The 72089-nt window shown below is 46.9% G+C and overlaps 1 protein-coding gene across 1 annotated transcript; it reads right to left on the bottom strand.

The window, feature by feature from the left end:
- Nucleotides 1-13156: 13156 nt before the first annotated feature.
- LOC119381618 (POU domain, class 4, transcription factor 3-like) lies at nt 13157-61536 on the bottom strand. The gene is made up of 5 exons (XM_049412387.1): nt 60487-61536; nt 19850-19930; nt 18623-18748; nt 15842-16076; nt 13157-14802 (listed from the first exon to the last, which is right to left on the bottom strand). The coding sequence occupies exons 1-5, from the start codon at nt 60664-60666 to the stop codon at nt 14153-14155; spliced, it is 1272 nt and encodes a 423-aa protein (XP_049268344.1). The 5' UTR covers nt 60667-61536; the 3' UTR covers nt 13157-14152.
- Between the last annotated feature and the right edge of the window lie 10553 nt (nt 61537-72089).

Below are 72089 nucleotides of genomic sequence, written 5' to 3'. Positions count from 1 at the left end.
TAAGAGACGGTTAGAGTATTGGTGGCAGAAAAGTAGAGATAAAGAACAAAAATAAATAATGGGGGAAAAATAAGGTCATTCTGCCTTAAGAGGCAGAGAGAAGGACCGTGAATTTATATTTTTTGGTATAATAACATAGATTTAATCAATGTAGATAAGGTATTAGGCCAACATGAAACAAGGAAGCTTTTTTTTTTTTTTTTTTTTTTTTTCTTCGAGCCTGGTGGCAGACATGTCACCGCCCCGTTTTAAAGGGGACGCTCATAGCATCCATCCATCCATCCATGGCTTTCGTACGCTCCGTAACACGAGCGCGGACATCACGGTGAAAGCGTGAAAAATCCCTCTTCCCCTCAGCACAAGAAAACCGCGCGAGCAGACAGCGGAAGGGCAAGGTTCTACCTGCGCAAGTAAGAAGGAGCGAGCGAGCTCGCCGACGACTTTTAAATGCGCCTGTCGCGCTCCTAACGCCATCTCGCTACTAATGAAGAAACGCTTATAAGCGCAGCCGTCTCTGAGTCCGTCCAGCGGTAAAGGGTGTGTATATAACGCTCGCCGTTACCTACGTGGAGGGTCTGCGTTTCGTGGCGTAGTGGCTAGCGCCACTCGCTGCGGAGGAAGAGGTCCCTGGTTCGATTCCGCGCTTCGGAAGCATTTTTCTGAGTTATTTTTCTTTGGGGCTTTTATATATATATACATACTTATACATATACAGTGCATGACGGCGGCGACGGCAAAATCCAGCCGAGACTGTCCATATAATTGCTATCGCAATAATAATAGGGCGTTAACACAATGTCACTCGCTCGTTGAAGAAAGAAAGAATACAAGAAAGACAAAGAATTCAAGCAGCACTTCATCATTATCAATTACCAATTAACTATAAACTATACTCCCTGAGGTAACAGAGGTGACTCCGGCTGTTGACAGAATGGTCATACGAACAAGAGCGGAAACACTCACGTAGATGTCACCGAGACAGAGAGATGGAGAAACGAAGAGGGAGCTTATAGCGAAGGAGGCATTGGTGATAATACCAACGTTGGTAGCAGGGATTGAAGGTTATCAGCAATTCGTGGAACCTTATTAGCCCAATCGACACGCTTCTCCTCAGCAGTGATATAAGGGCATGGGGAGAGGATGCGAGGAGAATGGGAAAGAGGCACGCCTTATTTACGCGGGGCTAATTGTTTCTCTTTTTCGACCTTTGTTCCTGGCAGGCGGATGACCCATTAAGAAGATCCCGTTCGCCCCCCATATAAAGGTCTCACTATGCGCCGCCTTTCGGCACCATCTGCCCCTCTTCGATGCGCCGGGCACTTTTTACTCACAGCCGATCGCTATCTCGGACGGAGAGCAGGAAAGCCCGATGAACCCAGCGTAGCTTTCCAGCGTGCCTCGCTGCAGACTATCTCGTTTGACGCGGCCATTACGTAACGTAGAGGGGGTTGTATTGAGGCACGCGATCGTCACGTGCACGATAGCATCTAAGTCAGGGTCGACGTGAAACGCGATACAGTATGATATGAAATCCATAGTTTATTCTTGTGTTTTTTTATATTTAGGATAGAAGGCGCCTGGCTGAACCCCTGGTTGTGCGGTCGCCAGAGGATACAGCATCGCTGCTGTTAATATAAGTCACTTTATTAGTTCGTTCTTTTTTTTCAGCCTGCGGAAGGTTGATTGATAATAGCCCATGTGATGTGTTCTTCGATATTATTCCCTAGAAAAAAAAAAGGCGTTCCAGTAAGATGACAAAAAACGTAGAGAGAGAAAGAGGACAAAAAAAAACAACACCAGCATCATGATAGGGGGAAAAAAAACTGACTAATAACTCGAAAGAAAAACAAGCGTGTACTGAACGGTGCTGATCTAAGGAGAGAGCCTATAACATCGAATGCGAGCTAGCGGTGATCATCCGCCGGACATGGAGCAGCGAGCCGACGGCAAAGCGAGAGCTTAGTGGAGTTGCACGCACGGAGTGCGCCCGAGGTTAGATGGGGTCCGGTCGGGGCGGGCGGCAGCGGTGTTTGCTGCCCGCCAGCGAGGATTAGGGCCCCGCCAGCGCATCCTTCTCCAATCTGAGCGCGAGTGGCGTTGCCGGTGGAGGCGAGGACACACAACTCTGATGCTTTGTGCGTGCGTCGCTCGCAACAAGCCCGAGGGCGTGCCTGCCACCAAGTGCGACGTCTGCTTCGCGACGTTGCCTTCGGAGCGAGTGGAGGGGAAAAACATGTCTGGAATTACGGGATTAACTGTAATCCTGCGCCGAGGTTAAGCCGGATTGCGTCTGTACACCCTGCTTTGCGCGCTCTCGACCGCTCAGCGCCGTGATACGTGTTTGTGCGTTCGATAAGCACGTGTTCGGTGGCCAGAAGGCTCGTTTTCAGATTAAAAGAGTTGTTTGTCGAGCGGTTTAGTCGAACGACAACGGGGCCGGTGGGCAACAGATTCGCTCGGATGCCCCGCTGTATGGATCGCGCGAAGTGTACGGGGCGGGATGCTGGCTTTAGTTTGAAGAGAGGAACGGCGGACGCGCGCGATGCCGTAGGTTCATTAATGGGCTTTGGAGTGCATTGACATGAGTGCACGCGAGTTGAAATTGAGCCATCGTTTAATCATTCGTTTCGTTGTGAAACTTCGGCGCCTCGCTGTGAACGCACGCGGTGCTGCTTTACGAGCGGTATTATCAGATTTAATGCAACGATTGTTTGCCTATAGCATGCGACATATTTGGCACACGCATTTTGTGTACTGCAAACAAAAATTACCTGTACTCGGTATGGGGTCAACATCATTGCCTATGGATGATAGATAGTATACTAACTCAAGGCAAGACACGTAGGACAGCACGGGTGTTATATATTTGCTTTTAGTTAGCGCTAATATCCGTGCACTAGACCATGACCAACACGTCACTTTACTGGATTAATTATATCGTACGACTCTTGCCATCATTCACCTTATGTAATGGCGCTGTTTCCGTGCACCATTTTCTTCGTTAAGAGTAAAAATGACGCGTCTTCGAAACATCGAGCATGATGGCGCCATCAAGTCACCGACAATGAGTTCAAGGTAGAGCTTGGAACCAGACAAATATCCAATGAACTGTTAAAATATATTGGTTCCTTCTCTCTCTCTTTCTTTTTAGGTTGCCGCACTGTGCGGTAGCTGGGATTGCGCTTTTGATTAGCTTTCAAACAAGCAAGTTATAGGAATAAATTGTATTTGACGTTCAGCACAATAGTACTGCGTGTTTGTTTCCCCGTATCCGTCATTCACGGTACGCACTGCAATAAATATGTAATCAATATTACAAATAAATGAAGGCAGCACTCTCTGCTCAAGAGGAGAGTATATAGGCTTCGGAACTGAATGAGGTCATTCAAGGAGCGTATGCTTCGTTCTAATTCTTTTAATATTTCCAGATCACAGTTAATCCCATCGGTTAGTCGATTTTTGTGCGCTGTAATGACTGCCTGCTGATAGAATCATTAAAATAATGGCTTAACGGCTTCCAGTTAGCAGGTGCTCGAAGCAACTGACAGACGCTTGGACTTGTCTGCTGCCACATTGAAGAATCGGCAGTAAAATTGTTTCGCCGCCATCGTTTCTCAATCGCCTTCGCTTTGTGACACCACCATGAACGTGCTGCTACTTGTGTAGTAGCAAAATTTTCACGTTAGTCGTCACTTGATCTCAATGTTGGCTCTGTTATTGAGCTTCTGTGAAAGTTTAGAGTGGTCCACACGACGAAAGGAAAATGTCTTTCTCCTGAATGTCTTTCCTTAAATTTATCGACATGTTCATATACTGACTTTCGTTTTGGAACAGCAGCATGTAACGCATACCGCACGTCAAGAGCATAGTACACATACATTGTTTGAAGCATAATAAATGTTATGTTCATATGTGATTTCTCTTACTTCCATATTATATCTTGTATTTTTGTTTTCTTTAAAGTGTAATCGATGCTTTGCTTTGGAAACAAATATTGAAGCTTGTTCTCATTCGTGAGGCTTAAACGTGATTTTCTTTCTCTCTTGACGACCTCGGAAAACTGGCGCCTCTGTAGCGTACTGCTGCCTATCACACGGCTGTGGATTCGATAGCAGAGCACAGGGCACCATTTTGCAACATGCTGTCGCACCATTATCACGAAATTAACTACGTAGCCTGTGAATTAATCAGACTTTTCGATCGTGAGTCACGGAAAACGTATCAAATCATTGGGCTTCAAGGGCCCCTAAACCACCCAGAGGTCAAAATTTAGTTGTGGCGTCGCAGTTGCGCACGAGACTACAGCGAACGCTGGCGGAGTTGCACGCGCTTTCTCCCTTCGCTCTTTCCTTCGCTAGGCTTCGTTCGTCGGCTCGTCTATCCACCTCTCCGAGTGCCCTTCCTCGGCGTCCGAGATGAAAACGCAAGAAGCGCGCGCATCTGCTAGCAGAAAACAGGCTCTTGTTTGCCCACTGACAGCGTCTCTTGCTCGCGACGTCACCTAATCATACAGGTGACACCACGGCGGCTGTTGTCGACAGAGCAAATGCACGAAGAGGAGCAGGCGAGCGTCTGTTGGTGGCCCTTTCATGCAGGACCGTTTCACCGAGGTCGGCGTCTGGGCAGAGGGCTGAGTAGCTGATTCATGCCACAGAAAGAAAGTTTGGTAAGAACGACGGGAGAAACAAGAGCGAGACGTCGCTGCTCGTACTCGGGTGCTATGCAGGATGGCCCGAGCTTCTCGTGAACACGAGTTTGCTCCGAGCTCGCACTACGGCGGTCATGACGGACGATAGTGCGGGGCGCGCGAAAGCAGCGTTGAGAAAAACGGCTACAAAAACGCGCATGTCGTCACAAAGGTATGTACGAAGTTTGCGGCGGTTTTAAAAGGAACAGCGCGTGTGAACGCGTCAGCACCGCCACTCGGCCAACATTTCAACAATGCAGTAACACCAGCTTGATTGCCGCGCTCTCTCCGGCCAACTGAGCATCGCGCCTCCCACAGGTGTGCTCGTGGGCGGTAGAGTGTACTAGAATTTCTAGTACACTCTATGGGCGGTTATCCTCTTTCGGGCAAGTTCTTTCGTTCCACCTGGAACATGGAAATTTCCACTCTCGAAAGCAACAAGGATGCACACGCCGCACTCTCGTGCACCTTGTTTCGCTTCAATCGAATGTTACGTCGATTATTATGTTAAGTCGAATATTATGGAGTTACGTCGCAGCTCATAGCTCAATCGTGCCGCTCGCTGGCGTTGCGGCAAGAGGAAACGCAGTGGGCGTGCCCGAGCCTCGCCGTGGACGCCTGTCAATCAAACTACTTTTACACGCGAGCTCGGCTTCACACTCGTTGATTCTGAGAAGGCCCCAGTTCAACTCGTGACTGTCGTAGTGCCGGTGTGACTGTCAAGCGTTTCATGCGGTGGACGCTAAGCAGCAGCTTCTTTGCGCATAAAAAATTGTCGGTGCGTTGGCAGTGCGGCGACATAGCCCACAGAAGACGCCTGGTGCGTCTCAGACGCTAGAAACGATGTCCGACTTGGCCTTATGTAACAAGGTTTTAATTAGCGATGCCTTAATTAGCATGAAAATAGCAAGTTATTGGTTAGCATGGTCTTAATTAGGACGTTCTTAATTAGAATACGTTAATTAAAGTTAACCGTACCTAACCTTAATTAACAAGGTTTAAGAAGACAAAGAAGAGGATGAAGAGGGCGTGCGCCGGCCGAGCAACGCGCTAAAAGGTAGATACATATTTTTTTCTTTCTCTATGGTAGAGATCGATCATGATGATTGTACTTTTCGTTCGCCCTGCACTGCCTAACGTCGCGCTTGACCAGCTACACTCTTAAAACACCGCCACGTTGTCTAGCTGGCTGACTGCAAAACCGTAGCGTTCCATCTGACTACTTGTGGCCTCGCCGATTAGCACCGGGCGTGCGCTGTTCAAAGGCGCTCGGCCCGAACTAATCTCGGAGGCCCCGGTACCAATTATTCTAAGGAATATTTAGTGCAGGCATTTAACTCTTGCTAACGAATTTACGCAGCCCGTACCTCTAAAAAATATGATTAGTAAAAGTTTCTGACACTTTCCTTGCATGGGTGCATTTCTGCACTCAGAGGCACGACGAACAAATGAAAGAAGATGCCGCTGGTTTGATCAAGCTACCCCAACATTGTCGACCGCCCTTCACGCGATGCCGCGTTCCATCGTAATCAATGGAACGTGGCGCGCCCCGAGGGCCGGATTTGACTTTTAAAGACGATAGTCTTTCTTGGGGAACTTAAACGCCTAAATTTTGGTCTGTCTTTCTGTCTTTCTGTTTGTCGGCACGTCCCTCGATTCAGCCACCCGGCCAAAGTTGAACCACTTGCCCAAGGGCCAGCCACCTTGAACGAATGACTAGGTTCATACTTGTGTACATTGTTGATCAAAAAGCAAACATTACGCATATCTGAGGCGCAACATCACTAGGTAAGTATTAGGTGCTGTGTTCCTTTAATAGAAAATACATAGATACGTAATTCTAGAGACTCTAGTTTCTTAAGCTGCGCTGAAAATGCGACTGTGCTGAAACTTGTCTTCCTCCGTGCCCTCTGCACGAGCTCATTGTTGTGTTTCGGTTTCGGTTCTGTATTGCACCGTACGAATGCCATGGCCTGCCGCTCTGGCATTCCTGATTTACTCAGGCGACGTGTAAATAAAAGAGTGTGTGGAGAGTACTCGTTGAGTGCGGACGTTTCTTCTGCTTCGGCGCTTCGCGCCAAACCGCGTTTTCGGGCTGGCTGGCGTCCCCGCCGGTCGTCGCCTGCTGCTGCGCCGGGACTACCAGCCCGCAACACAGCACACATGTTTCCCGACGTATTGCCAGATGGCGTCCATATCTCACGCAGCGCCTCTTCTATCGTCTTTAGACGACATTTGCAGCGAAGCACGCAGATACGCGGCCAATTTTTTTTATCAGTTTGTTCAAAAGGGAGTGTTGCCAGAGCTCGCAGAGATTCCGAGTTTCACCGAACTCAGGCCATCCTGCATAGCACCCCTGATGTGGAGTTCAATTGTTCTTTCAACATTTCGATGTGAAGACTACACAATAAACGGAGAAACAAATAAGGGACGAGGAGAGATCGTACTGGCTGGATTCTAAGCGAACGACGTGAAGGTAAGACTCATCCACTTCAAGGCCATCGCACTGGCAGTGCTGGTCGAGTCCGGGCACTCTTTCGCCGAATGAAGTGTCGCCCGCCACGACCTATTCACAATTTCATTCTTATTGTACGCGAAGAAACGCTGGCTACGGGCGTATGTGTCTCAACTACTACAATAAAGCCTCGTCGAAGGTTTTCGCAAGTGCAGTCAGCAGCTCGACTACTGTGTAACTTAAGACGCGGTGCTTAGAGCCACGTACTTTTCAACCATCGCGATTGTAAGAAACGGTGCTTCAGCCTATGAGCAGTGAACCATCGTATGTAAAGTATAGACGATGTACGATGAGAGAAAAAGAGAGAAACAACAGAAAAAGCAGTTACGCAGTAGCACCTGTCACGCTGTGTAACGAGCTCCTAACCCGATGAGTGCGGGAGCCTTCTCACTGGCACGAGACGGCAGCGGCCATATCGTCGATTGTTTGGCTTTGTTTAGGCAAACGTCGGCGGTCCCGATCACCGACGAGGGAAGCCCCGAGCGGTGGTAGGCAGTTAGACGGGCCGGGTGCAGGGCTGGAGTGGGCGGGTCGTGCCTAGACTACGGTTCCGAATGAGCGTGTATAGCGGAAGAGGGAGTGGATGCATCCCGCACATGGCACGTGGCTACGAGATGGATGGCGGTGGCACGCGGCCGCCTTATGCACGCACGAGAATCTCGCACATACGCCGCCAACCTCGCCAATCTCGACCACCCTCACCGTCGCTCGCGGTGATCGCCACATGGGGGAAATCGCTGGGCTGCCATTACGGCCCCATTACATTTGCTGCGCCCCCCCCCCTCCTTCCCCTTGTACGTCCCGCGGCCCTTCATGCTAGCGCCACGCGGCCCATCAAAGGAACGCGCGCCGCACCGTGTCGAGAAAGAAAGAAACAAGAAAAGGAAAATATAACTGCGCAGGAAACATCGCGGAGCGGCTTTTTTACTTTCTCGACGTAGTCACCTGTCTCGTATACCATCTCTCTCTCTCTCGAGTACCGGCATTTCCTTTTTTTATTTCTCTATCCCCTTCTCGTTTCACCTCTCTATCTTGCGTTCTTTCTCTCGTTTGTTTGCCCCCTCAGCCAAGCTATCGCTTCCCCTGTCGGTTTTTGCGCGACGGTTTAATCTATTTGCGAAGCCGCCGGCGAACTTTGTGTATACACACGCACACACGTGGGGGGATGGGCCGGGACTCGGCAGCCGCTCACCCTCACTGCCCCGTCAGAGTAAAGAAGCTTTTTGATCTTCTTCCCTCGTTTCCAACCGTATTACTATTAGTGGGCATGCTCCGCGGGCCGACTTAAACGAATTACTCTAATCCCTGTGAGCCTTGGCCGCCGATCGCGGGCCGAGCGCCTCGGTGGGGCAGGTCGCAATTTTTGCCTGCATTTCTGCCAGGTTGTTCTTCAGTGTGGCACCGGAGCAGCTACCGCTGCTGCCTAAGTGCACGCAAAGCTGGTGATTATAGGTTATTTTTGTATTTGAACAGAAGCTGTGCGACACCTTGTTCTACCGAGGATGCCTCGCAGACGCTGTCCAGGAGCAGTATTCGTGTGTGATCACTTTCAATAATACTGTTAATACTGTCACTTTCGCGAGATATTGCGTGACTCAGCGATCGTATCTCTGAAAGTAATTGCTCGGGAATATTGTCCCTGTAGAGGACAGACATTTCGCGCATTATGTAACTCAATCGTATTGCCAGTTGTGAATGACTTACCGGACCTTCTGTACGCCCTTTCTGATTGGCTCAGAACGCCGACATGGTGGAACTCGACAACTGGAAAAATTTGGCAAAGTCCAGAGTAGCACTCTAAATGTCTCAAGGCGATTCAGGAGATTTGTTTTGAGTTCAACCAAAGACATCTGAAACCCGACAGTACCAATATAAAATAAAACACAATGGTAGCCAATACTTGTCATCGGTTGGCCAAACGTATGTTCGTGCGTGTGTATGTACGTGTGCGTGTACATATGTACATGTAAAATGTAAAAAATTCAAAGGGGGGGGGGGCGGAGGTTTCCACTCTCATAATCCCCCCCATATAGCTACGCCGATGGTTTTCGGTGCACCTTATAAGAACGTTTTTAGAACGCTGAATGCATAAAATTCAATCATGCGAGCTAATGTGCGGTGACTGTGCGTTCATTTCAAGAAATAAACGAGTAAGAACTTTCATATCAAGTGCGGTGACCAAAACAACTTGAAGTGTTGCTGCCACCCAGCACTGATCCACCTGCCCACCCTTCTTGTACATAGAAATAACCTCTGCACCATTTGGGCTCCAGTTCCGCCCAGAATGTCAGGAACAACTCTGGATGAAGGAACTGACGCATCACAGCATGAACAACACAACGTATTCACAGGTTTCGAAACACATTTAATGAGCTTCACAGTGGTGTTCGCTTCCCCTCCCCGAACTATTTACATACCACCGAAAATGATACAAGCTGGACAACCCATAGCGCAAATAAATTAACAAACAGAACAGTGACACTTTGGAACAGTTCTTGGACGCATCGCCCTCTGGAAAAAGATAAATATGGCTGGCTGTCATCTTTTTTTTTGTATTTGTTTAGGCGCGCCCTTCGCGCTGCTTTGCTTTAAAAACGCGCGCGTGAAACGATGATTTGCTGTTAGACGATCGCAGGGAATGCACTGACTCAACAGCAGACGTACCACACTTCAAGATCAAGAGTCGTGTTCCGTCCATACATTCCAAAGCATGTCCGGACGTTCATTTTCCTCCTGTGGAGTTGTTTTTTAGGCATTATAAACCTTGATCGAAGCAGCGAGGAAACGACAGGTATTTCTCAAGTGGTGAGGAACCTTTACCACGCACCCACGCAGCCGTAAACGAAAAGAATATTGCATGCAGCACATCAGAAACGCCTTCGAAAGAAGCAATTAACGTGAATCACAAGTACATTACCCCCGTTAATCACGCTGCGGTAAAGACACAGCTAGAACGGTCGTGGCGACCAATACAGCCCGTTACAAAGAGCTCTGAATTAGACCAATCGATACCACCGTCGTACGCTGTCGACGAACGCTTTCCGAATAACTCTCTTCGGTCGTTCTGTTTTCGTTTCCCATTATGTCGCTAGTTCGCAAGCCTGCTGTCGTCCGTTAGTTCATCCAATATTTCATCCGAAAAAAAAAAAGCTCTACTCATGAGGTTGTGCCCGTCGCTTATAGACATCTCGTACGCAAGTGTGATTCGTGATTGGACGGTACATTGGTTACTGAATCTTAGGCTATCCCGACTGGCCTGTGTGCACGCGTAGTTTTTGACCGGTGACGAAGTGCTGTCTTATTAAAGTCTAGCGGATCGAAATCAATGAACTCGCAATTCAAGGTGCTTTTGGTGCTTTCAGTGTTGCTAAAGCCTTCGAGAACCACCCACGAAAACTCAGATTATTCTTGCAATAAATTTAATCTCTCTCCCTTTCTCTCTCTCTTAAAGAATGTAGGTTAAGGTTTGACAAGAGAATTGACTAGTGTGTGTCCGTTTATTGCGAATAATAATAATAATAAAAAAGGTAAGTGACAGCCAACCGTAGCCTAATTTTACTGGTGAGAAGCTTTGCGGCCCTGAAGCTGCATTTAGAACGTCTTAATCAATTGCTCCCGGCGTGACCGCAGTACTTGTCCACTGAGCGCGGCGGCTCTTCTGCAGACTTATTCGCCTTCGGAAGGCAATGATAATACTAATAGTTGCTGGGGCTTCACATCCCGAAACCACCATTGATTATGAGAGACGCCGTAGGGAAGGGCTCCGGAAATTTCGACCACCTGGGGTTCTTTAAAGTGCGCCTAAATCTAAGCGCGCGCGGGCCTCTAGCATTTTGCATCCATCGAAATGTGGCCGCCACTGCCGCGGAGTACAGTGATATAGAGAACAATAACCCTAACCTCGTCACACGAGCGATTTCGACGGTTTGTGAAGGTTAGCGATGTTGAGCACGTATACACTCGCTATGTAACGCTCCAAACAGTGACGATTGGAATGCGCTTGTGTTACTTTTCTGCACGAAGGATTCGCTCAGTCACGGTGAATTTTCCTCTCTATCGAATACTGTATACTTGGGAGCTGCGCGAGACACGAGACAGACTGAAAAACGAAAAAAAAAAAAAAACCTGTGCGGGGAATGCGTGTCACATTCTTCGTCGTTGTCTATTTGTTGCTTACATGTGGCCGCAGCATTTTGGCCAGCATTTTACCATTGTCAATTTCGTAAGTCAATTTCAGATGCGCATAATTTACTTGATATTAAACTGCGCGTTCAGCATGGGTAGCCAAATTGTTCTGTTCGCCTTAAAATATTCGTACAGTTTTCTCGCATAAGCTGCGCGTAAGAGCCGCCGCACCGACTAATAATAATTGGGGTTACGCGTGCAGTATTATTAAAACATTCAACACAGACCTGCATAGGAATGCTTCGTGATCGGAAGGAGCTTTAGCCATGTCATCTCATGTTCCACGGTGCGCAAGCTTACGTAGCACGGTCTATAGTTACAGTCACCTGCTTCCAGGTCAAAGTGGTTTTTTCATTCCACCCAGTGTTCTCCATACAAACACGTAGTACGCTCACATCATCTGAAATCCTACACCTACACCGTCGCTGATATGTGTTCTGACATCTCTTGGTTTTATCTGACGACTTCGTACATAAAGCAGCGGTCGTTCACCGCCAAGCAATCTTACACAGCAGTCTCGCTACGCGCGTCACTGACCCTGGTATATTCTGTTCAACTGCAGTACTAACCTCTCGTTGTCGTAAAGCGTGAGAAATCAAATAACAAAAAAATAGCCTACAGTGAACACTTTCCGCGAGAGATATCGGGTGTAAGGAAAGTGTTTAAGATTGAAACGTAAGACTGCACGATTACCCATATCCGGAACATGTTCTGCAGACCACACTTCATAAGTTTCGATCAGAAAGCTTTTGCTTGTGTGTGTCAGCGTTTTTTGACCAGTGGGACCAGCGGGAGTATGATAAACAAACAGGGGCGAAACCGCGGCTTGTTGATGGCAACGTTCGTTTTTTTTTTTTGTTTTTCGCGTACGACTGCAACGCTGTACAGCTCTTAAAACGAAGCGTGTAAACCAATATTGCCCTAAACAACGCATTCTTTTGGCCCAAACGTAGTAAGCAGTGACAATGGACTGGTAATTCGAAAGCATACGCAGATAGCACATCGCTTTATACGCTCAAAAAAGAAAAGAAACATTGTGATGACCACATATGTTGTGTCTAACTTTCGTATTGAACTTTTATTTTTTTCGGACGCGTAGTTTTGCCGATGACCATAACGAACATCCAGGAAATCACTGAAGGCTCCTCCGAAACCCCAGGAACTATGTCAAATGACTACTTCTTAGAGCCTTCGCGTGTTTCGTTAGACAATAAGTCAGTCGTGTTAAGAAAATCAACCCCGTTAAAGGCTACTCAGCACCGCCCGGAAGAGATTGAACGCCTCCTATGCTCTCGAGTTCTTTGCAGAATACAGATCGGTGTAATGACAATCGGGATTTTTCGAAACAGCGTTGGTCGATTCGTTGATAGGTGCGCGTGGCAGTTTACGTGCTTTGCGAAGCCCAATTCCGTATTGGTTGACGTTCCACGCATGACGTCACGTCGACCTAAGGAGGCCTTCGCTCTCTCGTAGACGGTGTCGGTATGTGCTGCATCTTTCTACAAATGTCGCTTTCGTTAACCCCGCGGGCTCCAGAAGGCTGGAAAGAATCACCACTCCCGTTTCAATAAACTAAAGCGTAGCGCGTACAAACACACAGTCGCAACACTGAAATTTCGCGTGGAATGGGACGACATACAGAGAACCAGAGTCGGGCCAGGATGACGTCAGAGGCTGCACGTAAAGGACAGAGTCAGTCGCACAGGACAGCACACTGCCGGCTCTGCAGGAACGACAGCTTGAAAGCTTGCGAAGGCGCTTCTCGTGGAAGAAGCGCTGTGCATTCACGGCTCGGTATACGCTTTGGCCGACAGGATGGGAGAAAGCTCCGAACGCGGCTGGATCGACTAGAAAGTGCGCACGCATTGGCGCCGTATGATCGCTGTTGCACCAGCCTAGAAGTCCCTTTTCACTGTCACGAGCACAAGCTGCAGTCAGTCAGTCACTGAAGTCTCGTAGTGGCCGGCGTTGCGTGTTTTCTTTTTGTTCGGCTGTCGCTCGCCGCGGTACAACTGGAGATGGCTGCCGCAGAACAAAGATTTAGTGTCGTAACCCGTTTGAATTTCACCTGGGATCGAGAGAGCGTTGACACAAAACTGCACGGGGTCTTTTGATGGGGAAAGCTGACTTAATACCGTAATCCACTACGTAATCCACATTTAATACTTCAGATAAACTTTTTTCCCATAACATAGAAAAAAATCTAGATTAACTAATAACAAGACCCATTCGCTTTGTGGTGTTAGAATAATGAGTTCCTCTAAAATTGTAACGATCATTGGTAAATAAACACATTCACTGTCAGAGTATCAGCAAGATGTCTCGGCGCTGCACCATCATATATAAACTTTTGCACGTTCGCGCCAAGACGATGCCCTTTGGGGGTGCGGGATGCATTAAATAAAGGCTGAGTTATTCGCGTTCATCACGAAAATGTTCAACAAGGACCTGAATGAGAGGCAGAAGGTTTGATGAGCATAACAGAAAATAAAGCGGCAAGTCGTGTCACTGACCCAAGAGTTATATTATAGCGTGGCGACATCCCAGCGACTGCTTTTCCGTTTCGTATGCACCGCGTGTTAGAACGAGCTTACAAGTTTCGACTTGGCATTCTGCTGGCAGTTTCCCTGCTGACAAGCTGCTGCCTGTCCACCGTAGCAGGCCATCTCCAGCGCGGGCGCGCAACGCAACGCGGCTGGCGGCGCGGCCGAGTCGTCACACCACTGCACGTCCGTGGAGAGCCGCGCGGCCTCGTACCGGAGCCGCTAGTGCTGCACCGCCGAGTACTTCATCCGCTTCTGCTTCTGGCGCTGGTTGCAGAACCAGACGCGCACCACGTTCTTCTTCAGGTCCAGCTTCTCAGCGATGGCGGCGATCTTCTCTCCCGACGGCCGCGGCTGCACGGCGAAGTAGGCCTCGAGCGAGCGCTTCTCGGGCGCCGCGATCGAGGTGCGCTTGCGCTTCTTTTCGCCCGCCGGCAGCACTCCCGGCAGGTCCGGGTCGGTGCGCTTGTTCTTGGCCTGCGCCTCGGCCGCCTCGAGCCACGCGCCCAGGATGGGCTTGAGCGCCACCATGTTGTTGTGCGACAGCGTGAGGGACTCGAACCGGCAGATGGTGCTCTGAGAGAGCGATCCCACGCCGGGCAGCTTGAGGTTGGCGAGCGCGCGGCCCACGTCGGCCTGCGTGACGCCCAGCTTGATGCGCCGCTGCTTGAAGCGCTCGGCGAACGCCTCCAGCTCGCGCGGGTCCGAGTCGGCGTCGTGCACGGCAGAGCCGGGGAACCCGCCCCCGCCGGCATGCATGCCGTACAGGGGCGGCAGCTGGTGGCCCACGGAGTCCGCGGACGGAGGGCCCTGCATGGCGCCCAGCGGGCCAGGCAGCGACGACGGGCACAGCGGGTCGAGAAGATCCATACCTGCGTGCGATGGAAGTATTGTAAAAACGCAAGAAGACAGACTGATGGGCTAGTTGGTCGTACATAATTCAAGCAGTAGCGCAAAGAATCACATGGACAGCGAAACATCCATAGTGCTCTCTTAGCCATGGTTCCTGTCTCACTCTTTCGCTGTCCATGTGGTTCGTTGCGCTACTGCGTAAATTGTGGAAACTACCCGCGTGCACGTTATACCTTTGGGTCGATGCAAAATGTCTGAGCTCCTATCCATTGTTCTTACACTAGGTTCGTTCGGAAGACAAATGTTCAGCCAGCCATGATACTGGATAGCGAAGGTGGCCGACTGGTTGGAAACAACATTTAAAAGCAAAGCCTTATTGAAATCAGTTCTTGTTATGTCTTGTGAAATGCTGTACTGATTACTAGCAGCTGCATCTGCATTTGCAACTGTAGCTACGAGAAAAATCTGTTGCTTGACTGCGCAAGCCTTGCTGACAATTCAAAGTGCCAAGTCATCAAATCTTAATTGAAGAGTTAACTTGAGTAATTTGTTGCTGCCGTTATCCCCTTTTGTTTGTATTTAATACCACTGCGTAAACATAATTGGAAACAGAGTATTTCATGAGGCGGAGTACGGGACGCGTACATCAAGGATAAAGTATCGAATTACCATTAAGCTTTCTCTAGTCATTAAGCCCTATCCGACTGCTTTCATATGCGGGCATACATTTCAAACCTTTGGAAGGCTTATACTGCATAAAAACACAATGCATCATCAATCAGACAGACAGACAAGGAACTTTATTAAGGTGCGGAGGAGCCAGCGGAGCCCTATAGAGGACCACTGACTAATTGCGTTTTTCTTTCCCTGGGAGTTCAGTTTGCCTTGCATCTTCTCTGCCTTGCTAATCTTTCAAGTATGCTAAGATGAAAGTCGCTTGCGACCTCTTGAAACGACATAACGACGGTCGCACATCTTTCTAGCTTTTCTTTCGAAACACATAGATGCCATAGTGTCAATTGGACGATGACAATGACTAGCGATAGAGATGTCTCTTACCGTCCATTGTGGAAGGGTGGTGTCCCATCTGGTGATGAGGCGGACCCGGTCGCGACGTGGGAGGTGCGCCGGGTGCCCCTGGTCCTCCGGGAGGCCCCATAGCGTGGTACATCATGTCATGCCGGATGGGGAGCCCTGCCGCGGCACCCGTTGGAGGAGAATGCTTGCTGATGTCCACCAACGCCTCTGCGCGGCCCATTAGGCCGGCTTCTTCAAGGCCGGGAAAGAAGTTGCCCTGTCATAGATTTTAGAACTCTCAGGAAGTTTCCCATGGATAGAAAGATAAAGACGACATGCGTGCAAGAGAGGGAGAGAGAAAGAAAAAGCTATTTATTGAAGAACATAGAATTCTGCTGGCGTATATAAAGGCGTGTTACTCTGTATAGGGAAAGGGGACTGAGGACAGCAAGGCCCTAGGAGGAGGAGGGAAGGATATGGTCGTGGCATGTGCAAGTGAGAACGTAATGGTTGGGATGTAAGCCACTTTACAGGTTATCAATTAAGTTAACATACGTGAGGAACATGAACAGAAAATTTAAAATTTGACGTTACTGAGAAGGAGGAGGCATAGGTCCAAGTATTTTCCCGAGATGTAGAGTACTTGGGAAATTGAGCACATTCTAGTTTGGAGACTATTTCTTTCTTCTCTGTATGCCTGGCATAGGTTGCTATGTATTGACTGCATTGCGTGTGTCATTATTCAATGACCCTTTGATATTATGGCGCATATAGAACATGAGCGATGGTGCTGATCGTTTCAACAAAAGATGGTATATTGCCAGGCTAGTGCTCACTGTGGTGGCATATAGCTGCTGAAAACAAGGACGCTGTTTCGATTACAGGCCACCGTGGCCGCATTCCAATGGAGGTGAACTGCAAGACCCGCAGACCTTCGATTTAGGGAACATTGAGAACTCTGAGCTGGGTAAAATGAATCCGAAGTCCACCTTTACGGCGTGCCTGATCAAGATTTTGGTATGCGTAGTCTCTAACTACAGAATTTAGTTTTAATTGCCACGCAAATATACGCGCAATGCTGATATAATTTAATATGTACAAGACACCGACGGCAAAAAGTTGGGGGATCACATGTGATGCTTTATGGCGGAAGGGCCAGTGACGGCCAAGGAGCTCCAGAAACGTCGACGAAACATGCAGCATATCCAACGCAAGGACATTTATTATTGCCTTAGAGGTCGTGATATTGAGTAAATTGGGTTGGGGATGTTGGTAATTCATGTAAATCTTGGTGACTCGTGGTGACGAATTTATAGCACGAGTACAAGTTAAGTTAAGGACACTTAACTAGAACTGGGGCGAGGCGTTTAGCTTCTTCCTAGTGCCTTTAGCTGTAACGTACATGACTGCTGGTGTATCACACACAGGTCACATTCAGTGGTTGCTAAAGCTATAGAGGGAGCTAGAGAAGTCGACGCTATATTTGAATGCACAAATTAATTTAAAATATAGGATAATGTGATATAAGGTACTTTGACGAGAACACAAATCCGTCAGGAATCCGCTTAAGCGGTGGAGTACGCGATGCATGCGCACATATTCACTTCGGACATCTTCACAAGGTATTGTGAGTCCGCGAAAAACATTTAAACTGATATTTAACACCCTGTGTGTTGACAGGATAAGGTCGTGCAAAGTGCAAAAATAAAAGCATTCGCAAGATATATTCGAAGCGTGCGGAAAACGAGATGGGTGCTATGCTTTTTCTATGTGCTTTGACGACGCGAATAACTCATTCTTACCTAATTATGGACAACTTATGTTGCCACTAGAAAAGTGTCCAACTGGACTTTGCAGTAACCTAATTATATATCGTCAAGACCTATGTCTAATTGCTAAGGTTTCACGTGCCAAAATCCCGATATGATTATGAGGATCGCCTTAGTGACTCCGGGTTAATTTAGACCACCTAGGGTTCTTTAGCATACACTTAAATCTAAGCACACGTGCGCGGAAGTGTCGGGGCTAATCTAAAAACAAGGTCTTGTAAACCTATATGTGTGAGCGGCAATCTCTGTAGTGCGTTATTAACCATGATATCAGCCGTAATATGTTAATAAGCAGCATCGCTTGACATTCACTTCGTTCAAGAGATCCAACAGACGAATCCTCGTCTTGTACTTCACCGCGGTACGACACAAACGTGCTCATTGTTCCAACGTTATTAGGGACACTGCACATCGTAGCAGGTGTGGCTCTTTGAGACAGTGTAAACGGTAACATTAAAGACGTCGCGTCCTGGGAGTGCATTGGTTAGTGGTAGTTTATCGGATCCCATGTAAAGACTGTGACAGTGTATATATCGGCGAGACAGGAAATTTTGAACAGCGGATCAAACAGTATGTCAATGACGTCAACAAGAAAAAAGTTTCTTCGAATGCCTTGGCCGAGCACGCTGAAAACTTGAGCCACCACATTGATTTCGATAACGCCACGATCTTGGAAAAGGAGAAGAAACTGTCTGCAAGGCACCATTTAGAATCCATCCTGATTCAAACGACGGATCATACTTTGAACCGAAATGACGGAACGCTCCCTCTTATCTCTTATCTACAACCGCTGCTTACGTCATATTTTAAAGCTTTCATAAGCATCGCTTCACTCGTCGTCGCTTTCATTGTGAACAAGGCTCCTGTCAGGGGAGCCGAAACGTCTTTTTCCGCATTTTATTTCTTGGCCGGTGTCCTGCTTTTATTCTATCATGTTACTTCCCGACCAGACGGGTTTCCGTAAAAGCCTCGACTTCATTGGTTAATTCCTCACCAGATTCTGCATCCGATACCGGTTGTCCGGGTCTTCGGGTCCCGTGGACATATCCGCGTAGTGGAACCGCGGCGCTGCCGCCAAGCAGCGCCACCGTCGATTGTGGGCTTCCGATTCCGGCATGGCCTGCGCAAAAGCAAAATTCTGAAAAGCAACCCCGCAAGCCGCACTTGCTGCACATTTCAATACCAAACGAGAAAGCTGCTGCGGATGATCGCCTATTTGACATCGTACGAATGCTTGCAGAGAGATGAAGTCACTTGAGCGTGAGAAAGAAATTTCTTTCTCCGACCTAGTAACGATTGAAAAAAAACGGTAGTTCATTTGATTCCTATTGCTACCTATGGATCATCCGATCCCAATCCTACTGCTACCTATAATTGGGAACTACTACCTCAGTACATTGTTCACGTCACCTGTGTTTAATTATAATCAAGTTGCTGAGATCAGGTCGAAGCTGGGCTTACACGTTCAGCGATAAGACGTTATTTAGACTTGGTGCCTGCGGCCAGCTTTAGAGGGGACTGCAAAGCGTCAAACATAAATATAAAAAGAAAACTAGTATGTCGGTCGTATTTAAACCACAAATACACACTTAACGTTTTCTAATTCTTAGTAGGCGAGTGTCCTGATAATCAGGTGATTGAGCAGCACAGGAGTGTTTTCCTCCAAGCATAGTTAACGGTAACCAAGTAAAACTACAGCAGCGACTTTTGAAGTGTGCGAGCTGTTTTTGAGCGCGTCTCCTAGGCGCCATTTGCTGCGTTGCGCGCCGTCATGACTCGTCCTTCGTTGTCCCTCGCTGTAACCGTGCGAACGAGCACAGCCAAAGACGCCTCGCGTGCGCGTCCGCCAATCAGAGCTCAGAACGCAGTCACGTGGCAGGGCATTGTGGTTTATTTCGATGTCACCAGATGGCCCTGCCACGTTTCCGTTAAACTTTCCGCAATGCGCTGATGTCTAATACGGACCGCAGCGGTTGTGCGTCACACCCATGGTTCACAAGCGTTTAATTTCGTAAAGATCGAAAACTTGTACGTTCCATTCCGGTGATATGTTTGCGTGCGTGATTCTCTTAAGTCTCTGGGCTACAAAACATCGATATGGAGATTAAAAGGCCAGTTGTTATATCTGCTTCATGTCACAAGAATAGTGTATACTGTTCTTCAGTGGGTGCACCGGCCGAGTAATATACACGCAATAGAAAAGGCAGGGAATGATACTTACATCGTCCATTAGCTGAAGTTTCCTAGAGGTCCATGAGTCTGCTTCGGTTTTAACCATAAACTCGCCATTGGACTTCTGACCCTGTAAGAGTAAGCATACAGGAACAACTATTGCTGCGGCAGTATCGCTTAGTGATTGCGGACCACATAGAAGGTTTTAGGTAGTTGGCGACTAAAGTGTTAACACGTTTAACATTAGTCAAGTCACGCAAAATGAGGAATTGAAAGGCGTATGTACAGTCACAGTATATTACACGGAAGTTTTTCAGAAAGTACGAGCAAGTGCTGTCTTTGTTGCTTGTGGCTATACGTCGCGGCACTTTATCTCGTGAATCATTGCACCACGTGATGTCGGCGCTAGACTATCATTAAGACTACGCTCTGGTACCGGTGTTTGCATGGTTGGTTCTAACGAAATTATTGTGAGACAAATAGATATCTGCCATAAATGACCTGCCCTACGTGACCGCTCCCAGTTTCTGACTGATCGAATTAAGGAGAAGTTTTAATTGATCTATCTATTTCTACAAAACAATCGTAACTCATAGAGGGTTGGATAACTGAGGAAACGCACATTTTGAGTTCGTATGAATGATCATGCACAAAACTGGCCAGATGCCTCTTCAGTATCGGGATTGCAGCGTTTATAGCGGTACGCTCAGCAATCGCAGGTAGTGCCCACTCAAAATCGAGGGAGATAATGCAGAATACAACAGCACAGCTATCTGTATAAATAGCTACGACCTGCAAGTGATTCTGGTTTACCAGGGGCAAGGGGCTTTTTTGTACTGCAAGGGGCTTTTTTGTGCTGTTTATATGTTCTAGCACCAACGCCCGAACCCCCCGTGAAAAAACAGGGCCCGTATTTGCAAATACATCTTACTCTAGGACGTTATAAATTCTAAGTCAATAGTGATGCTGAGATATCATTAATGATGCTGGCTTGCCATTGGCCCTCACGAACAAAAAGCTGTGGGAATTCAGCACCAGGCTTCTTAAAAGAAGCCAGTGGGGTTAATTTGACGTCTCTGAAAGCAACAAGTATGATACGCACTCACACACAGCACATTTGTTTGTAAATCTCCCAATTCATGTAGCACTCTTAGCTATTCTTGATTTAATACTCAGTTATATGACTTTTTCCGCACTTGTCGGTTTAATGCGACTTTTAACAACAGCTCGTTTCGCAGAAATTCCGCCGTCGGTGTCGGCGTCGTTGGTTGTGAGCGAAAAATCAGCGTTGTCCGTGACCAAAAAAATCGAGAAAGATGCAAATCAAGTTAATAATAATAATCTTTGGTTCGAGTGGGAATCTAACCCAGGCCTTCTGCGTGGCAAGGAGGTGTTCTACCAAGCCACGCCATTTTTTTTCTCTTTAATGGTATTTATTACAAATGCGCGTAATTAGCATACATGGCGAACACCTTCGAACTACATGAATGCGCTGTAGTAGCACGCATGTAATATTGCGTGGCAGAAGGGTAGAATTGCGCCAGGCGTCAAAGCATTTGAATTGCGCAATGAGTGGGTGTTTTAAAGGCCAACCAATTACAAAGCGCTCAGACATATTTAATCATCATCACCAGAAAAAGCCGGCAGATCCCACGCATTGTGGGAATCGATGTAATGCGAAGCAGCCAGCAAAGAGCTGCATACATCGTCTTGTATGTCAATGAGGAAAATGCGTGTCATGGTTTTCATGTGAACTCCTATTATTTATGTTCGTCACACAGTAACGTCGCGCAATACCAACTTCGGGGTCGATCAAGCTAGAGAAACGGCCGCCAGCGCACCATGAGCGTGGCACGTAAGTCATGCTGTACATGACATGCGTGTCATGATTCTCATGTTAACTCCTGTTATTTATGTTCGTCACACAGTCACGTTGCAAGATACCAATTTTGGTGTATATAAAGCTAGCGAAACGGCCGCCAGCGCACCATGAGCGTGGCACGTAAATCATGCTGTACATGACATGCGTGTCATGATTTTCATGTTATGACTTGTCATTTATGTTCGTCATACAGTCATGTTACGCCATACCAATTTTGGTGGACATTCGATTAACCAAGCCACTAGGAGAGCACAATGTCGTAGGCGGCTAGATAGATAGATAGATAGATAGATAGATAGATAGATAGATAGATAGATAGATAGATAGATAGATAGATAGATAGATAGATAGATAGATAGATAGATAGATAGATAGATAGATAGATAGATACGCTCAAAGTCGCAGAAGTTCGCTAAGAAATGCTTCGCATTTAAAAGCATCTACAGAGTGAGCAGCTGCGTAGGTTCGCGTGTTGCCTTACGGACGCGTAGTGGGCTTTTTGCTGATTCGCAAAAGGAAGAATAATGGCGTAGTGGGCACTGCGCAACTGCACTGGCAGTAGGCATGATAGAATAGTTTGAAACGGCCAATGTTACGCACATAGAAGTTGGTTTTCTTGCGGCACTGTTGAGGCATACACCGAGAACCGAAGTCAGGCTAGCAATTGAGAAGGCGATGCGCACGGGGCCCGATTAATCTATCGCGTTCTACTCTTGAAGGCGAAGCTCAAGCGTCCTCCAAGTTTTTTTCATTGTTTCAGAGGAAATTTCATTCCCTCTTTTTATTCCTATGTAGATTCTAGGAATAGATGTTTTCTTAAAGCTAAGCTGCCTACTTCTAGCACATTCCTCCCTGGGGAATTAAGGTTCGCGTCCGTATGTACACAAAAAATATGTGTCCCTCGTGGATCCCTCGGTGGCTTAAACTCCTCAGGGCCTTTCAATAAAGTTGCTGACTGACTGACTGACTGACTGACTGACTGACTGACTGACTGACCTGACTGAACTGACTGACTGATGAGGACTGACTGACCTGACTGACTGACTGACTGCGACTGACTGACTGACTGACTGTCGGACTGACTGACTGACTTGGACTGACTGACTGACTGACTGACTGACTGACTGACTGACTGACTGGGACGGACCTGACTGACTGACTGACTGACCTGACTGACTGACTGACTGACTGACTGACGACTGACGTACGTGACCTGACTGACTGACTGACTGACTGACTGACTGAACTGACTGACTGACTGACTGACTGACTGACTGACTGACTGACTGACTGACTGACTGACTGACTGACTGACTGACTGACTGACTGACGACTGACTGACTGACTGACTGACTGACTGACTGACTGCCTGACTGACTGACTTGACCTGACTGACTGACTGACTGACTGACTGACTGACTGACTGACTGACTGACTGACTGACTGACTGACTGACTGACTGACTGACTGACTGACCTGACTGACTGACTGACTGACTGACTGACTGACTGGACTGACGACTGACTGACTGACTGACTGACTGACTGACTGACTGACTGACTGACTGTACTGACTGACATGACTGACTGACTGACTGACTGACTGACTGACTGACTGACTGACTGACTGACTGACTGACTGACTGACTGACTGACGGACTGACTGACTGACTGACTGACTGACTGACTGACTGACTGACTGACTGACTGACTGACTGACTGCTGACTGACTGACTGACTGACTGACTGACTGACTGACTGACTGACTGACTGACTGACTGACTGACTGACTGACGACTGACTGACTGACTGACTGACTGACTGACTGACTGACTGACTGACTGACTGACTGACTGACTGACTGACTGACTGACTGACTGACTGACTGACCTGACTGACTGAGCTGACTGAACGACGGACTGACTGACACTGACTGACTGACGACTGACTGACTGACCTGACTGACTGACTGACTGACGGACTGACTGACTGACTGACTGACTGACGGACTGACTGACGGCTGGAACTGACTGGACCGGACTGAGCTTGTACTGACTATGACTGACTGACGTGACTGACTGACTGACGACTGACTGACTGACTGACTGACTGACTGAACTGACTGACTGACTGACTGACTGACTGACTGACTGACTGACTGACTGACTGACTGACTGACTGACTTGACTGACTGACTGACTGACTGCTGACTGACTGACTGACCTGACTGACTGACTGACTGACTGACTGACTGACTGACTGACTGACTGACTGACTGACTGACTGACTGACTGACTGACTGACTGACTGACTGACTGACTGACTGACTGACTGACTGACTGAGAAAAGAAAAAGAGACGACGCAGATGGCGGAGCGCGCTCACGCGTCGGCGATTGCCTCGGCCTTGTGTGATGACGCTTCTGTAGTGGGACGTAAAGCACTGACAGAAACAGGAGAAGGCGAGAAGCCGAGACGGCGCAGCGCGCTCACGCCCGAAGGATATTTTTTTTTTAAAATCGGAGTGGCAGCAGCCACGCGACTACACACAGCGAAAGCGAGACCGTGCAAAAGCGGAGAATGCATCGAAAGACAGCGAGTCCGTGGAAGAACGTCACCGTCTGCAGTCGCTCACGCCAGAAAAACGAGTGCAGATGCGTCTACTGCAGAACCGCGAATACAGCTTCGCTAGTCATCCGTCCCCATATGAATGTTAGGGTCCCACGAATTTCTCAAAGTTACGTAATCCTCTTACTCTTGCCTGAGCAAAAGTAAGGTAACGAAAACATTACCTTTACCCATGAGCCACATTCAATCTTTCTGCCACCCCTTGCCATCTTTTTCTTTCTTCTTTATTTTTAGTGCAAGATAGCAACTGCCCGCTTATGTTCCAGTCAGCCTGCTTACCATTTGCATCTCATTTGTTTTCGCTTTTTCTTTTTCTAAATATGTTAGCATTGCGCTCTTGCACACTATACTAAACATGTCGGGTTAGTGTTTGAGAACGTATTGTCACGGGGTAGTGACGATGAAGAAGGCGGCAGTGAACTCGTAGAGACGACCCTATTTATTGAGCTCACTTGTGCCCAGAGAATTGAGTAACTCAAAGTACAAGCAAAGCACGCTGCAGTACACTGATAGCCGCGATCACAGTCGTCGGCCGTCGGTAATCTGATTGTCGGCGGAACGCGTCGTTTTTTATGCATTAGTGATCGAACCTTAAAGCGTTATTGCTGGTGCTCGCGTAAGCTCCTGAATAAATTAGACTACTCGCGTCCTGCCTATAATGCTAACAGAACAATCTGAAACAATCGCGAAGCTTCCCAAACATTGCGGCGAGGCTTGTGTGGAGCGGTGCTAACAGTTTTTTGTGGGTGAATGCCGATCACATCAAAATAAAGAAATAAGGGCACATGGGAATATACTCAAGCGGCACGTGCAATACGCAAAGGTGAACGTACACAGTAGGTTTGCGTGCACATTGTTCTTAAAACATGTACCTCTCAGGAAAATAAGCGCAAGCAAATGACGCTCTAATACATGTTGAGGGACATTCGGTTGGCGAATGTGCGGCACAGCAGGCACGTAGGCAAACGGGGGGAACCCCCCCCCCCCCCCCCGGCGAAATTCGTCCAGCCTTCTGTATTGCCGGGCAACTTTTTTTCTTTTTGCCATGGAAAGACTTTCTTTCGAACAATTAAACCTTGCCCACCCCCCCCCCCCTGAAAAAAATCCTGGCTACGTGCCTACAACACAGGGTACATCGACACACACGCATTGACGTGATCACATTACCGATCGACTGGCGCCCGTTGTAGATGTCTCTCCCGTACGAAATTGTTTTGAAACAAATGTTTCGGTTGCAGAGGACAAAATCTTTTTGGCCCTGATATCAGATTTCGGTTCTTTACTTCGCCTGCGGATGCGTAGCATGATGCAGCGGGATAAAAACACAGTGACGTCGGAAGGTGAATGAACGACACGCCCAAAGCTTTCCTTTAAAATTTTTTCAAAGTTGTCTCGCTCATTTGCATAGTCGCGCATTATTTTTTTAATGTAATGAAACTCTTTGTTGACTTCGAGTCCTTCATGTGCCTTCCTCGCACGTCGTTCAGTCCTTGCGCGTCCGTTACTTTCTTGCGCTCCATCTCCATTTTGTCATGATGACCTCCCAGAAATATCATATCGGTACCCTGCTTGTATCAGAATTAGCCTCTTAAAATGAGCTGATCATTTCTTGAAACTTCAAAAGGAGACAGAGAAGGGAGTTATGGATGTCTGAACAAAGGTCCTCGTCTTCACGAGCAGCACGGCAGTGCTGCACATTTTACAGTAATCGGTCACCTTGTATATGAAACGTATCGAGACAAGTACACCATGTTTGTCGAAGAGAAATAAGGAGAGGTTGACCTGGCGAGCATTTATCTAGCCAATTACTCCACACTGAGGTAACGGTAAGTGGGAGAAACAGGAGCAGAAAAATCTAGATGGCAGGTAGCATAGTACAATAAGTTACTGTACACACGTCACGTTTTCCTATGCGCTTATGTGCGCTACGCACTACGAGCAGGAGTCAGCATCGCACATAGTGTAGTCTAAAGACGAGGTCCCGTATTCACAAAACCGTCTTACGCTTGAACTGCTCTTAAGTGAAAATTTCATCCAATCTTGATGCCGGACATTTCATTAGCGAAGCAGACTGGCTAATGTCAAGTAACACTTACGAAATGAAAGCTTTGTGAATTTGGCCCAAGAATTTGAAGTCTTATTGTTTAAGTGAAAATCACACGAATACTCATATGTAAGCGCAATGAAGAAAGAAGCGCTTCGTTTTTCTCTTTTTTCGGAAGTAGTGTCGCCTTTCAGTGGCACGTAGACCGCTTAGAACAACCGTCTCTGGTTCAACTCGTACAGTTGATGTTAGTGCAAGTACAGGCGGAAGGTACGAGGTTAATGAATCTACGTACGCAGCGTACCTAACGAGCGCAGACCCTTCGCAGCGTACCTACGTACGTACGTACGCTGCGAAGGGTCTGCGCTCGTTCGCTGACACTATGACGCAAACTTGGTTGAGTGACCCCAGTGTCTGGAACCGTCGCCTGCATGAACTAGACCCATCGAGGAAGCTCCAAGTTCCATCGCACCTCCCCCGCCGTGATGCAACTTTACTGTGCCGCCTGTGGTTAGGAGTAGCTTTCACGAAGGCGTACTCTTTTCGCATAGGAATGGCAGACACCTCAAAATGTGACTCGTGCAATAGCAACGAAACGATAGAACATCTACTGTGTTTCTGTGGACGTTTTGTGAACGAACGAAACGTCCTGCGCGATGCGCTGAAGAAGTTAGACGACAGACCGTTTTCCGAAGAGAAGATCCTCGGATCGTGGCCCTACGGCATCGCAGGCCAGCAAAGCGACGCGAGCATTACTGCTGTTTTTAAAATCGACCGGCTTAAACGACCGCTTGTAGGCATTCAATGGACAGGTGCATATGTACCCTGACAGTGCCTTCTTCCCTCTTCTTTCTTTCTTTTAATCCCTTCATCCCTTCCCCCCAGTGTAGGGTAGCAAACCGGACGCGCGTCTGGTTAACCTCCCTGCCTTTCCTTCATTTCCTTCCTTTTCCTCCTCCTACGTACGCTCTCGAGAGATGATTTATTGCGATTTCTCGCTGATTACATCCTGTGATAATTGTTATGCGCCACCGTTTCTTGCCTAATACAACACATCCTACGGGAATTTATTGTTGATAAATTATTATGCGCGACCATCCGTCATGCTTTCGGCGAATTGTGCACTTCAGTAGCAATCACGGGATGTGATGACATTTTTGCGTGCACATTTAGGACACCGTAGACTTCCCCGAGCCTTTCTTTTTTTTGCTGCGCTGGCCCTTTAATGAATTCTTATTGGCGGTAATTTGTGTTACTTCAATCCGACATCTTGAACTTCTAAATGTTCTGTTTTGTTTCCCTTGTTTTTATTTACACATTCAGTTTATTATTGACGTTGATTACGAGAGCTGCTCTCTTGCTGGAGTGCTCCTACTTCACCATGGATGTTGTCATCATAGGCCGGCAAGCTCACGCATAAGTCGACTCACTCAGGCTCACTCAGACTCAGGTCAAACCGTGAGTCCGAGTCCATGTGTGTCCGGCTGAGTTATATTTTGATGAGTCTGAGCCTCTTCGCTTCCACCCCTGATCCCAATCTCTTTGGTCTTTTTCAATAAAGTTCCTCGCTCGCTCGCTCTGAGTCCGAGTGAGTCAGGTTGAGGAAATTTTCGTGAGTCCGAGTGAATCCGGTTGAGAAAAATTTTGCTGAGTCGGAGTCCATAGAGCCCTAAGTATTTTAAAAAGATATTTGTTGAGTGAGTCGGAGTAAACATTTTGTCAACCTATGTTTGTTCTCGTACATAACCCTGCAATAACTGAGCAATATGAAGTTCTTGCAAAAGCCGACAGAGTATAGTTATTAAAATAAACCCAATTTTCTTGCTTAAGCTTGTTAAGGAGAATGTAGGGATTATCTGGCCTTCTAGAATACTTGAATGCTGTGCAGTAAACAAGGCGAAAAAAGGAGCACAGAGGCTCCGACGCACAGTTAGGCGAATGCCGTTATACTAGGCGCAAGTAGGCGTATGTTCGTTATCTCATTCTTAATGAAGATACCCCCAGAGGCCTCTACTAATTAGAGACAACTAATTATAGTTGTATTTTATTTTTACACTTCCTTAGATGACTCTTTAAAACTACGCATTTTCTAATTTGACTTCGAGTTGTAGACCGCGTTTTTCATGCTGTCTTGTTGACTACCATTCACAATTTTGATGCGACAAACTGAATACTCGACGTTGTCCAACACCACACCACCGTCGCCCATACTCTGCCATGACAACAGCGGTGAAAGTACAAGCGAAACGAAACTCGAGAATCACGCGTCTTACTTCGATGTTGGGAAATGCACCATCGCCGAAGCTTTCCGGTCCTCCCGATATAAAGGCCAACAAAAAAGACAGAGACAAGCTTCGAGTTTTCGCGATCTGACCGGGTGGGCGGAGCAATAAGCGAGACGTTCGCTCAGTTTAGGCCATCTATACCGTACAGCAACAGCAGAAGCATACGCAAGCCGTGTCATTGAAACCAGGCGGGGTGGCGGGTATTCGGCCCTTCGTGGCCCGTGCTCGATTTGGCGCAAAAAGAGGTCTATTGTGCGTTCGCCCAGACAATGCGGGGTGCGTTCGGGGCCACGTCGAGATACGCCCGATGGGACGGACAAAAGGCAGACGCAGCTCTTTTGTGTTGCGTGCCCCGAACACGAATGAAAAGCACGGAATGGTTGGTGGTGATGAGGAGGGGGGCATTACGCTGGGGCATTTGGCTGGGGCTTTGACGGGTAGAGCAGGCTAGCGTTCCCGACGAATAGAACACAGTAGTTCTGCGACATTAGTAAAGAGACAGAGGTAAAAAAAATAAATTCCGCAATAAACGTGCGATGCGTGCAAGTGCTCGCCCGGCATTTACGTTGATCGCGCGTGCCAACTGTCACGTACCCTATCCTTCCGATTCACTTTCTTTTTCTAATGTCCTTCTCTTTAACAGTCCCACGCGCCGGATCCCCGAACGTTCGCTTTGCCACCAAGTGCGAAATCTTTGAAGTTTTCTTTTGTCACTCTGGTAACTTGTTCTCCCTTTAATGGCTGTTGTCGTACGTAGCTCATTCTTTGTTCATCGTGATAACGTGTTGTTTTCTCTTTTCTCATTGCTGGCGTCATCACAATTGAAGGGAAGTCGATCCAGAATAGTGTGCCGCTATTAGAGAGCTTTAGTATGGGGAACTCAGGCCCTGGGTTCGTAGCGTTCGTTGGGTTTGCGTAAGCGCGCCGTAGGTGTTTTAGAATAGGGTTTTCCTCCTATCTGAATCCAAACGCAAGTGAATCGTGCACGGACCATCACGAGATGAACGCGAAAGACCTTTGTGGGCTGCTTCAGTATACACGCTAATAAAAAAAAAGAGGGGGGCCGGAACGCTGATCCAAAATTGTGATTAGCGCGTTACGCATACGCAGAGGCGATAGCGCAAGGCCACTGCGTACGCAAAACTATGGGTACCATGCCCTAAAGCTGTCTATTCACACAGCTGTGATCGCTACATGCCCGGTTCATCTCGGAAAGCCTCGTGTGTATGCTATACTGGGACGCGCACCTTCCACGAACTAGTGAATGCTTGTACACCATCTAGTTTGTTTTCATGTCCTCTCTTCACACATGGGTCTGGGATCAGCGGACAAGGTTAGATAAATACGGAGCTGCAATATTATTGATTTCTTAACATTTTCTTTTGTTAATTCGCGTTCTTAGTAATTTATTTATACAACGCCACGCAGCCACTATCGTCACGGTAGTCCGCTCAGTGGTACGACAAAAAAAATACACATATAAAAGAAATAGTTGTAATCACAGGAATAAAGTACCTTATATGTCAGACACAAATTCTTAGGCGTAATCGTCGACCGTGACCTCTGCTAGAGTCCTCATGTGGCGTACCTAAAGAAACGGCTCAAGGAAATTTCCAACATGTTCAAATTTCTTGAATTAAATACCTGGGGAACATCAGTACATGCAATAATGCAGCTCTACAGGACGTTCTTTCTCGGGTACTTGCGATACAGTTTGCCTGTGCTGGCCAGCACCTGCAGAAATAATATCCGCGAACTCGAAAGCGTTCCGGCCCAGGCACTTAGAGTTTGTCTTGGACTGCCGCGATTCTCGTTAACGGCTGAGACCATAGCGATCGTAAATGATTGCACAGCGCAGACACACATTTTGATGGAAACGCTTAGAGCACACGTCAGGCACCCAGCTCGCGCCCCTGCCTATTACCTAGCCTTGCTGATATAAGATTGATCATGCGCCTGTCTACGTACGTCAGACAATCCGGTACTATCGTGACTACCTACCATCAGGTCATACAACCCCAACGAGAGTTCCGATTCCCCCACGGAGCTTGGCTCATCCCCACGATAGGCCTACGATTCCAGGAATAACGGACAAAAGCTCAACTGTCGCCTCCAGCGCTCAAGCAGCTTTCTCTGCGCATACTGTGTGAGACATACAACGAGCATAGTCATCTATATACTGAAGCTTAAATCACGGTGGACGGGTCTCCAGGGTCGTGAGCTTTCCTGCGAAAACCACCACTGTATAAAGATTTGACTATCCCAACAGACCACATCGACGGCCGCGGAACTTGCCGTTCTTCGTGGCGGTACAACATACGGCCTTGACACTCGGTGCGACGCATCAAGTGCACCTAACCACTCATAGATGTCATCCCTACCCACAGTCTGTTTAAATGCCTAGCACTGTTGCGTTGAAATTTTGTGGTAGCATAAAGGTATGTGCAGTCTCTGGGGGCGTCTGTACAGTCCCAGTACTTTTCGCGCACTTTTAATATGAGACTTAGCCCACGAATATTTCGTATATTATACATATTGAAGATTGAGGCATAAGAAAAGTTAACCGCTGTTGGTTTTACTGGCAGAAGGGCGAATGTAAGAAGATACGCATAACGTTCGTTGAGTTTTCTAACAGCGAAATTTTTTTAGTGGACGAAAGCGCTGTTTCACGTAAGTGGGCTGACCTAAGCGAAAAACAAAGTACCAGCATTAACTATAGAATTTTTTTTGTTAAGCTATGCACAAACTCGCCTAACGTAATACTCTACCGGAAATTATCGCTTTAATAGCAACAGATGTAAAACTTCGAATAAACAAAGAAATGCTGTGCGCATAAAAGGCATACGAGGGGTTCGTTGCAAGCGGTCTCACCTGCAGCTAAAACTCATTGTCGAAAGCTCTCAAAAACGTTTTAATGGAAGGAGCACTTTATGAGCAAAATGTTCACGCAGCGAAGGGGGGTTTAAGAGCTCGTTCCTGTGTGTCGTAAATCCATTAAACTTACATTGCGCCGCTGAGCAAAAGAAAGAAAAAGGGAAGCACGATTCCTGCTTAGTTTTCTCGGAGCGCGCGCCGTATTCTTCATATGTACGCATTTAGCGTTACGAAAGACCACAGGAAAACTGGTGAAGGATAAACATTCTTTGTCGAACTGGATGTGCAAGTAATGCCTGCGCGGGTCGTGACCAGCGCAGGCATTACCGGGGTGTCTCAATATCGACGAAGCGTTTGTCGAGCGTTGTTTATTTTTTAGTAGGGCTCGTCTCTTAAGGACCTCTTTGGCAACCGGGGATAGTTGATTATACGTTCTTATGGTTTTCATATCACGCCGTGTTTTTACCTAAATGCAGAATACTAAAACCAATAAGTTCAAAATGAAGAAAGTTCATAGTTCGCTCTTCTTTTTTTTCCAATTCTGTTTTTTTTTTGTAAAGAAAGCAAAAAAAAACACACATTACAGCTATTTCCTGAACTCTCGCTACCCTGTGGCCAAAGCATCATTCCGTTTCTGATTAATGTTTTTGAATAATTTGATACGACTGGTGTTTACGTGTGCTTCACTCGGCGTAAGGCACGCTCAGCACGACTTTATGAATAACGGTCGCGTCATTATTTTTTCATAAATAGCAAAACCTTGGCTACTAGTCAAACTAATGTCGTGTGTGTAATTACGATAAACATATTTTTCAATCTCGATGGGCGTGTTTTTTTGTTTTTTTGTTTTTTGTAGGAATTCTGCGATGTAGTTCCGATTCCGTGAGAACGCTTTCAACTCTGTTTCGTGATGCTGGTCCAAGAGCGCCGTATTGAAAGCTTCACCGTAGTGCACGAATAACATATGACCCACGTATGAATATAAAACCAAATAAGGCGCGCCACTGTAATAATAATAATTGTTAGGTTTTTACGCCCCAAAACCACGGTATGATTATGAGAGACGCCGTAGTGGAGGGCTCCGGAAATATCGACCACCTGGGGTTCTTTAACCTGCACCTATATCTAAGCACAGGGACCTCTAGCATTTCGCCTCCATCGAAATGCGGCTGCCGCGGCCGGCATTCGATCCCGCAGCGGGTCAGCAGTCGAGCACCATGACCACTATAGGACACATGCGGCTGGCTAGGGAGCGCCACTGTCGTACGATGCCGCGCGATCTAAACATGGTAGTCGCGGGCACCTGCTTATCTTGCTTAGTTTCGTGTCTACTATGCCGTGCCATTCAACAGACGCACTGAGAGGAACGAAATGTCTAAAGGTCTTTCAGCAGTTCTGTTCACTAAATCTGCTGAAAAAAAAAGAAAAAAAAAACGCCAGGCCTGCGCGGAAAGCGCAGCACAGTCACAGCGAAAGCTGGAAGAGCGGCATTTCTAGAGCCCGTTATAAACTCTCCTGTGGCTGCTAATACAGGTACATTAGCAACATACCCACTACGCCACAAAGCGCTATTTTTGGGAAGTTGGGAAGCACCCAGCACGACATTATTCGTTGTTCTGCGGAGAAGCGAGGTACCATATGTAAGCGATTATGTGCAGTTTGCTGATGCGGCGGTTGATGACGATGAATAATTATGGTTGCGCCCTTTGTAATGGGTTGGAAGCTTTAAACGACCCACTAGTTACGTAATGCATATTGTGTGACGCCCGGTCGTTATTTAACTGTCCCACCACGCTTTATAACACACTTTAACCGGAGAAACGTAGAGCGAGAGAGAGAGAGAGAATTGACTTTATTGAGACCCTGAGGAAATGGATCATGGGAGCCTTATGGGCTTCCTTGGCAACCAACAGAAGTGCACTTGCGAGGAACCCACTACGCTATAAATCATTGTAATTTTTGAGAAGTAGGGCAGTAGGCACTGTGGCCATTTTTCGTCATTCTACAGACAGCCGTGGTACCTGCTAAACGCATGTAAGGCATTATGCGCACTTTGTTGATGCTGTGCGTGATGACGATGAAGAATTATGGCAGAGCTCTTTGTAATGGGTTGGAAGCATTCTACAACCTACTCGTTGCGCAATTCGCACTGTGTGACGCCTGGTTACAGAATTCGCGTTGTGCGACGCTTGGTGCTTATTCTACTCTTTTACCACGCTATATTGCATATGCTAATGTGGTTCCTTCCCGACATGAAGCCTGTATAGGACCTTTTTGCATAGCAGTTTCAAGCAACGGCATGGCTCAGAGGTTGAATACTGGGCTCCCACGCAGAGGGCCCAGGTTCGAACCTCGTTCCATCCTGGAATTTTTTTCTTATTTAGTTTTTTTTTCTTATTTCGAGCGATACTGGTTACGGACACCGGCGGCGGCGGCGGCGGCGGACAACTACGGCACCAAAAACGGCCGGTGAAATGATCTCATAACAGCTTTCGCTGTAAAAAAGGCGAAGCCTGCACTAAGTCGCGCAGAGCTTCAAGCAGCGTTGCTGGACGATTCTGAAGTCTAATCTGGTTGCATCTAGGTCGTTGCTAGGCTTTAGCTATGTAATGCTAGGTTGTTTCTAGGTCGCTCCTAGGTTGTTGCTAGGCTTTATCTAGGTGACGCCAGGTTGTTTCTCAGAGCAGAGAGGTTCGAGTTAAACCACAGAAAGTCACAGACACGACACGGATGTCCAAACTCTAGAGACAGAAACTCGCGCTGTAACCGAGCGTTTTGACCTCCCATAGATCTACGGGCACGTCGTCGTTCGCGTAGGGTTTCCATCGCTTCGGGGTCTTCTCGCTGCCGCCTTTGCTTTCCCCGTTCCCTAGTATTCTCTCGTTGTACGTAACGCTGAAGCACTCCGTAGATATGCTTCAGCGAAGCTTAAACGTGCGGCCACAATGTTTATCACTGGGTTAATCCCGACGGTTTATTTAAAGCTTTTCTCAATCACTGGTTACGTCTGTCTAGAAATATTAATTGGTGTCTGGCGCCCGTCTGTTACCTCCTTCATTTTTAGTTGACCAGTGGTGAGTAGTGCGATTTGCCAAATTTCTGTGGCACATACCCGTTCTTGATGATGATAGCTTTTTGTACACATTTGTACACACAAAAGGTTTTACGGCCGGCTTAAACAGCTCCCATGTTAATAAGTTTAGTGACTTAACAGTGGTTTGCTCAACAAGTGTGAGCGTGTAATCTATATAGTTTAATTAGAGCGTCCTCGAGCAGAATATTGACGCCGCTAGCTTCGCGTCTAGAATTCGAATAGCGCTGCGGTGATAGTCAAACCTACAGTGTACTTGAATAGTCAAACCCTTATGGCTGGAGCTGGGCCTCTCTCTTCACATTTCTTCCTACACGAACACGAGCCATGCGCGAAGCGTGCGAGCGTCTGCAGTTCGGCACACGCACAAACGCGTATGAGTTTAGTACGGTGCACCGTCATCTAGTGGGAACAAGACGGCTTTGCATTCCTTCCAGCTGTCTCAATGCGATGGCTCAGAATGCCACCGCCTACGTTGCTGCAGCCGGCAGCGCTGCGCAGGTTGTGCAAACCGTAGGAAAGCGAGATGGCCGAGAAGGGGGCAAGAAATGTAGTAGACGGCGGATCGGGGCGCCTGGCTGAGATGGAATCGCCGCTCGCGGCACCCACTGGCGAGCTGGCACCCCCTGCGAGTCGCCGCCGTCCTGTGCATCCGAGAAAGATACGAACTGCCCGAGAGAACAGCGTGGCATGCACGAGGAGAAAAGAAGGTGGAGGAGGGTTGCCGGAGAAGAAGGAGAAGAGTGGGCGGTGCGGCGGGGCAATTTCTCCCGGCCATCGATCGACGCCGCCGGAGCCGTGAATATTTGATAAGGCGTCGGCCCGCGATGCAGCAGCGCCACCGCCACTCCTACTCCCTCTCCCTGGCGTCGACCTCTTCTTCCTCTTCTCTCCTGCTTTTGCCTGCAGGCCTCGGGCTTCTCCCGTCTCTGGCAGCCCGCCCTTGCGACGCGAAGACGACGCGTCGGCGATGATGAGGCGTGCGTCCCGTCTCACAGACTTACCCTGCTCCCTGGTCACTTCCCCCGCTCCTTTATTCTGTATTCCCGTTCGAGTCGAAGGCTTCAAGAAAACCACGAGACGCGCAGTGCCTCGCCCCAGTGCCGCAAGGGCAGCTCGGCTCTCCTTTTATTTATTGCTTTTGATTACGCGAAGACGAGTGACAGAGGGCAAGAACGTCGATAAACTTACAAAATCTTAGATCGGGTGATCTATGATTTATGTGGAATGTCGATCATGTGGGGAGACGGCGCGTCATTGTACTTTGTTGCGCGCGTTTGCCACGACTTTATCTTCGCAAGACTTGGAACACGGGTGCGACCAGGAACACACAGTGGTGAACATCATATATTTTTACTCAAAAGTCTTTTATGCCGGGGTTCACCAAGACTTCACTGGCGTGTTTCCGTCACGGATATACGTCAGTCAAATGTAGTTAAAAATGAAAAAGCAGAAAAAAAGTATAGTTGATTTCGATGACCTGGAAGTCCGCGATGATAGGCGCCGGACGTTCTACCCGCTGCGCCACCGACGCTCACGCTTGAGGCTTCACAAACGCGCCTTATGTCTCTCACACCTTCTCCCTTTCACAGTGACCTTGGTTGGTGGTGGGCGGCGTCGCCGTCTGACATCGGTGAAATGAAGTACTGCATCGTGACACTAACGAGCGCCGACAGTGAGCGCTTCGGTAGCTTTCGTTGCAGAGAGAGACACGCCAGCGGGAAGCGGAACACCTTCCCGCGTTCACGGCTCCAGCTACGAATCCTGCTTCTCGCATTCCTGAAGCGCTGTGTGGCACAGTTGAGCCCATCAATAATGAAAGCCCTCAAGAACGAAATTCTTGCGGCAGCGAAGAAATATGGCGCCCCCGGTGAACGTCCGTAGAGTTCAATGCATTTGTCCCCTCTTGAAAGCGAAGCGAATTTAAAAAGCACTCCCGCTATAACGAAAGTTTCAGGTAGTGATCCACAACATGCTTTTTTTTTTAATCCATGAGCTATAGTTGAGAACTCATAAGTGCGAAAATCGCAGCATCGGTTATTCGAGACGTCAGGCACATACGCTTCCGCCCACAGGAATCGGTGCGTCCACTGCTGTTTACATTCGGTCGGATGATAGTATGAAGACTTCTTTTTTCTTTGAGAACAATTGTTTGCTAACGCCTCTCGTGGCAAGTACGTAGGCACATGACGTTTCAAGTCCTGATCGTGCACAAAGAGTTCAGCGATGATGCTATCATCGAAAGTGTGCGCAAAGAATGTGAGTGAAGACGAGAATGAGAAAAGCAAGATAACGCAAGAAAGCCAGGCAAGTTTGCGCGAAGCTCTTGATGCTTTTGACATCATTCGCAGTTTCTTCGGCGACCAATCTATGCAAAGCTTATTAAGCTGCGAGGCTCGAGCCGCCAAGCTCCTTCAAAACAAAGTGAAACAGAGCAGGATCAGCGAATTCTTTAAATAAATATTGGTTGTGCAAAGTAATTGCTGTGCGTATTTCTCTGTTTTCGGGACAACAAAATTCTCACGAGAACGAGTGAAAATCTCTTCCCCAGTGATTTCGGTATTAAGGGGTTCGACTTATATGTATGAGCACAGGTGTAGGTTACCTGTTACTGGGGAGCGCACAACTTGGTGTTTCTCTCCTCGTCTTCTTCCCTCCCCTCCCCTTAATTCTTCATTCCTTCCGCACCTCAGAGCAGTGGGAAGGCGTCTTTCGCGAAGGCGAACCCGAGGTCTGCCGGGCACTCATCCGGCGGGAGCGGGCCATCGCAGAAGTCGCCATAGACGTCCCGGACTAGGGAACTCTTCCCCCGTTTTCTTTCCCTGTCCATAAAAATGTTTCTTCTCAAATGACGACGCTTTGAATGACGGCGTATCGAGCACCAGTGTTATGTGTTTGTTGATGCCACCTTTGCGCGCGATTCAGCATATTCTGTGTCCAGGTGTATGTTAGCTACTTCAGCTGCCACAAGGGTTACATCACGTTCTTTGGCGTCTTAAGGTACGAGACCGTTCGCCTCGTCGGGAAGCTGTTGCTGTCGTCAGAAATCGACGCTCCCGACGCCGTGGAGGTTCAAGGAACTATGTGAATCACAGTTCACAGGTGACACCTTCTCCTCTGCTTCCTAGACCAGACATGCCCGAGTCGATTTCTGAGGACAAGACCGTACCAGAGCACATGGACACTGAAGCATGGCCGGCGTTACCAAAGCTGCAGCCAGAGCCACAACCTGAATTACAGCCACAGCCAAAGCGACAGCACAATCCACAGTGACTCCAAGGGTCGCAGCAGACATTGGCCGAGTCAACGACAGCGCTGGTTCTCCACGACTTTGCCAGAGAAAGACCAGGACATTGCTACGATGCTTCGCTCTCTTCTGGACACCGTACTCATGCTTTTGAATAAGCTAAACACTCCGACAGCCCGAACTGCCCTGCAACTGCTGGGGATTCTCGATCCAGTGTTTTGAGCGCTTCAGTAATCACCACAGCTCGCCCACGGCCCTCTCAAATGCCGCGATTCCCCAATGGAATGTCAGAGCGCTGATGTCATGTAGGTCAGAGAAGCTCCAGCCTCAGTGACTGATTCTACCTCTTTGCACGTGCAGTGCTCTACTTCACTCTCTCTCTTCCTCTTTCTATTCCCCCTTACCTTATCTCCAGTGCAGAGTAGCAAAGCGGAATTTCGTCGGGTTAACCTCCCTGCCAGTGTTGGGCAGTATCGAAGATACATGTATCTTCGATACTATCTTAGATACTCTTTGGGTATCTTGTATCTGTATCGCGATACGACTCGCAAAACAAGTATCTGTATCTGTATTTCCGATACTTTGAAGGATGTATCGTGTATCTTAAGATACAAGATACTGCTTTCGCTCCACCACTGTGCGAAGCAATACACGTTGGCTGAGCTTCGCTTCTAAAGCTGTTACTTCTGCCACTAAGTCACCGGAATAAGGCTAAAGGCAGTTACATTATTTGATATTTCCGCAACAGTTTTCCAGCGAGGATAGGCGATAAGCTCTGAGCGTCCCTGTATATTGGTTGAGCCGAGTTACGAGGTGGCACTCGTGACATCTCGACAGATGAGTGCGCGAACATCTGCGCCCAGCCGAATTTTTGTTTAATCGTTTTTTTAGTTTTGTCAGTGCCATGACCACTTGGCACTTAGCCACTCTCCTGTACCGCGTACTACAATGCGTGCGGCGCCTTTCGCACACATGCTGATGATGCTGAAGAGTCATTATCGAAGTTCCTCTTGTGTGGTGCTTCGTTACGAAGTCTGAAGAATGCAAGAATGGCGGGTTGCTTTGCGTCTCGTGGCTTTCACACATCGACGATTTGAAGGATCTCGTGGATGTAAGTTTGCATTACATGCGATGAGATTGACTAATATGTAAATAAGATTCGAACAGCTATAATACCAACGGTACCGATGCTGGATTTAACAGAGCACGCATTCACCTAACATACGTTATCTTGGCATACGTCTTTTTTTATTTTATTCAAAGAGCTTTTAAAATCATAATTTGATTGTTAGCAGACGTTCTTTCTGAGCTGTCCATTCCATACATTACCTATGACTCTTTTTTTTTTCTGCCGGTCTGCTTACTGCAATATGCCATGCTGCCAACGTAAGCTCTCTGCTTTATCTCCAGTTTTAACTGTCTGCGTCGTTTCTGCTACTGTTTACATATTTATATTCCACTTGAATTTGCTGCTATGTAATGGTGATGTTGAGAACAAATACATAATAATCTGGGCGCGCCTTGAGTATACAGTAACGATAATTCAGCTTACTGCAAAGTAAAATAGAAAAATTGAGTTGGAATTATAATAACGTAAATTATTAGGCGCCATCTTAAATGCGTTCGCAAAGGTATTTGAGAAACACTGTTATACCAAAATCTCCGTTTTTGTCATGAGCGTCCCAAAGAGTCGTTTTACGCCATTTTCCATAGGCACTGAATTTAATTGTCGTAGCTATGAGGGGTTACTCGCCACAGTTGCCCAGTGGTTAGGGTGCTTGACTGTTGGCCCGAAGGTCGCGGTAGCCAGATTTCGATTGAGGGAAAATGGTAGAGGCCCGTGTGCTTATATGTAGGGTTTAGAACCCCAGGTGGTTCGACGTAAAACGCAACAATTATTAGCTCTTAGGGGTGCTTCGTGTATCGTGTTTCTGTACTTATTTGATGTGTTTGATACGGAACCGCTTTTCTATTTTACTTAGATATATTTGTTTTCGTTGTTTAGGCTTCCCTGAATTCTATTACTGTTGCCAATCACCAGGTAATCGGATCTAGTATAAGTGGCAATAGTGTGAATAGCGGCGGTGTCCTGCCGCGCTTTGCGCAACTGTACAATACGTCTGAAACGTTTCGGGGCTGCACATGTTCTTGGTGACGTACACCTGTCCGGTGATCCGTTATTGCAAAAACCGTAATATGTTTACCGACAAGGTAGAACTCCACAGCAGTATTTGCACCATTGTGCGGAGGCTTCTTATTGAAGTTCGTATGGTTAGTTGACAACCCGCTTACTGGTCAACAAGCAGAGCAGCGACTCCCATGAATTACAAACGCTACAAGCAAGAAGCGCTATCAGCGACATGTATAAAGAGCAGTCACGTTAAGTCGCTAACACAACGCCAATAAGTTGTTTCGGAAGGAAACAGATGTACCTTGAGCAAGAAATACAAAACTTTTGAGATACTATCAGAGTTTCCATTCAAGCGAAACAGAATTGGTCGCAGTTAATACATTTGCAAGCGAACCTTGATGTGCATAGGCGTTTAATGCCGCATTATGTAGATATATAATAACAAATTTGAGAATGTATCGAAGTATCTTAAGATACAATTGGAATGTATCGTATCGGATACAATCAGTGTTGCAGTATCTTGTATCTGTATCTCAAATACTTTTTGCCTGAATATCTTGTATCGTATCGCGATACAATTTCAAAGTATCTTTGCCCAGCCCTGCTCCCTGCCTTTCCTCTTCTCGCTTTCTCTCTCTCTCTTTGGCGTTAGTCGTCGGGATGGAGATGTGCCACTAGGCGTCAACATGCGTGCATCCACGTCGAGCGGTAATGTAACTACGAAACAGCAATAGACGTTGCGCAAGTGCAAGCTCTGGTACAATAATGTACAATAGAAAGTCAACTATACGTCTGTGAAGACAAGGTTCACTTTCGTGTTATACCGACTCATATGAAGGAAGGATCAACCATGTATATTTTTAAAATACCCGTGGCTCGATTGTAGCCACGAAACATTCCCCCTACGACACGTGTCCGTACCTCTGACGTTTCATGTATCGCGTTTCACTTTGTTTTTCTGAGTCCTGAACTACGCAAGCGTTAGCACTGTATCGGATATTTGGGCGCACGCACGCACGCACGCACACACACACACGCACACACGCGCGCGCACGCACACGCACACACGCACACAAACACACACACAAACACACGCACACGCACGCACGCACACACAAAGAAGGAAAACTCCCAAGGTCAAAGTTTGCGATAGTGTAGGCGCCCGATAATTTCAACGTAAGAATACCGAAGGCGACCGATCAATGGGCAAGGGTATCAATGACTAAACGACGATGTATATTTCGGGGACCTCAGCCCTTTATCGTAATAGACCTTATTTTCTCTAATTGGCAATGCTGCCATAGTTCGCTGTAAGCGTTACGTTCTCGAAATGCAGACGACCGCAATGGGAGAGAAGTTTTCTTCGGGCTTTTTTCTTGGGAAAGAAAATTATACAAGATGCTTTCATCCTTAATGTCTCCCAAGCACTAAACTTTCAGTAATAATAAGGAACATGTTTGAACTGCCTTTAACTAGACGGCTTTTAAGCTTTCTTTTTCTTTAATTTTGATTTGCATGACTTGGTCAAAGGTCCCTGCTTAAAGAACTTTTAGTGCTGCTTCAGAGAACAACCTCGTATTGAAACGCGCAAATGCGTCGTATGTACGAAATACATCAATGAACGGCCTGCTAGTTTGCTACGTGTCGAGCAACGAAAAGCAAAAACGTCTCCCTCAACACCGGAACCACGTTTCGAACCCGAGCACGCACCGCAGGGTAGGGTCTCGCTTCGTTGCGCAGGGGTGGACACAGCGGTGTAGCTGGCATCAACAGAGCGTTGACTAACCTCCAGCAACCTTCGCGCCCCCACCGCGAGGCCAGTGCGCCGACCGTGACTGTCGGCCGCCCCGTTACGAGGTCCTTGTTTCCGCCGACACACTGGAACGTCCATTAACCACATAGGCTATGCCCGCCTATTTAAGAGTGCTCTTGGGATTGCACCCATTGATCTCATAATCTGACGAAGTGGCCGTTTTCTGGCGAAATTAGCACTACGGCATGGTGGTGCCTTCTTATAGATATTCCGGAGAATGTTCTTCAGCCCTGAGTTGGTCGTCTCACTCACTCACTCACTCACTCACTCACTCACTCACTCACTCACTCACTCACTCACTCACTCACTCACTCACTCACTCACTCACTCACTCACTCACTCACTCACTCACTCACTCACTCACTCACTCACTCACTCACTCACTCACTCACTCACTCACTCACTCACTCACTCACTCACTCACTCACTCTCTCACTCACTCACTCACTCACTCACTCACTCACTCACTCACTCACTCACTCACTCACTCACTCACTCACTCACTCACTCACTCACTCACTCGCTCGCTCGCTCGCTCACTCACTCACTCACTCACTCACTCACTCACTCACTCACTCACTCACTCACTCACTCACTCACTCACTCACTCACTCACTCACTCACTCACTCACTCACTCACTCACTCACTCACTCACTCACTCACTCACTTGCAGCGGTGAGACAAAAGTTAAGTGAAAGGCAGGGAGCTTAACTAGATGAGAAATACCCGGTTTTCTACCATGCACTGGTTAACGGGTAAGAGGGCACAGAAAGGTTCGAAAGAAAAGACAAAAAGGTTAAAAAACATGAAGAACACAGACACACTCAAGCACGCGAGTGCCATAGTCGTTGACCGAGGCCTATTGATCGCAGAAATGTCAGCAGCGCCTTCGTCGCTTTCTGGTGCGAAGTTCGAACGTTCCGGCATTCCAAAATTGATTGCTCAGAAAGTGGCTGGTCATCGAGGGGTGCTAACGTTGCTCAGATCAGCTATGGGAGCTGCAGCGAGGAATGGAAAGGATTCCTTGCTGCAGCAGTGATCGCAGGCAGCACAGTTTAACTTTCGCTAAGTACACTGAAATGTGCATGAGCATCCCGCGTGGCATGCCCTATTTGAAGTAAAACATTGTATGCATTCCAGCTGTTGAAGATCCGACGATACCCGCTTACATTTACTACGTGTACCAAAGCGAGCCACGTGGAGCGAGAATGATTCCGTCCGGGTGCATGATCGCGCTATGTGTCAAGGTCGTATGTAGAGCAGTGAACTTGCCGAACAGTTATGCACCAACTCACTTGATACCCTGTGTTGTGATTACAGCACTTAGCAATGACTTCCGAAGCTGCTCCCATCGTGAAAGCCCTGAAACGAGAAACCATCGCTAAGAAAGGTCGGCAGCGCTAAAAAAAAATTAGACCCCTTCAATTACTGGGAAGATGGAAGCCAGCGGCTGTGGCTGTACGTTTTGTGGGAGCGGCTTCACGATGCCCTCGCGCCCGTTCACGCTTCTGTGCACGTTGGCGCTCCTTCAATTCCCGCTCTTCTTCCGAGCGAACGACACGCATCCGTGCCATAGCGAGTCCAAGGGCCCACTGCTTATTTGGACCATTACCCGCAGCGCCATTTAGGCATTATTGCGGGGGGCACAGTCCTTCATAGAATGAATCCGCAGTCTTGCGGTCAACCAATTCGGCTTGTAACATGTTCCATTCGGCAATCGCTTGTGGGAAAAATGAATGTTTAAACAGATCAGTTCTGGGGGTGTATGACCGTACTTTAAATTTGTGGTCATGACGAGAGGACTGATAATGGGCTGGTTTTAAGTAATCTGAAGGATTGATCCCTGTTTTCTTGTTATAAATTGAGTAAAATATTTTTAATCTCAGATTACGTCTTCGGTTTTGTAAAGATTGCCAATTAAGATCTCTCTTCATATCTCGTGAGCTTTCAGTTCGGTCATATTTACCCAGAAGAAACCTTGCTACGAGGGACTGAATGCGCTCAAGTGCATGAATGTATACTTTTTGAAACGGATCCCACACAGGACAGGCGTATTCCAGTATAGGCCTAACATAGGTATGGTATGCAGCCTGTTTAACTTCTGTGGTTACATGTTTAAGATTTCTTTGTAAAAAACCAAGGGCTTTTCCAGCTCTGCTGACCACAGTGCCAATGTGTTCAGACCAGCCCCCATCCTCAGAAAACGTAACTCCCAAATACTTGTATTTGTCTTCTTTCCTAATAACATGATTGTTTAAAATGTATTGATTCATCAACCTATTGACCCTTTTAGTAAAGCTAACGTGAACGCACTTATTAGTGTTTAGGACCATGTCATTATTTTTGCACCATACCTCTACATGATTAAGGTCTTCCTGGAGCTGTGTGGAATCCGCTTGGTCGGTCAAGTCGGTATACAGAACACAATCATCAGCAAACATTCTAATACGACACTTAACTACATCCGAAATATCATTAATATACGCAAAGAAGAGAAGTGGGCCCAGTACGGAACCCTGAGGTACCCCTGATGTCACTGAAACTAAACGTGAACATGATCCACCTAAAACTACCTTCTGTTTCCGTGCTGTTAAATAGTCCGTAATCCATCCGCAAATGGTTTGATCATTGTTCAAATTCTGCAATTTTTGTATGAGAACCGAGTGTGATACCGTATCGAAGGCCTTTCTGAAATCCAAAAACAAACAATCTATCTGTCCTCTATCATCTACGGCTGACGCTATGTCATGATGAAATTCAATTAATTGGGTTGTACATGAGAAACATTGTCTAAACCCGTGTTGTTTAGGATTAAAAAATTCAATTGAAGTGAGGTGATTCATTAAAGCAGAATATAAAACATGTTCAAGTATTTTACAACAAATCGGCGTCAAAGAAATGGGTCTGTAATTGGATACATCTGATTTAGAACCACTTTTGAAAACAGGCACAACATTAGCTACCTTCCATTCATCAGGAAGCTTGCCTTCTTCTAGGGATTTTTTATATATAACATATAGGTAGCGTGCTACTGCCTCAGAGCAGTGTTTTAAAACTCTTGGTGATATGCCATCTGGACCAGTTGCTTTACTTTTGTCAATGCGCTGTAACAACTTAATTATACCATTCAATGAGAGCTCTATCTCACCCATAGGTAAACATTGTTCTTTTTTATTAGCAACAATGACTTGTGTAGGAGGACGGAAAACCGATTTAAAGAAGTCGTTGAAGAGTGTGGCTTTATCACTATCCTCAGTTACTATCTCGCCACCATGACGTAGATTTGGCGGGCTAACCTTCTCACTACTACATCGGCTCATATATTTCCAAAACCTCTTCTTATTAGGAAAGTCAGTGGCCAAGCCCTTGAAATACTTTTTCCTGGCTTCTTTCAGTTTAATCTTATAAAGTGCAGTCAAGTTTTTCATTTTGTCAAAGTTGTCGGGGGATTTATTTGGCAATATCGAGAGAAAGCCCTCTTGCGCTTTCTGATTAGCTTAATAAGATGTTCATTAATCCACGGTTTCTTCCTTTTGCTTAGCTTGTTGCTAGTGATATTCGGGACGTGGCACCGAATGAGCCCAGTAATGCGTTCTTTGAACACTAGCCATAGCTGCTCAACAGTTGCTTCGTCTGCCCTGCATTCAAATGACAGGAATTGATGCTCTAATCCCGCTAATATTCCATCATAGTTGGCTTTACTGTAAAAGAAGATTCGCCTAGATTCATATGTTTTCGAATTTACAGGAGATCTGCTTAGCTTTGCGAAAACAGCATTGCGATCACTTATCCCGGGAACGACATGTGTCTCGGTAATGACATCAGGGGTATTACAGAACAACAAATCCAGAATGTTGCCGCCTCGCGTAGGCCCTGAAACATACTGCACGAGGCCCAGCACGTCAGTCAAGGTTTTCAACTCACTATATGTCGCTGCATTAGATTTTAAGACACAGCTACCGTTTGGCCACATAGCATCGGGCAAATTGAGGTCACCCGCAAGAACGACACAATCTTTAGAAAAAGTGCAGGCAATTTTTCTAAGCTGACGCATAACACTCGGTTCAGAAACGGGAGGCCGATAGAAAGCACCAACAATAAAACCAGAACGATCACTTTGCACTATGCGGCACCAAACAGATTCGGTTTCGTTGTTATCAATGTGGATTTCTTCGGACATCAATGAATCCTTCACAAGAATGAAAACACCACCACCGTGCGTCGACCGGTCTTTCCGATATGTTTGAAAATTGCAGGGAAACATTTCAGAGTTCGAAATTGTTTCGTCAACCCATGATTCTGACCCAATGACTAACAGCGCTCGCGCGATTTCTACGTCACGAGACGAAGGGGCACAACGATTGGTGGGAGGTACTCTAGAAGAACTTGTTCCTGGGCGAATTGGTGCCTAATTTTGCTAAACATGTTATTTCTGGCGCAGTGCTTGACACACGAAAAATGGACAGGCGCCGCCGCCGAGTATCGCGATACTTGTGAAAGAGGCATTGGCGGTGGTTGGAGATTGTGTTGAGGAGGAAGGAGAGGGTTCGGTGTGCACGATAACTGTCCCTCGAAGAGGACACTCCTTCTGATACACACATGGGGGAAGGGGATGATATTCGGCGGTGGCGAGGGGTCCAGAGCACCTGTGACGAGGGGCACTGAAAATTCTATTCGTTGTTTATTGCGCGAACGCGATCCGCGAGAATCGCCAGAAGGGCCTCGCGGTAAAAACACAAACCTTCGTGTTTTTATCGCCCTTTAAGGTAGTTTCGCATCGCACAATTATCTTTGCTTGATTTCGTATACATCGAACCTAGTTCCCGACTGTAGGCACCCGCAATGAGAAACCATAAAGCTTGCCTCATAAGGCAACGCTCCCGATAGTACTATCTTACCTCGCCTATATATGTCCTGACGGCTTATATATTGCAACACCGTCTCCGTACGATATGTTCATGAGACCTCGTATTCGCTCGTGGAACAGCATCAGCTGTGCATGTTACGTGCATGTGGCGAAAGAATCATTAAGAAACTCGGTGCATGCGCTGAACGTCTGCGAAATTGCACGGTTGGGGTACCGCGATGTTGCGTGTCCTTTGTTTCCTCTCTTATTGAGAAAGAGAGAGGGAAAGAAGGAAAGAAAGAAGACGTCTCGGGATAGCTCGTAGAGTTGTCTTGAATATCGGACTTCAGAAGGAAGCGTTGTCCAGGTTCTAGGTTGATGCGTGTTCTTTTTCTTCTATGTAGTCTTCGGTGATTAATTAGTGTGCTGCACGGTTATCGACGCAGTAACGGAATAGCTTTTCTTCTTCTTCTTTGAAACCTAACCTCATCTCACAATTTAGTTACGCAGTTATCTTTTTGCATAACCCCACTACACTGTCCTTTAGGATGTCTGCACGTCAGGTCCACATTACGAGCACGTCAATAATTTCTATAATAATAACAAGCCAGACTCGCACTATCAGCGTTCGATGATAACTGCCTGCCAAGTCATTCGTGATAATATGCATTAAGTAAGCATAAAACGAAAGCTAAGCAACGTAAGTAAGCAGTGCAGACGGAAAGGTAAAGCGCATAACCAAAGTGGCGCAGGAGTAGATGACCACTGAAAACGGACTGCGAACCTGTGACTTCATGAACGGATGGCTACAGAGAGCGCGATCCTGGAAAGTTTTACCCTCGCTTTTCGGAGAGAACCCATTAGAGCATACTATGATCCAAGATGCGATTGCGTACTACTCAAATAAAGAAATTTCCAGCAGCTTTTTTTTCCAGCTGTTATACACCGCAATACCTGTGCCTTATTCGGTCACTTGCCCTGCTTCAGAAGACCGAAAGGAAATGCACTCGTCGTTCAGCGTGCGCGAACTAAGAGCCGCAGTACACAGCCTTAAACACAGCACCAAGTCCCGATTACACATCATATGACACACTCAAGCGACCTTCAGACAGAGTACGAACAACACATTAGACCTAGTTAAGAGGAAATGTACATGGCAAGCTGGAGACAAGCTGTCCTTATTACCGTACATACGCAGAAGATGCCGTACAACGCGATAGACCACCACGTTCTCTAACATCTTGTAGGATGTTAGAGAACACAGCGCCTATGTTGTGTCCTCTCGTCTGTCCTCTTTAAATGTGCGCGGTGCAGCCATGCTTATAGTACTACGTAGGTGAAAGTTCAGATGTGCACGAGGAAGCCACGCCCTGCGGGCATACCTGAACATTTGCCTTATAATTTCTATAAGTGAAATTCGTACAATGACAATTGTTTGAGAGAAGGTAAGCAAATAGCTTCTGAGGACAGAAAAAAGTGAAATTGATACACTAGGAATAATTCGTAAAACACCGTTGGCGTCGATAAACGGTTTTTGATTACGGTGGCTCGCAAATGCTGCACCTTCACAAATTCTGCACCGCATGCGTCAAACTACATGTAATGTAGCTCGATGCCTCAAAGGAAGAGGGCGGATAGTTTGTGAAAATAACCGATGGTGCAGTAGATTACTAGGAAAGGCTGTCACCAAAACCTTCCCGCGTGATAGATCGAAGAAGTCCCGAATTGCATTTTGTCTCTTTGCAATCATATGAAAATACGACAGTGTGGTGATGCGGGTCTCGCTTCGTCTCGGTAATAAATCTGTTTTACAGTTTTGCAGATACCAGTCTGCTATCGTTTTTCTGGCGATGCCAGCGGGGAATCAGCCTGCTAGTGTGCTCACAATGGTGTCCACTAGTGAGAACAGGTGGAGCTCCAAGTTGTCGCGCGCAGTGGAACTGAGCGAACTCGCCAACCCTGTCGTCATACTTACACCATGCGAATGAACAATTAAGTCTACTCAAAGCACATCGGGCAGCCTGGTGTATGCCCTTTCTCTTCCTCCCCCCCCCCCCCATTTTCCTCCACACATATAGAGTAGGGAACTGGACAAAATCTGGGTAACCTCCCTCACTCTCCTTCATTGCCCGTATCTCTCTCATATGATGGTTACGGGAGATAAAGGCAGCGCTTGATTCACTACCGGCTTCCATCTAAATCTCACCGATATTTAAGCCAAACAAAATCGACAAATCGGCTTCAACAAAGCCCATAAGCCGCAGTGACCATACTATCTGTCTGTCAAGCACAATGTTCTTATCTTTTTCATCTTTCTCGTGAGCTTTTCATTTTTCTTTTAACTTCAGTTTGTCTTGCTCACTTGAACAGCATCTATGTGGGCTTATGGAACGCTTTAAAGTATTGGATCTGTAGTGCTACATTACTATAGTGACACTCAGCTACTGGCAAGTTACAAAACTTGAAATTTTTTACTTCTTCTGTCCACATTCTTCTATGGCCTCCCCCATCTTCCCCTTCCCGTTGCCTACAAAGTACCTAATACTCAAGCTTGTATCTCTGCTTTTCAGTAATGAACTCTCTCTCTCCTTGCGGTGCCTTTCTCCCGTAAACTCAATGTTTGCAATATTGAATAGAGAAGCGAGTCCCAAAAGTGTCATGGTCGGCAAAATGAAGAGTGCCATCTTTGCCCAAATATAGTAGGGTGACAGCGTCGATAAACCGAGCGGAATACTAAGAATGTTAAAATCTTCTTGAAGCGTGTAGGAGAAGAAGAGCTCCGCATTTCCTCCTTGAAAACTCAAACGTCAGTGAGCTGTGCAGCCTGGCATCACTTATAATGACAAGAAGTAGAAGGTGTACAACATGTGTGGTTTTTTTTAAGAGCGAAAACTTGACGATGAAACTACATCGACGAAAGACAGAAATAACGCTCTCGCTCAGGAAACAGACACATACAGGCAGAGACAGCTCAACTGTTCGCGCTTCTACGGTGTAGAACGTGTTTCTGTCCACGCATACAGATCAATGAATTTGCTTCGTTGTTCCTTAACACTTACTATTAAAAAAACTGGCCTCTCGCGTCCGGCGCTCGCGGCGTCCCTCTGTGGAACGCGCTCGACAGCGCGCTCGCCGCCGAAGTGCCGGCGGCGCGCTGAGGGGGTGGAAAGGGTTCGCGGCGCCGGGAGAGGTCCTCGCCGCGGCTTTAAATCTTAATGAGCCGGCGCCCGTAATAATTCAGTAGGTTTGGAAAGGCAGATTTGGGCCAACTCGAGCAGCAGCGTGCGCGCGCGACCACTCGAAACAACAGGTCCTCGCACGCCTCGCTCGCTCCCCCGCGGCTGCGGGAAAGGACGGCGACGCTTTAGCGCCAAGCGGGACGGATCAGCGCGCTCGCCAAACCCCATTGACGGCCGCCGCCCGCGCGGTTCACGGGCGCACGTGGCTCCTTCGCCGTGCGTGTTTTCTAGCGCCACGAGGACTCCAGTGCACTGTGATTGGTCTCGAATAATTGATGTTCTCATTGTTTTGCATGCGACATCTTATCTTAGCGTGCCTTCTTTTCGGCGATTGAAGGAAGGAAGGAAGGAAGGAAGGAAGGAAGGAAGGAAGGAAGGAAGGAAGGAAGGAAGGAAGGAAGGAACAGGCGGAAAGTCAGGGAGGTTAGCCAGTTCTTAAACCAGCTGACTACCCAGAGTTGGGGAAGGGGTAATGAAAGAGAATCGAAATAGACGCTACAAAAAGAAAAAAAAGAAAAACAAACAAACAACAACAAATCAAGTCGATTACGACACTGTTTAAATTATTTCACTGATGCCGGCTGTCCTTTAAAAGCGCAACAACGTTTTCAACGCCTTATGTGCTGAGGACAGACTCGGTCAGTATCCCAGGATCCTTCCCAGGTCTGTCCAAAGTATCGGAAAGTTCTTTTCTGGGCGCATTGAATCGGAACACTCACACAGAAGATGGACGAACGTTTCTTCGCCGCTGCAGTTATCACATGTAGGTTTTTGAGCCATTCCAATCCGAAAGGAGTAGGCATTCGTGCAAGCCACGCCAAACTACGGCGGCACAGAAACGTCTCCTCAGCCCGAGATTTTCCTGACGGAATACAGAGCTTGAGTATCCGCGCTGTGCAGATGAGCGTTGGTGAATTCCGCCGAGTTCCAATATCGCCGAAGTGGGAACTCACACTTCGGGGATTGGTGAGGAGCGGTGAGGAGCGTTCTGGCTCTACCGCATTTTCTCGCTTGAATCTACCAGTGTTTAACCGTGGATAATGTTTGATAAGGTTGCATAAATGACGGTTAATATCCACTAGTATTAGCTAGAAGATAGCTAATGATATTGGCTAAATATTGTCGAGATGAAAAAGACAAGAACTGGCAGACAAGGGATGATGCTCCTAGCGCTTCCTTCGCTTTGTTCTTCGCCTTGTGATTTCCGCGTTCTCCTTAAATAAACCGCGTTTTTGCCGGTTTCTGTCTCGCAACAATATGGCTAAATGATTGCTACTGGTGGCTATATGATGACTAATGTCGGCTAATTAATGATAAATGTTGGCCAAGGTTGGGTCATGTAGGCTGCTATATATATATATAAAAAACATTCTCTTCATTCAAGCTCAATACTACGCTACTGTCGCATATACAATATATGTAGACTACGAATTGTACGTTTTCGTCCTTCCTGTTTTTTTTTTTTGTTAGCTTTGCGATAAAGATTGACAGGGTGTCTGACTGGGCTTTATTTGTTGATCTATGACCGTAAGCGTACAACGCGAAGACTCGACTTATCGCGTCTACCTTCACTTTTGACCGTCGCGCTGTACGCTTACTGCAAGGCTGTCTCGTGAGGACAAGCTTTACGACACCCGGAGATTGGAACTGCTTCAAGGCAGAACTGACCAGCACGACGAGAAGAATGGCTGCATCTTATCTTCAGTTGTGACACTTGCGTGTTTATCCAAAACAAGTATATCTTTTCACTCAAACGTCGCAACCCCCCTCGTCAACGTAGTTTGATCTCGCTCTCCACTCACTGTTTTGCAATGCCTCGAAATGGAATCACACTAAATCAGGTCAAAGCAGCATCGGCGTGGTTTGCGAGGCCTATAAAGTCAGGCACATTTATCTCCTTCGATATATTTATTTTACCTAAAATCGGGCAACCGTACTGGACTCAACGATTAAAGGGAACTCGTCACTTGTTGTTTTCTTTGTTCCACCGGCCATAATGTCGGTTCTCACTTTACAAAAACTATTAAATACCACGAAATTCTGAAATACAATAATTGGTGACCGGGCCTATGTAACTGCTACTCTATGGAAAGACATATTACCGAACTTGCTTCGTCTTTCTTTTTGCCAGTGACATGTTTAACAGAAAACCACTGTTCTCTTTTTACTGCACTTCTGTAAAAAACATTTGCTATCATAGATCGTCAAACTCTCTGATACGTCGACTCGCTCGGTCTCACTCAGACTCAGATCAAGCCACGAGTGTGAGTCTGAGTGAGTCCAGGTGAGTAATATTTTGATGAGTTTGAGTCCGAGTGAGTCAAGTTGAGAAAAAAACATTCTAGTGAGTCTGTGTCCGAGTGAGTGCAGTCGAGGAAAATATTGGTTAGTCTGAGTCCGAGTAAGCGCTAAGTGCAAAATATATTTCTCGAGTGAGTCTGAGTGAACTCTAACTTTCTTGTAGGCGCCCCGCCACGGTGGTCTAGTGGTTATGGCTCTCGACTGCTGACCCGAAGGTCGCGGGATCGAATCCCGGCCGCGGCGGCTGCATTTTCGATGGAGGCGAAAATGTTTGAGGCCCGTGTACTTAGATTTAGGTGCACGTTAAAGAACCCCAGGTGGTCGAAATTTCCGGAGCCCTCCACTACGGCGTCCCTCATAATCATATCGTTGTTTTGGGACGTTAAACCCCAGATATTATTATACTTTCTTGTCGGCCTACGTTTGCCATATAGGAATTTTCGCAAACGGTGTAGCGACCCTGATAGCAAGGCAGTCAGTCATACTGAACCATATTTTGCACGTGATGCGAATACCGCCGCAGAGCGTGCAATCTGCGTCAGCATCACCGCCAACCCTGGTGTGTGTGATAACATGTGTATCAAAATCGGCTGGAGTGATTGTTTTAAAAGAAAGATGCGTCGTCCTCGAGTCTTTCACCAGTGGCTTCCCTTAAACCACTGTATAAATGATGGTGGCATGCAGAGAGCGTGGAGCGATTTATTCACTCGCCGCCCACCGCGTTCAGAATAAAATTAGCACAAGCTCACCCAACGGAGAGCTTGATCCTTCAGCTTCCTATAAATATGAGCAGCATTCTTGGCATTGTTAGACCAGTTTCTAAATAATAACATCTTTAGGTTTTAACTGCCAAAACGAGGATACGGTTATGAGGCTCGTTGTAGCGAAAGGCTTCGGAAGTTTCGACTATCTTGTTCTTTAACGTGCGCCGACATGGCACAGTACACGGGTCTCTATAGCACATCGCCTCAATCGAAATGCAAAACAATATTTGCCATATTTATTCAAGCATGTTGTGTGAAAAATGTAACCACGATCAGAAGGACTCGGTGTCAGCTAGCCGTACCTTTTATTGTAACGTATGAGAAAGGATTATGAACAAAAACGGGACAGTCTTTAGGGAATGTGGGGCTAGTTGTAGCATGGGCGATTCGAAGTGAAGAATGCACTCTCGTATCACGGTTTTTTATTTCTCACTTTCAAGTTTTCTGCGTGACTTTTGTAACAAGTCCACCGCATTCCATATGCAAGTAAAACACTGTTGTGGAAGTTCCCGTGCTATGTTTGGCTTTATGCATTTTCGCACGGTTAAACCAAATGTATGATTTCTAGGTGTTTTTTTTTTCAAAGCATTGCAGAAAGATATGAGAATATGCACAGCACATGTGGAAACAGTTGTCACGCTAAGCTGAATTACTGCGACCGTGAATTAGCGATGGCCACTTGCTTCTTAGACGACGGCAGCTGAACCTTCTTCTCGTAGCTTATTCGTTCATTCTAAAGAGGACTCTTTCTGGAAAACCGTGCGTCCATTTTGTTTTCCTCAGATGAGAGAATGGGAACACGACGAATTAACCGGCAACCTCTGAAATTTGTTTTTCAGCAATTGTCAAAGTCGAACGCTGCCGCATCGTTAGAGTCGCATTTCTTGGTGCTATAAGATGGCGGTGAACATGAAGCTTTATGATGGGGTTCAGACACGAGCGCGAAGGGCTAACTGACCGCTGAAAAAAAGCATATATTACCGCGAGATCAATGAGGCATAAAACATCAATTATCAGTGGAAATGTTGTCACTGCTACATCAGTAATCAAAACCATGCGGACCACCAACGATGCGATGTGTGCTTGCGTGTTCATCATTTATCAGCTTTTATTTCTTTTTGCCGCTTTTTCTCGGCGCTGAATTAGACAGCTGAAGCTTGCGCGGATGATCCTCGTTGTCTTTTCCTTTTTATCTGCCTTCTCCTCACTCTCTTACTTTATCGTGTTAAACACGTTATATCGCTTAAGAACAAAATACGCAGGAAGGCACATTTGACAAAAGAAGACACAGTGTTGTTTTCATCAAACAGGCCTCCTTGTTTGTGTACATGTGGCTTTTTGCGGTGTAACTGGCCTTGACACGCGTGAAGGAGCACTAAATTTGTACGCCAAAAGCTATTCTGTACTCAAAAATGAAACACGTTAGATGATCATTCGTTGGGGCAGACGATAGACATGTTTCTGAAGAGGTGCTTCAGTCGCCTCTTTGAGCGCGGCTTTTCATTTTACTCAGCTCATGCGTTGACGACCGTAGAAATGCACTCAGAGATATCTGGCGCGTCATTCTCAGAATTTGCACGGCGCGAGAATTACATGTTGGCACGGTCATTAGCACGTCCAGCTCAGAACTGCACATCGCCACTAGGGCAAGATATGTGTACCTAGCGCTGGCAACAGTTTTGTTGAGCAAAGCTCTGTTTGAAAGCCTTTCCTTCGATATGTCTCCAATAATCCTGGTAATATCTCCCCAAGTAGACATCAACTTATGCTACCTGGTAGGTGCAACTCGGCATGTGACATTGAACATATCACTGCACCTGAGAGTGCCCACACCCACCGGGATACCCCCCTATTCCTTCATCCTCACATTCCTCCTGGGAGCCCATAGCCACAGGAGCCGCGTCGGCTGATCCGACGGGCACGTGGAGTGGCGCGAGCCACTGGGGGCCTGAACTAAGGGCTCCGCCCTACGAGGTAAAGCTCTTATCCTTGTACAAATAAAAGTGTTTCTCTCTCTCCCTCTCTCTGTGTGCCTGGTGCCACAGAAAGTGTATGTCTGAAAAAATATGTGCTTTAACACACACACACACAACAAAAACGCGGCAGCAGAAGCAGCCCTGTGCGGAAAAAGAAGCGAAGTAAACAAAGTGAGACGACGGCGTGTCTAGGGATGAACATTTAATTGCAGTGAAAAATAAATTCGCCAGCGGAATAGCGCGACTGTGTAGGAAGAGATGAACGGGTGATAGTGAGCTTCTAAGAAGTGATGAGAGTAACACGGGACAATAAGGAGTTTTCGTAAAGCGCCTTGCGTGTGCGTGCTTGAATCACGCAGGACGCAGGAGTTTCCGAATGGAGTCTTACGCTCACAGCTTGCGTCTTGCGCTTGCAGTGCCTCAGCGGTCAGAAAGGGAAGCGACGATGAACAATAATTACCAGCTGATACAAGAATCCATTCTGTGAGTTCACATGCCGTCACCAGTCAAGGCAATTTACCTTTGAATCACGAGCGGCGTTAATCCTACGGGCTCTCAAATTGACAACACATTTTCAAAACTTCGGCTGTTTTGCGTCCAAGTTTTTATGTGTGCGTGAGATGGGAGAAAGCGATAACCGATACCAATGTTTGTTTATTCATAACGTCATGAATTGCTCCGACATCGGGTGAGTATGGTCTTGGATAAGTGGCGTAGTTTCGATCGGCGCTGCCATGTTATTGGCGCGAAGCTTCAGGGGCAATTCAGGGTGTTTCCCGCTAAAGTCGAAGAAGAGTGTGTCTGACGGAAAACCGAAACGCTGTTTGAGTCTCGCGCATGCGCAATGGCTTCAACGCTATTTCTTTGGGGACCCCTGTTCGAAAAGGTTCTAATAGCGCTACATTTGAACAATTTTACATTCTCTTTTCATGCACCTCAGTCGTAATCTGAACTGGTGGGTCTATTCCCAGTACCTCAGGTACACTCCGGTTTTTCTAATGAGGTGGTAGGTTCCCCGACCTGGCTCCCGGTGTTGTAAGTACTCATCTCCAGAGGGGGGTCCTCTCCTTTCCTCTTTCTTCAATATATCACTCCACCCTCCTCCCCCTTACACGACGCTGCGCAGTGCACGCATATGGATTGCACAAATAAGCGTCATTCGCAACCCAAAACAACCATCTCTCTATTTTCATCCTTTCTTACAAACGGTTGCACGTTAGCACTACATCCCCGCTAAAAATGCGTTAACATTCGTGCAAACGTTAAAGTAAGCCTCACATGACGCTGATCTCCACAAAAGCGTGGGATCAGCCTGATTGCTTGTTCCTCCATAAGAGCCTTGAACCTGAGGATAACAGGAACTGACGTTGACGTCATAAATTAACCTATAGCTCAACAATAAGGACAGTTTGGCGAACACAGCAGACATAGTTACAAAATTTAAACTCTTAAAACACACCCTCCAATTGCCTTAAACAGTAACTTTGTCAGGGCTAATGTGTACGGTACTCAATGTTACACAGAATTCAGTTTATATTAATAAGATACGTTCTGGACAGCTAATATAGGAGACGTGAAACAGAAAGAAAAGGAAAAAATGTTCAAAAAGGGCTCTCAATCATCTGTCTTTGCCTACATGCAGCGGCGATATTTCATAATCCACGACCAGAAATATACCGCACGTTTTTATTCGCGTGTTCTAAGATCACGCGTTCAATCTCGCTTCAATTTTTAAACTGAATTCTTTCTTCTCATTGAAACTATAGCTGAAGTGTGACTCGTTTCTTTTTTCTTCTTTTTGTTGTTGCATGAAATATGTTTTTAATCGTTTTACCAATCAGAGTTGATGCGAATGAGTCCGGTGTAGATGTATGTTCTTCTGCCTACCGTATTTATCGATATTTAGCTTCCTAGTGTTTTATATAACAAGACAGTTAGTGCTATCCCGTGCAGCCAAATAACGGGTACCAGCCGCTCATGATAGCAGACATATCAGTGCGGGAGGGTTAAATGAGTTCTTAAAGCACAAATTTTGGAGAAGATGGAGCCGTTATGAGACAAATATTCTCTAACAGGGAGTGTTGCTGGAGCCAACTTTCAGCAAGTTAAGAAGACAAGACCACTTGTCGAAACTTCGACTCCAGCGACATCCCTGTTCAAGAATATTCGTCTTCTAAAATCAGGGCATTCTTGAGCTAACTAGAGCATAGCACTCCTACTCACGAAAGGATTTGCAAATTCATTCGGTTACGCAACGATTAACGTTTAACTGGTTCGCAAAAAAACAAACAGTTTCACGCGCATCTAGCAAAAAAAAAAAAAAATGCACCTTTCTTCAGCCAGGGAAAAGGAAAGGTACCAGCATAACTGGCTGCCTGCGTACCTGACAGTTTCCTTTCGCGAAAAGAACAGATAAATTGAGGCGAATTGTTCTCGTTTTATAATTAATTTGATTTCTCTCTGCCTGCTGACGGCCCTTTCAGTCTTCGTACTCCGACGAGGGGGATTGTTACTTAATAGTGCATCGTGTTGTGAATGATTTATTCACGGCGCCGTCGAGGCGTGAAAAAGCGTGACGCTCGGAGAGGCAGCTCTGGGGTACGTGCGTCTCGCCTGTTTTGCAGTCGCGACGAATGCAAATGAGCGGCAGAAGAAGGATGGAGGCGAGCGGGAGATAAACAGGGGTTATTTACGCACGGCTACTTTAGGCGCATCTGTGCATAACCGCTTCCCCTCGTATCCCCATCCTTGTAATTTTTTTATCTTTTGCCATGATTAACTTCGTTTAACGCCGCAACGCTCGCATTAGTGCTTCTATTTAGTGCGTTAGTAGCATAGCAACTATTTCCGCCTCGTAGCAGTGATTGTTCAGTTCCTGCTGCTTGGAACTTCAGTGATTGTCACTGTGCTGTCTTTGAAAGACACTTTGCGTTAGGTTTATGAACTATCGCTATGGAGTACTGCTGACCTACGAACTGCGGTCATATGAGAAGAAAGAGAAACTTTGACAGAATTAAAAGCGAATAGTGTACAGCTTACTGGTATTGTCGTATAATTGATGCGGTGATGCACCTTTCGTCGAAGATTAAATTACCGTTATAAGTAGTCGCTTATTAAGACAAGCGTATGATGGCGAAGGAAAAAAAAAAACTTGGAGGACGCTTGAGCTTCGCCTTCAAGAGTAGAACGCGATAGGTTATCGGGCCCCGTTCGCATCACCATCGCTAGCTTCGCTTCGCATCTCGAGGGATACCGTGCCGCAAGAAAGGAATGCATTAACATGCTCAAGAATATGAATAATAGTAAAAAGACGATGCGGAAAGCGAAGCCAGGTATATTTGCTTTTATATGTTGATATCTGTGAAAACTTTGGTAATATGTGAACGTACCATCGCTGGAAATGAACGTTTAGGATATAAGACGAATATCTCATCTGCTGTTGCCTTTTGATATGCCGGTAAATGTATCATAAGGAAAAAAGAATTCTTGAAACATCATATTGCGCTGAAGCTTCTCTTGTACTTAACTTATTCTTCACCGCATATGACACGTGTCTTTCCTACTTGCTCATCCTGCTAAGAAGCAGGGCTATTATATTCTTCCCTGTGTAATTCAGCATAATCGCCAAAATAAAATATTCAGATTAAAAAGATAGTTTCATGCATGTTGGATACCAGAGACCGAAACAAACTGCCCCATATCTTTGTGCTTACCTTAGCGCTTTTAACTTTTGTTTTCTTTGTTTAATGGTTTAAACATCATTTCCTAACCCATGTTTGTTTATTTTTCTGATCTTCTGGGAACGCCAGCTTTCGCACGCAAAACGACAGCTTTCACGAATTAACGCAATCCAGTTTGACCTTGATCTTCGCGCTGTAAGCTCTGCCACATAAAGGGTCGTTGAAAGGCGAAGCACGCTTTACAAGGCACTAAAGTAAGCGTTTGCGAGTTTTCGGGACGTGAAATGAGGTGGCTCACTCTCAAATATGATGAGGGAAATAAAAAGTAACAAGGAAGCAAGGAAAATTAAGCACAAGATAGAATACCAGATAGTGAAAGGGTGTGCACTGTCGTACGGGAGATACCAGTGACCACGACGAATAACTGCACCCAGGCATCGTCGTGAAAAACGCACTTCGTAAAATTGTAATATAATTGTCATTGTTTGAATAATGCACACAAAGGATAAAATTCATCTGGCGGAAGTTGGAGCATATTATGCGTTAGCTGTTTATGTTAATAGAGTATATATAGATACTGGCTTTATAATATGGAACCATGAAAAATTGCACGGGGTGACATCAAATGTTACAGCGTAAGCTCAATCACTTAAATAGGTCGGTATTGATAAGCTGTACTACCTATTACCTCTTCTGAAGTCATTATAGAGAAAGCCGATACTGGCTCGGATAACGCGGTTGAGCTCACTTAAGCGCTCGCCAGGCGATGCTGGAACCGAGCGAGCCAGACAAGCCACAATATAACAATGACGTCGCATAATAAAAAGTAGAAACATGGTGAAGATTTTTACTACGCGTTCTTCAGATGAACTTGTTGCTGCGAAATAAAAAGCAGTGGACGCCTGCGGGCGGGACAATTCACTCCTCAAGAACCCGACCTTCAATTTTGCGCAGAGAGCCAAGACAGACGTCCACTTTCATATAGCAAAGCATATCATACGCATGTGCCTGAATGAACTTTCGTGTAAAAGAGACGAAGTCCAGCTCATTGTTCCTCTGGCGATCAAGGGTTGTTGATAACCAACTATTTAATTTTCAGTACATGTTCCGGCCAGTTTCACTGTTTTTGATAAGATAACAAGAGTCACTTGCAAGCGGGTTTTTGCTCAACCCATCTTCAGGCAATATGGAGTGTTAAAAATAGCGCATCTAATTGTATTTGCGTAACCAATATTCCATGCCCTGCTTGCCTCATCTTGTTCTCCGTTTGCGTTCTTTTGCAAACATGTTTCTATTTTTGTGTACGCCCAACAGTCTTTGTCCTTGAAACTTTGGGAGCTCAAAACCAAGAATGCTTAGTGACGTTGCACGTCTGTTTTTTTTTTTCATTCATAAAGTAATGACTCCATGACTTTATGACTGTAATGACTCCATGACTGGGGTCGACAGTATTGAAAATAACTAATAAATAAAAATAAATAAAGTGCCTACTTCTTAGTACCAAAAATCTTCAAAAATTTACGGATTCCTTCACTCAAAGTTCTAGGAATCATCATGATGTTTCTTGTACGTTACGTAGATCTCGCTGGCGCTGACTGATTCAGCTTCTTCATTTCTGTTTCCTTTCATGTCACTGCACTCATGCACTTTTATTTATCTATTTGATTCAAGAGGAACAACATTAAACTGCATGGGAAGCTTCTTTAGCAAGGCGCACTACCGAACTGTAGATGCCATTGCAGTCGCATTGCCCGGTAGAAAAGAGCACTACCGTACATAAAATCAGTCGATGCCATTACCGTCACATTGCCCGCAGCGGAGCAATTCAAAGCATACGTGGCGTTGCGAACAGCGGAATAGAGCGTCCACTTGTCATGCAATACTCACGGGTGCCGCGGCGGCGTTGGCGGCCATGGCGCAGTGCCTGGCCCGCATGGGGTCCGGGGGCGCGGCTCGGTAAGTGGGCGAGTATCGTCCCGAGAAGCAGGAGCCGGCCGCCGCCGAGCCCAGGTGCGGCGGCAGCGGCATCGAGGCCGGCTGCTTGCCGCCGTTCATGATGGCTGCCATGCAGTCCCAGTTGAGCGACGAGCCGCCCTCGTGCTTCGTCGTGGCGGCCGTGCTCACACACCGCGCACCGCAAAAACCTCGCCGCCTCTCCGGCGCCGATCACTTCAGTCGGCCCCCGCCACCGCCCGCCTCATAACTCGCGCCGCTTGCGCGGCATCGCTCGCCGCTTTCGCAGCCAAAGTCGAGCCCCCTCGGGCGCACGTTTTGATACACAGCTGGTCTTTGCCGCCCGTAGTGGGCGGAGGGCGAGTGGCTACTCTCGGTCTCCAGCAATGGGGAGATCACGATGACGTCGTGTATATTGAAGCGCACGGTTTTCCTCGAAGGTCCAGAGCGTCTCAGGATATTCAAGGACGGCGAAGTCGCGAGCTTTCGTTTTTCCCGTTCTGTTCCTTGGAAGTGGCTTCGAAACCGCTTGAGCGGTTACCCCTTCTTTCCGCTCTCCATTCGGCTCACTGGTCTCGTTTTACAGATGAGTGTCGTGGTTTCTGTGCAGCACGCATTGGAGAAACCTGGTTGATGTCGCACGCGCGCACGATTCACAGGGTGGCGCTTCAGCCGTGCCTCGAAATGGGAAGGAAGGGGAAAAGCCGAGCACCGTATTAGCGACGGTACCGAGCGTCGCCAACGCCGAGCTGCGCCGCGCGACGGTGGAGCCACACAACAGCACCCGACGACGGAGGCGCCCCGGGTTCTTGTGGAGTTGGCAACTCGGAGGCACCGCCTTTTTTCGCGATCCGCGCGGGACGACCCGACGTCTTCGCGGCGGCCTTTCCTCCGCGAGCGCCACGCCAGTCCGGCCTTTCCTTTTTTTTCTTTCCCGAAAGTAGCAGTGGCAGAGAGCGCATGGTTTCCACCGCGGCAGCTGTCGGAGCAACCTCCTCTCCCGCACGCTACCCTCACTGCTTCCCTTCTTCCCAACAATCGTGCTTTTTTTTTCGGGATCTACGGGAGAGTGGGCGCCGAGCCCTCTCTTCGTTTCCCTCTGGGGAGAGAGAGAAAGGAGCGCAGGCACGTCGCGTCGCTTGGTGGCGCTGCGAGGGAAGGCGTGAGGAGCGTGCGGGCTGGGCGTGAGCCCGAGCTTGCGCCCTTTCCGGTCTGCGCGTGCGCAGATCACACGCACGTGACGTCACGTTCGAGCGGATGCAGAGAAGGAGAGGAATCCATGTGGCATGCTTGCGCGATGAACAGTCGCCGTGCGCCCGTAGCTCCGAACTAACCGTAGCTGTCGAGCGCGCGCACCGTGCGAGCCTAGGCACCTTGCTGCGTGGGTGCAATGTCGTACGAAGAGCCTTGTTAGGGGAAACAGTGCTTTGGGCTTTCCAGACGTAGAGCGGAAAACACAGAGATAAAACAGATCGATCGTCTTCAGTGCATGTACACAGCTGAATCTTTGCACTATTTCAGTTTCATTGACTTCAAACAGAGCAGGAGTTAAAAAAAAGCTTAATAAGCAAGATCGATAGTTTTATGTACTATGGAGACAACGACGATAATTTGTGTTTCACATATTCCCTTTCGGAAATTCAAAAAGAAATATTGGCGAAAATTCTGAAAAATATTAGCAAATTCTGATGTATAATGTGCCAAAAAACACCATATTTCTATGAGTCACGCAGCAGTGAGTGGCACCCATAGGTCGGCAAAAATATGGAGCTCACTCAGACTCACTCATGAAACATATCTCGCGCTTATGACTCACTCGGACTCAGACTCACCAAAAATTTCTTCAACCGGACTCACGCGGACTCAGACTCACTAACATTTTTCGCAAGCGGACTCACTCGGACTCAAACTCACCAAAACATTACTCACCTGGACTCACTCAGACTCACAACTTGATCTGAGTCTGAGTTAGTCGACTCATGAGTCCGTTAGCGTATACTTAACTTTTTCGACCTTGATGTCAATGCTCTTTACTACTAATATCTCACGTTATCGGTGCTGCACGTCTTTTGATTTCCTACCTTCAAATAGGAGTTATCAGTGGTTGCAATCCAGTAAGGATATCTTTATTGAAGGTCAGCAAATAGATGTGGAGCTCACTCAGATTCAGTCAAGAAATATATTTTGCCCTTAGGGCTCACTCTGACTAAGACTCACCGAAGTTTTCCTCAACCGGACTCACTCGGACTCCAACTCACTAAAATTTTTTTCAACCAGACTCACTCGGACTCAGACTAACCAAAGTATTGCTGACCCGGACTCACTCAGACAGACGGCTTGATCTTAGTCTGGGTGGGTCGACTCATGGGCGAGTTTGTCGACCTATGGGGGCACCCGATTCATTTTGACCATCTCGGTTCCTTCGCGTGCACCTAAATTTCTGCACTATACAAACGCTCTTGCATTCTGTCCTCAAATGAAAATATGATCAATTCAGAAGAAAAATAAAAGACAATAATAGAAAAGTAAGAAAAAGCACAGCGCTAGGATAAGTGAAATCAGTTGCCTTCTACAAACACAGATCTAAGTTCAGCAGTGGAACAAATAAATAAACCAGAATTAATAGGTTAAAGATAGTTTAACAATGATGGTAAACAATAACACAAGCGTTTCATGCCAGCATTCAAATGGAGTGTGGCAAGTTTCCAATGATTATTATGTTTCGTAGTATACTAGTGCTCACTGAAATAATTTGTTCCTAGATGGGCTAGAGTATCGAAAGTTATGTATATTATGTGGTATCAAACGTACGACTGATGATTATCTCTCGTGAAACATGTCGCCGTGCAGTATTTTGCATATAGTGTACACCTTGTATAAGAAATACTTCGAGGGGCAAATTTGTCAGATGTGTTCCTGCTTTGGGAACAAAATAGTACTTGCAACTATTCGTGCATGCGATTGCAGATGTTAAAAAAATGGCTTCAGTTTCACCTAATTGACAAAGGCAGCAGGTATGTTGCCGAACAAAGCCGAAGATCACGATTCCATGGTTTGCTGTGACATTTCTGTCGGGTAGGCTAAATGCGTGTTTCTCGAGGCACGATGCTCTTAGTTTTTATGCATTTTCTGGCGGAGGGCAAGCGCCGATTACAAATTTTAAATACGGCTGCAAGGAAATTTTACAAGCTCGTGGACGTCCACGCAGCACATGCTATTTCTAGTCTCGAATTAATGTAGTGTTATGCGCTAGCAACCTCCCATCGCGCGACCAATAACAGAAGCCTGATGACATATTGTTCCGTTTTTCCTTAATTTTAACCGATTCCTCACCTTTTCCGTATTAGATCAAACCAAATGTTCCAGTCGTTCCGGCCAATTTCTCGTCAGCGTGGGTAGCCATGCCAGATAATACTTTATTTTCGCCCTTGTATGAGTGTTACAGAAATGCGTTTGTTAATGCTGTCACGTGTTAGTCAACAACATCGCGTACGTTTTCGGTAAGGTCTATTTTCAGTAATTTTTCTGAGGCACAGAAACACGCACGGACACGCAAAAAAAGGTTTGTGTAGTAAAGAAGTGCGTGTGTATGCGTGTGTGTTTGGGGGGGGGGGGGGGGCGTGATCTTTGTGTGGAAGCTGACAGGGGAACGAATGCACGTGTGCGGCACGTGCTGGCGGCACGCGCCTGAATTCTGGCGGGGTGGTTTCATTCATGAGATATAGATGGCAGCCACACAAAGCGAGCGTGCTACCGGAAGGGACCGTTTTGTAGAGCGTCGTGTTGTACAGAAAAAAAAGAAAGGTTTTTATAAAAAGATGGTAGTCAACATGCACACTATCTGTACTCTTATCGATAAATGTTTAACGTTGTAGTATAATTGCACAACAAGCGTTTACCATATAGTCGTCATTTAATGTCCTGCACAGAATCACCCAAGCTTGTTTTTCATAGACTCCGTAAATACACTGTGTACCTATTAAGTCCTTATATGCCTCATAAAGCGAAAAATCTGGCGCGATCACGAAGCCATACAAGAAATACGAACAAAAAAAACTTAGCCGCGCCAGCTTCGCCTTCACTTCGTCATTGCGGCATTCGCGAGAAAAAAAAAAAAAGAAAAGAAAGAAAGTTCCACCTTTAAAAGGCTACACAGTGTGCGCTTTCTCCTTCAAGTCGTCTTAAAGGGCTCCTAAACCACTCCGAGTTCATAGACGAGAGAGTGGTTTCGTTTTCGCCTTCACTACCTTTCCTACAGGCGCTATTTTCTCCTCGCCATTTATTTCTTCGAAAACACGTTAGGGGACAGCACTAAGCGTTCAGCCTTTAAGGATTTCGCGCTTTTCGTCTACACGCTGTTATCTACGCTTGCGCAGACGAAAACGCACAAAACTAAGCGAAATCAGCTTATCACGCACGATGGTCGTACGAGATAAGGCAGAAAGGGCGTGCGACTGCATGGCAAAGCATGGTGGGACACATTTCCCAACTGGTATCCTTCGTATATTGACCTTTTGAGAGCGTATTTCCTCATGACATCACGTGAACAGACTGCTAGCGTCAAGAATTGTACCGAACAGATTGGAAACAGCAGGAGAGAATAACGCGCTCGTTCTTTGCATTTTCAGAGGTTGTTTAGGGGGCACTCAAAGGGCATAAGGAACCCCAGTAATTTTCTCATTCGAAGATATTTTGTGGAGTTGTCATTAGCAGCAAGCTCTTATTTCCTGCCTCAGGAAGTCAAAACATCACTTCAAAGTTAATACGAATCTAGAGATATGGCCTCCTATAATAAAGTGAAAGAAATTTCATCGTGAAAGAAAGAAAGAAAGAAAGAAAGAAAGAAAGAGAAAAAGAAAGAAACAAAGAAAGAAAGAAAGAAAGAAAGAAAGAAAGAAAGAAAGAAAGAAAGAAAGAAAGAAAGAAAGAAAGAAAGAAAGAAAGAAAGAAAGAAAGAAAGGTTGTGAAGAAGGCACCTTAAGTTCGATCATTCAATTGAACTTATCACAACCTCAAATTCAGTAATATTCTTAACTCACACCTAGACTCAGCTAAAGTCGTGCGTAATATCAGGGAGCACAGATACATCAAGAGTGTTCGCCATCTTTCAGATTGCCATGGTCATTGAAAGGGAGCCTCGCACCGAACTTTAAGCGTATGATATCGACTGAATTATCAAAGTTATGGTTCGTCAAAGCTTCTTCGAAGTAGAGTCAAAACTGCGTTCGCGTGCACCTTAACTGACTTGGTTTCTATAAGCGTAACGGAATATCTCCTGCGAGCGGGTGTCACGCGTGGGAGTACTTTACTGTCCACGCAGGATGGGATAATTCTCTCATTGTAATAGGGGCAAGCAACGATGTTTAGAAAACAAGGCGCCGTGGCAAGAAGGAGGCAATTACCTACGGGTCCTTCTGCCACGAAGAGCTATCAACCCAAGCACGCGCACATTCTTCGAACCCTCGCCCACGTTGACGGCGCCGGACAGAGCGGCTTCCTCATCGTTGTCGTCGTCGTTGGTCGCGCGTTCTCTGGAGTCACATCCATTCGTTGTGACTCGCGCGGTGCTCCTGTGACAGGGATGAGTAAAGAAGGAATCCTCCGGGGAGAACATTTGGACCGCGCCGCGCCCGGGGTTCAAGTGGATTGTGTGCGCTGGGACGCTAGGGAGCAGCGAGGGACGGGAAGTTTCTTCCTCTCTTTTTTTCCGGGAGCAGGAGCAACAGCAGCAGCTGACACGTAGGACACGTTAGAGGGTCATTTGAGGCGCGCGCTCGCGCCCCTCCGCTAATTGTGTGCTTGCCCGGTGCACTTTGCCGATTGCCTTTTGTAAGTCAGGACTCGGAGGACGCCGTCCCACAACCGCGGACGCCCGATCCACGCCTTCTCCCCGCCTCTGTCCCTCTTTCCCGCTGCGACCGCTTTGTTCCGTGAGCAGCAGTCTCCTCTGCCGTGAGGCGTGGGGAGCAAGCAGCAGGATGGCAACTCGTGAGGGTGTGCGGAAGCAGAATGGGGGGAGGGGGTGGAAGGGGGGCAGGAAGAGAGAGATGGGTGGCGCAGACTCATCGAGGTGCTCATCCCACTGGGAGAGCACCTGGTTCTAAAGAGGTTTTCGCGTTGTGAGAGCGTTGTTGAGCGCTCGTTGCCGCTCGGAGTTCTAAATACGCGACAACGAAGAGAATTCGCACTCTTGCCACCGCCGCGCTACAACATGTGTACGTTTGCGCGCACAGCGATGAAGTTGGGGCTGGAAGAGGGGACTAGATGGAGGAGGAAAGAGTGGAGTGGAAACGAGATCGCTTGTAATCATTGCTTGATAGCTGATGCCCCTTCCCCCATGCCATCACCTACGCAATCTTCTTTTACAGTGACGTTTTACATTTATTTTTTTACTGCGACCGCGCTGGTGGCTTCCCGTATTAGCGGCTTTGGTCGCAAGCCACACACGTCGGTCGATGCGGTACGGCTGTGCGGTGGTAGAGGGTATAGTACACGAATTATATGCCACCCCAGTTACGTAGCTGCTCTTACCTACGCGGCTGCTATAATGATATAACGTAGGATGTTATTTCATACTTGCGCGTTATTTTTTACACCTAATTGATAGCAGAAGCCCTCACTTTCAAGAGAAACCCCGAAGTAATTACTAAAAACATGTTACTAGGAACTCGCTGTCATGTACGCGACTATGTTCGCAGTAACACGTACCTTTAACGTTGTAGTTTGTTGACTAGGTTACCAATACTGGAATGAACTTCGCTTGAATTCATAACATACAATTATATAGCTTGTACCACTATATATATAGCTTGTAGCCATAACAGATCGCAATCGCCACATCAAAGCCTTCTAGCATCGTGCGAAGGCGCTTTGCTACTCTTGGGGATTTAGCGGTGTTTCCATTGCGCGTGTCGAACAGATAATATTAATTAGAACTAAGAGACAATAACGCCAAGGAACGTATAAGGGGTGTTATCTGTAGTATTAAGAATATAAATGTGAAGAAAGTAAAGTGGACGAAAAGATAGCATGCCGCCGGCAGGGACCGAACCTGCGACCTTCGAATAACGCGTCCGTTGCTCTTTATCGACGAGGTAATAGAAATTTTAGCAGCAATTAGTGCGGTAAAATTTATAGTTAGGTAGTCGTCCGGATATCTGAAACGTCGATCACTGCCGTTTCCAACAAACATGAAAATATGCGGCCGAATTTACAAAACTTCGCTTTCGTAAGTGCATTTTCCAGATGCTCAGCCGGCTTCGCTCACATCGTGATTGGCTGGAATATGCTGTTACGAAAAAGTTTAGCGTAAGATGTTTTTATGCAAAAGGGAAGGCACACTGCCATGGTCTCTTCAATGCCGGCACATGTTTTATTTCTCCTGATTATGCCGAGAAAAAAAAACAATAACTGGAGACTTTTGGCCCTCTGAATATCACGAAAACTGCAAGCGCCTTCTTGAAAAATTGCTTTGTAAAGCCACGAGTAAAGTCGTCTGAGCGCTGCGGACTGGTGCCGCACGCAGGCTGAGTCGTCAGCGTTTGTAAGGTGACTCGGAAGCTCTAAGTGAAGAAGCGCCAGCCCCCCAATGCTTGTACAGAATATCGCTCCCATCTCGCGGCATCGCTGCGTATAGGCGGAGGTCGCTTGAATTACGGGCGGTGCGGCAACTACTGATTGATTTCCTACGGCCGCGGGAGTGGTTCGAAAGCTCGGTCGATCGAAAGAAGGTCGGCTTCTTTTGAGCCTGCACCGCGCAGCCCGATATCTTTTAAGGGGCGCAGGGGGCACATTACGGGACAATTTTGGAAGAAAGTAAATCTAACTTCTTTTCTTGCGGAGGGCGAGGTGGGTGTCGGGCTCGAGTGGTAACGTGGACAAGCTTGTTTTGCGGCCGGCCCAGCCAATTTAAGTCGAGCCAAGCCTGTGGTACTCGCCGCGGACAGGTGCTCTGGCCAGCAGCCGGACCTGCGTCTATATCCTCTTTCAAGTTTTTTTTTATATACAGTTTCCAAAAAAAATATATCCTCTGGCAAAGAAGAAAAAGAGACCTGCTCACTCGGGCCTTAAACCCCGCCTGTCACCTCTGCCTCTTGTCCCACGGTCTCTTCCTGTTTTAGGCTCCCTTGTCGTGAGAGAATTTAAGAAGTTGTTGTTCGATCATTTGTCTTCCTAGGAGGCGGACGGTAGTTGGGCTATTGAAGGACCGATAATGGCCACTTATGCGAGGTTATCATGACTTGGATCATTTGTACATTATTGGTTTTGCTCTCAGGCTGTCGTATATACCTCCCTGCTTCTTGCTGAAAAGTCAAGCTTTCCTCTTGTATCTTCTTGAGAGTTCCAGTCACGAAATACTTCAAGAAGTGTGCAGCCTAATTTAGATGACGGGAGGATAAATGGACGCTAAGGGCAAAAGAGTGAACTTAAAAAGTGCGAAGATGAATTGCGTGAGGAGATTCATATTTTGTTTGTTTTAACGCGAACGGGTACCGTTATCACGGATAATAACGTCGATGGATCTCGCGAGGATCGACCATCTTGAATATGTGATCGTTGTACGTTGGCAGTGAAGTGAAGGCTGTAACCGCGCAGTCGAGACAAATGAGAATCCTTCGGCTCGATATCTCGGAGTAAGTGGACCCACGAAAGTGGCCGCGGCAGTGAGGGACTCTCTGGGGGTGACCCTCATCGTTCATTAAGGCTTGAATTATATATACAGGAAAAATTCTTTTTGAAGCTTTCATTCGTTCGTGAAGACAAAAAGTGAAGAGCTTTCAATCTCCCTGTCTCTGCTCCCAGGCACCAGAAAGATACTGCGCAAAATTTATTACAAACGCGCTAACTGTTGCCCTACAACATATACTGCGCGTCTGCACGGTTGTACTGTTTTTTTTTCTGTCAGCAGCTCATACTCTTTTTTTAGAGTGTATAATACGTCAAACGCGTACCTAAAAACCTAACCGCTGAGGGTACAGACACTACGGGAGCGTTATCGCCTCGGATTATCTGCCAAGAAGGTAGCGAAAGCACCTTTGTGCTTCACCGCAGTGTTTCTACCTCCCTCTATTTGTTCCTCTTTTCCCTTTCTTCTCCAGCTAAGGGTAGCAAAGCAGACGCTTTCATGCTTAACATTCCTGTCATATTCCCTTCGTCTCTGTATACCGTCCTATGTCTTTCCGTCTTGTAGCGCTGGTATACTGTAAGACACCTAAGCAAGAGACACTATTTACTATGAATTGCGGCTGAGCACGAATGTTTCAGAAGAAGTTGAGTCTGGCCTAGTTGGTGTTTACCGCTTGACATCTTGACCGCTAATAGAAGATGAGGTCAGTGAAAGGAACGAAAACACGGACGGTAACCTTTCCCGAAGGTCGCGGGATCGGATCCCGACCACGGCGGCCGCATTTTCGATGGAGGCGAAAATGCTTGAGGGCCTTGCACTGAGATTTAGGTGCACGTTAAAGAACCGCAGGTGGTCGAAATTTCCGGCGCCCTCCACTACGGCCTCCCTCATAATCATATCGCGGTTTTGGGACGTCAAACCCCAGCGATTACTATTACGGTAAACTTTCAACTTGTTTAATCACAGCAACACATAGCAGTATATAGGCAATTGTGACGTGCGCATAACCAAAGAGATCTACTAATCAGCCTAGCAAATCAACCACTTATAAAAAAAACATATCTCTGATTTAAACAGTTTAATGAATGTATCACTAACACAGTATTCACCTTCTTTTTTCTCCTTCTCCTTTTCATCATCCATGAATGAATGCTGAAAAGGTTACATTTAGCATAGAAGTACTGTTGTAAACGAATAAAAACGTCAATGTCTATCAATCATGTGAAGCCCTTTCACAATCTCAAGCGCACGGTGCCGCACATATATAACCGTAACAATAGTTTGTTACGTCATTGCTAAACAAATTGTAAGCGAAAACAAGATGGGTTCGTTTGTTTAAGGTGGGAGCTGTCGAACTGAAAATAATGTTTCTAAACTATGGTTTGTTATTATTCGATATCGCATACATATGCGTGAATTAAACGATGCGTTAGTTTCCACGCAGAATTCTTTACTTAGAGGCGTTGGCGTAATTTAAAATCATAAAAGCAGATAGACAACGAAGCCAAACAAAACGTAGTGGTAGCTAACTGTCGTATTTCACGGAAATAATGAAGAAATAGAAAATGAAGGTCATCAAAATGACAACCCACAGCAGGCGGGAGCCAAACTTTCATCTGTCTTATTATGCCTGCAGAGCCTTATACCATTAAGCTACCGAAGTGCCATCCTCCAGGTCAGTGTCTTGAGTATTTATTCACACGTGTGTACATAGGTCGGAAAAAAAATTAGAGCTCACTCAGACTCACTCAAGTAATATACCTTGCGCTTAGGGCTCACTCGGACTCGGACTCAGACTCACCAAAGCTTTCCTCAACCGAACTCACTCGAACTCAGACTCACTAAAATGTCCACCAACCAGACTCACTCCGACTCAAACTCATCAAAATATTATAACTACTCACCCGGGCTCACTCAGACTCAGACTCACGGCTCACTCTGAGACTTGTGAGTCTGAGTCAGCCGACTCATGAGTGCGTCAGCCTATATTTAGCTTTTTCGATCATGGTGTCAATGCTGTTTATCTCCAATACCTCACATAATCGGTGCTCTACGTGGCACCTTTTGATCTCGTACCTTCAAATACGAGTTATCAGTAGCATCAATCCAGTAGTGACGCCTTTATTGAAAGGCACTACTTACACGAGATATTTTTATCAAGAACTTTCCTTGCAAGAATTTGTTGAGGGGAAGGAAGAGATCAAGGCACTCCCCTCCCCCCCTCCCCCTACGTACCTCACGCCTCTTATGAGCAAATATTGAGCAAGCGTATGAACGCTAGTGCGCTGAAGTATGTTTGAGCTGACGTGAGTAGAAGCATGAGCCGACATGAGGCTGATAGATTGAAGCACCGCAGCAATCTTGTCAGGGTCAGGGCGAATTCCGTCCTTGCTCACGACATGACCGAGAACCTTGATGGATTTGCTGGCGAAACGGCATTTCTTGGTGTTGAGTTGTAGACCAGCGGTGGCGAGGCATGTTAGGACTTCATCCAGGCGTTGCAGGTGCTGAGCAAATGTTGATGAAAATATGACAATGTCATCAAGGTAGCAGAGGCAAGTCTTCCATTTCAGGCCACGCAGCACGGTGTCGATCATGCGCTCAAAAGTCGCGGGTGCATTGCAGAGCCCGAAAGGCATCACGTTGAATTCGTAGAGTCCGTCGGGAGTTGCAAACGCTGTTTTTTCTTTATCATCTTCGACATGAGGCTGATCATCTTCGTGCATGTGACGACCATAGGTCGTCAACAAAAAAAAATGGCGAAGCTTGCACTAAGCGCTAAGCTGCGCAAGCCTTGAAACAGCGAAACTGGACGATTCCGAAGACTAATCTGGTTGCTTCTAGGTTGTTTCTGGGCCTTAGCTAGGTGATGCAGGTTGTTTATAGGTTACTTCTGGGTCATTACTAGGCT

The sequence above is a fragment of the Rhipicephalus sanguineus genome, chromosome 2 (assembly GCF_013339695.2).
Source record: "Rhipicephalus sanguineus isolate Rsan-2018 chromosome 2, BIME_Rsan_1.4, whole genome shotgun sequence".
Taxonomy (NCBI): Eukaryota; Metazoa; Arthropoda; class Arachnida; order Ixodida; family Ixodidae; genus Rhipicephalus; species Rhipicephalus sanguineus.
Note: the sequence above shows the minus strand (reverse complement) of the source record. Positions and strands in the feature narration are given on the sequence as shown.

Excerpts from the sequence above, each read along its gene's own strand:
- LOC119381618 (XM_049412387.1), bottom strand. The coding sequence starts at position 60,666 with ATGGCAGCCATCATGAACGGCGGCAAGCAGCCGGCCTCGATGCCGCTG. Across the intron at positions 18,749-19,849 it reads AACTTCAGCTAATGGACGAT|GCCATGCCGGAATCGGAAGC; the intron begins GTAAGTATCATT and ends GCTTTTGCGCAG. Across the intron at positions 16,077-18,622 it reads GGTATCGGATGCAGAATCTG|GGCAACTTCTTTCCCGGCCT; the intron begins GTGAGGAATTAA and ends AATCTATGACAG.